Source organism: Marmota monax, unplaced genomic scaffold (assembly GCF_021218885.2).
Source record: "Marmota monax isolate L192 unplaced genomic scaffold, Marmota_monax_Labrador192_F-V1.1 WCK01_AAM20220418_F8-fsc00016, whole genome shotgun sequence".
NCBI classification, from domain to species: domain Eukaryota; kingdom Metazoa; phylum Chordata; class Mammalia; order Rodentia; family Sciuridae; genus Marmota; species Marmota monax.
The window spans coordinates 21,753,148-21,825,236 of NW_026695209.1; positions in this window are offsets into that span (position 1 = coordinate 21,753,148).

Sequence of the window (72,089 nt, forward strand, 5' to 3'; positions counted from 1 at the left end):
TAAAATTATTGTGGAAGCTTCCATGAGCCTTTAACTTTAACATCCTGTATTCCTGCAGAACCAGCACCACATGGATGATACCCAAGTCTGCCATCAATTTGCACAATACCTGGAATCCCTAGGACCAAAGCTGCAGTGGTGGCTGACTACAGTAAAACAGCTTCTTAGGATGACCCCACTTATATACCACTGGTTACCCTTGATGAGCCCTGCTTCCTCACATGTTGAAGTATACCATTAGAGAAGCACACCAAGGCAAGCATATAAACCAGGGTTAGTTAAAAAGGGGTAACATAGACTTCTTCCAGGAGGTAGAAAATGGTATCCTGGTATTTCAAAAAGTGAGAGTGTTCTGCCTCTTTTATACATCCTAACTATTCTTTGTTCTCCTGTTCTTTCCCTCTTATCTCTGTCATTTCTGCGTATGTGACTAGGCCAAGGAGATGTTCAGTGGATGGACAAATGGTGAGAAGCAGATGGGCTGGAGGGGCCAAGCAGGTAGGGGGCCCAGGGTGCATTAACAACTTTAATAACTCCCTATAGGGAGGAACAATTCCTAGGACAGATTACCTTCGCAACAGGTTGCAGCAGGGGCAGGTTTTCTTGATAAGGGTAGAGGAAGGACCCTGAAGACATTAACATTTTAGTCCCTCCATTCTATGGATTTGACTCTGGCTTATCTGTCTAATTCTGGCTTCATAAGCAGGCAGTCTGCAATGGTTGTGTTCTTGTTGCTTACTGAAAGGTCTCAAGCCCTCTTTTCTGTCTCTGTAAAAAGAACTTAGCATCTCTGTAGTGGTTGTAGTATCTTTAGTAACCACAATTTTCTTGAGCCCAATTTTACGTGAACTTTTTTGATCAAATTGTAAGGTTTCAAAATCTTTCAGCTTTGCTTTCCAATCCCAATTCTTAAAGTAAACATGGCTACAAGCTAACACCAAAACCCATGCCACAGTCTGAAATCTTTGCTGTCTTGAAAAGACAAGAAATTTTCTACTCATTTTCCAAATAAACAGATTAATAAGTCCATGACTTTTAAATTCATCCTCATGCAGTGTCTTGGGTCATTTGCAAAATGTGTACAACTTCTTTGTCAGAATCTAACATGAATAGCATCTAGTTTAATTTCTAAGACTCCTTGTTTCTCTCTGAATCCTCAAGAGTACAGTCTTTATAGTCCACATTCTGATAAGTTCCCACCAGAATCACACAGTTTTTCTTACAATATTCTAAGTCTTCTCCAGAATGTATCTCCTGACTTTTTCAAATTCTCCCAACAAACTAGCTCCTAATATTCTAAACCACATGATCAAGTTGGTCACAGCATTATCAACACTTATTTCTATACCTGTTTTTGCTATAATAAAGATGTTATGGAACATTATTTAGTAACCAGAATCCAAGTGAGTCAATATATTAGAATAGAAGTACTTTTAGTGTTAGTGAATCACCTTTTCCCCTAAATATGTACAAATATTTATGGGGCTAAAGAAAAATACCTCATTTTTAAAATTTTTCATCTTAATTTTGTGGTTACTGTGCTTGTATGAATTTACTAAATATAATCATATAAGATATTTTTAGTGATATATGTATTTGTTGTTAAATATACAACAGCACAAAAACATACAATTCTTAGGTGTTCTAGAGACTAATATTGCAGCAAATTTACATATAATCAAGTTATATAATTGCATTTTAGTTAGAAATGAAAATATAACATCCATGCCCCACATTCTCATAGTAGAGAATACAAAGATTTCAGTTACTAGTCAAGAGCAACAGAAATACTTCTATTGTATAAAATACATAAACTTAAAACTTTATAAAATAAATAAACTTAAAAATGTTTCTAAACTGGGTGGCCAACACTGATACTCGCAGGAACATGGACACTGAGGCAGGAGAATTTCAATTTCGAGGCCAGCCTTGAAAACTTAGAAAGATTTTGTCTCAAAATAAAATTTTAGAAAGGTGCTGGCAATATATTTCTGAAGCAGAGCACTGCTGGGTTTCAACCCCAGTACTGAGAAAAGAAATTTTATTTTTATTTTCCAAATAAACAACTTATATTTGCTTTCAATTTTTAAACATTACCAAGTCACATCAACTGAGAGAAGAATATGTAGATCCAAGCACGTTTATGTGATCTTTGCATAAATAATTAACAAAACAAAAGATAAGCTAATAAAACACAAAGGCTATATGTAGTGAAGCAACACTATGGGATAAACTGATATTTAAAAACAATACAGTTTGAAGGTATTCTAAAGTGTGTGCAAACACATTAAGCTAAGTAAACATAGAACATAATTAAAAATTTGTCTAAATCTACTTCCCCGGAGTGGACATTTTATAACAATTTCCTAATCATATGCATGTTTATAACTTATTCATATTTCTAAAATATAAAGGAACAATATACTGTTTTAACACATATTTTTAAAAATTCATAAAACCATGAGAAGAAATTTTTCTGAAAAATCAATATTTGACAGTTAAATAATAAATTTGTTAAAATAATTATTGTTAAAATACTTTGACATAATTTTAATGGTGCCCATTTATGAATGTAAACTAATATCAAATTTACTTTCCTGAATTTCCTCTCTGAGATTTTGGGGAAAAATAATTTTTGCTCACCCAATAAACCTGAATTGGGTAAACAGTATGGCTTTAGAACAACTTAAATGTTAGAAAAATAAAAAAGGGAGCTGGATGTATAGTTCAGTACTTAACTAGCATATGAAAGGTTCTATTTTTTATCCCAAGCATCAGAAATAAATAAATAGATATGATAGGATAAAATATGACATGATGATATGAAGGAAGAACATTTTAAAAGTTAACTTGCCATATGTAATTGAAGTGTAATCTGAAGTTATCCTCTTAAGATCTGTAAAATATTGTCTGAAATATCTATGCCACTATTTGTGGAAAGATTAATGTTTGCCTAATGATTTTATAAATTCATATATAATTTAGATCCCTATTGTCAACATTGTTTCAGAATTATTGCCTCTTCTAAATCCATTTACTTTTGGGTTAGCTCACCTGCATATGTATTCCCTTTTCCATACTCTGATGTGTCACACAATCCTTATTTGCATAAATCTATTTTTTTGTGTGCTGACAACTTGACTGAATTTTGGTAGAGACAATTTGGTTAATATCACACAAGTTTAAATGACAAGTTTGTCACAAAATACAGTCAGTCCTTCTCTTATTTTTCACCTTCTCACATTTTTTTTTTGCAATCTTTGCCATCTCCCAAACAGTGTAATTACACTAAAGAAAATTTTAGATATTTAATATTCTCCAATTCCTTCTAAAATACTTTTCTAACAGAACTGGTATCATTTCAGTTGATAAAAGACAAAATGTTAGGTTACATAAAGTGAAGGCATCAACTAGTAATTAAACCCTTTACGAGGGAGGATTTTATTTCTTTCAATATTTATTTTGAAGCCTAGAATAAAGCATCAGTTTGTAGTTATTCTTTGTCATTTTCTAATATTAACTAATAACAATTTTCTTAGCAAAAAAAAAGTAGCCTTAGATAAAGACTCCATAAAGCAAAAGTAGCTAATAAAATCTGACATTTTAAAATTGTTTTCTGTGTTTATTTACATTTGTGGTAATTAAAATTTTGCTTTCAAATAAAAAGTACTTTAATTAAAAATGAGTCAATTTACAAAATGTTAGGTAAATAACAATATAAGAGGTATTAGTCTATGGCAAAAATTGCAAAAGTTCATGAAATATTCACATTTGGGGAACACTTGCTTAGAACAAAGATATTTAGCTGTTTTTAGAGAAATTCTGCTGCCAACTGTTAAGTCTTTTTTTTTTTCTTTTCATTCAGCTACACTTATATGATGTGATATCAAATTAATGTTTACTTTGGGATTTTAAAAGCCAAGTGCCTCAGAAAATACAATGAAGTATGTGATGCACATACTTTGATAAATTGAAGAGTGCCGTTTCACTGGGAAATTGAGATTTCAATTTTCACTAATTCTGCAAACCAATCTTTGCATTATTCCATTTTAAAAGACATTATAGTATACGACACATGCTACATCCAATGATGGACTGACATAACCAAAAGTAATTTCATATGGGTTTTTAAATGTCAAGTCAATAAAAGTAGAAGGAATGTTAAAACAACTATTTTAAGCCAAAATGAGGAAGATAACCTGTTGAAGTTAAAAATGTAATGATTTCAGCATATACCTGTAATGCATAATTGTTAAGGTTTGGATCTGGAATGCCCTCCAAAGGCTCATGTGTTGAAGGCACATGGTCTCCAACTCAGCAGTGTTCAAAAGGTGGGGGGGGGGGAGGAAGGTCGGGGCAGGGGGGGTATTGAAAAGTAATTAGGTCATGAGGGCTCTGATGTCAGTAGTGGATTGATCCATTGAAGGATTCAAAATTGAATGGATTATTGAAATGTGGTAGACACTGTAGTGCAGGGAACCTAGTTGTAGGCAGTGAGAAATTGTATGGCATTTGGGACTGTACCTTTACCCCCAGAATCTTGATCTTTCTTCTTCCTGGCCAAAATGGGTTGAGTAGCTTTTTTCTGTAATGCCTTTTAGTATGATGTTCTGCCTAACTTCAGGCCCAATGTAATGGAGCCAGCTGCCCATAAACTGAAACTTCTGAAACAGCGAGCCAAAGTAAACCTATCTTCCTTTAAATTATATTTTTTCAATGTGATAAAAAGCTGATTAACATAATAATATGCAAGACATAAACAGGAATCATTAAGGAATAAATAAACTCAAGTATCAATTGTTTTACTAAAGATTTCTCCAGAAACTCAAATTAAAAATTAAGTTCTAGGGGTTCTACTGCAGATGAAGTGTTCACTAAAGAGTATATATAGATCCATAGTTAGTGAAAGTGAAATGGTTTTGAAGAAAAGGAGGTAGACATATTTTCTTGAACAAATGTGTATTGAGGCAGAATTATACAAAGTGAATTTCAGCATTCCATGAGAAGATAAAACATTTTACTTTCTTCTTTAGGATAAATTTTTATTCCCCCCACATGTTTTTTATTGCAGCATTATAGTTGAACATAATTGTGCATTTCATTGTTACATACACACAGTATGGACATATACATAATATGACAATATAATTTGGCCGGTATCATTCCCCAGTACTTCCCCTTTCCCTCCTCTTGTCCCTCCCGTGGGTCACTTTCCTCTATTCATCTGTTCTCCCCTCAATTTTTTAATGAGATTCTTCCCTCTTTCTTTAAGATAAAACATGTTAAGTAAGAAAATATCTATTCTAGATCTCTAATTACTGGGCCATAAATAGTGTGAGAGATAGTTGAGCATAGAAAATCATGATGGTTGCTAATATTATTAAACTTTTGACATAAAAGAAAATTAGAAAAAAAAATGCAGTGTATACTGGTTCTTTCAGATTATCAGATTTAATGAAGGATGATCATATGATGGGTCCACCAATGGGAGACAGATAGAAAATGACTTCAAGATTAAATCAATTTGCTAAATAGTACTATTTAAAACTGTGCATTTGGAGATTGGCAAGAGTGTTGACTTTTGATAGTTAACTTTTCAAGTTAAGTTTTCATAAAGATGCTAATTTGAAATCAAGAACATAAATATAGAACTATGCAATTAAACAATTTTATTTCTCAATGTTCAGAGTATTTCCAAAATAGCTAAATGTAGATATCTTCATAAACATTTTATTTATCAGATAATATATTTTAATAAATCCAAGAGTTGCAACACAGTTCCATTCTAGTCCATAAGCACCTTTAATGTTTTTCTGTTGAACTACTGCTTCATGCTCCCCCATATGTACAAATATTGAGTGTATGTAAGGATGGGGGAGGAGTTCATTTGCATGATTGGACCATGTTCAAGATGAAGAATCAGACCAGAGCTCTGTCTTTTGTCTATATTGACTTAAGCTGCTGATGTCTTATTGATCTGTACTCTGAACACAGGTCAGTAGTAGTTCTAATGGTGGTACATGTATTACTCAACTGTTTCATCATTGTGACTAAAAGGATCTTACAAGAACAATTTTAGAGGAGGAAAAGTTTACTTGATGGCTCACAGTTTCAGAGATCTCAGTCCATGAACAGCAGGCTCCATTCCTCTGGGCTCAAGGCAAGGCAGGATATCATGATAGAAGATTATGGTGGAAGGAAGCAGCTCAAATCATAATCAGAAAGCAGAAAGAGAGATCTTCACTTGCCAGATACAAATATTGACCCAAAGCCACGCCTCCAGTGTACTCCTCCTCCGGCCACACCTTACTCACCATCAGAGACCATTCAGTTAATCCCTAACAGGGGATTAATTCACTAATTGGATTAAGGCTCTCACAACCCTATTCTTTCTCCTCTGAACTTTCCTGTGTTGTCTCATATGTGAGCTTTTAAGGGACACCTCACATCCAAACCTTAACAATATATTTGCCTAATTTCTTATATAATGTTCAATGATAATGTGGAAATGCTGTCCTTCTCCTATGTTTCAACATTTTTACCCTTCCAATTGGATTTGTAACTTTTTCCTGACCTTTACTCTTCAAGTTAACCATGAATGTATTTCTTTGAATAGCAGAAACTTGTAGATAGTTTTCATTTTTCACTAAGCCATGAGATTCTTGGTGAGCTCAAGGGCTCCTCTTGTTTCTAAGTGCCTTGTGCCACCAGCAATCTTACTCTAATATTTGCACTCACAAGAGACCTGAAGTAGCAGTTAGAGCAAAGAAAGATTAGGCTGTGTTTGCAAATTGGACTAGAAATGATTTGTGAATGTTGAATTTAGCTAACATAAGCAATTAAAATGATAGGAATTGATATGAATTTACTTGAACAGATCTAGATTAAGCTATCTGTGCCAGGATTAGTTTAAAAACATAAAAGTTAGGTTCAGTTGCAAAAAAAATCTAAACTTTAAAATTATTCTTAATTTGTTTTAAGTAGTTATACATGGCAATAGAATGTATTTAAGTACTTTGATATATCATATATAGACTAGATATATATATTCTTATTTTTCCTAGTGTATATGTTGCAGAATCATATTAGTTATAGAGTCATATATATACATACAGTATATATGTAATAATGTCTGTTTCATTCTACTATTAATTATTGTTGTTGTTTTTTTTAATAGTGTCATCTATGTTAAACTCCTGACAGTTATTATGACATAGTTTGTGAGGCTACTGCACTCAAACTTTGGTCTATAGATTACACATTAGTATTCCCTTTTCTAGTCATCCTTAAACTTCACCAATTATGAGACAATTAAATTTCTTTCATTTTGTCTTTTTTCCCCCAACTGAGTTCTTATCAGTTACAGGAGGTTAATTTCTTGTCATATTTGCCATCCTATATCTTGTATTTCCTTTATCTCAAACTTTTGCTTCCTCATCTTCAGCTTTTCTCCTATTCATGGCCAATGAAAGCATCAATATTAATTAGAATGTATTAACATCTAAATTTTCTCTCATACATATCCAAATCCTTGGCTTCCCCCCTCACAAACCAAGACTTCAGCCTTCTTCTCTAGTCTCTGGAAAATAATGATGCTGGGTCTTCAGGTTGTAATGAATAGTGATGGAAGGAATAGCTTGAAACAGAATAGTGAAAACTGCACTTTTGTAAATTAATAACCTGTCTATCATCCTACCACAATTTGACACAATGATTATTTCCATGTTGAGTTAAGAAAATATTTGTGTTCAGCAAGCAAGGCTCAGATAGTTTCTTCATTATTTAAGATGAAACTCTTTCCAGTACTATCAAAGGCAAGAATATTATATAAAAGGGTCCACATAGCATATAACAGAGAAAGATGCAAACTTTAGTTGCCGACAGTACAAGTTTACATGCTGTCCCAAAGCATGCACTCCATAGGATTGTCAACACTATCCATGTGGTTTAACACAGATAAAAGTCGAACTCACCCAGAACCTTATTGATCAAACCATTATTCATTTATTCCTTTAAACACTAAAAGGATAGCATGGGTGAAGGTTTCTGGGCTGAGGGATACCTATGAATATAATTACATTCTTGCTGTTTCACATTCATGTACAAATAGCATTGTTATTTTTTTTATTGGTTGTTCAAACATTTCAAAGCCCTTGACATATCATCTTTCATACATTTGATTCAAGTGGGTTATGAACTCCCATTTTTACCCCAAATACAGATTGCAGAATCACATCGGTTACACATCCACATTTTTACATAATGCCATATTAGTGACTGTTGTATTCTGCTACCTTTCCTATCCCCTACTATCCCCCCTCCCCTCCCCTCCCATCTTCTCTCTCCACCCAATCTGCTGTAATTCAATTCTCTCCCTTGTTTTTCTTTTCCCCTTTCCCCTCACAACCTCTTATATGTAATTTTGTGTAACAATGAGGGTCTCCTTCCATTTCCATGCAATTTCCCTTCTCTCTCCCTTTCCCTCCCACCACTCTTCTCTGTTTAATGTTAAACTTTTCCTCATGCTCTTCCTCCCTGCTCTATTCTTAGTTGCTCTCCTTTTTTTTAAATTTTTTATTGTTGGTTGTTCAAAACATTACAAATTTCTTGACATATCATATTCCACACTTTGATTCAAGTGGGTTATGAACTCCCACCTTCATCCCATACACAGATTGCAGAATCACATCAGTTACACATCCATTGATTTACATATTGCCATACTAGTGTCTGTTGTGCTCCGCTGCCCTCCACCATCCCCCCCCCACCTCTCCCCTCCACTCCCCTCCTCTCTCTCTCTACCCCCTCCACTGTATAACCCTGAGGGTCTCCTTCCATTTCCATGCAATTTCCCTTCTCTCTCCCTTTCCCTCCCACCTCTCATCCCTGTTAAATGTTAATCTTCTTCTCCTGCTCTTCGTCCCTACTCTGATCTTAGTTACTCTCCTTATATCAAAGAAGACATTTGGCATTTGTGTTTTAGGGATTGGCTAGCTTCACTTAGCATAATCTGCTCTAATGCCATCCATTTCCCTGCAAATTCCATGATTTTGTCATTTTTAGTGCAGAGTAATACTCCATTGTGTATAAATGCCACATTTTTTATCGATTCATCTATTGAAGGGCATCTAGGTTGGTTCCACAGTCTAGCTGTTGTGAATTGTGCTGCTATGAACATTGATGTGGCAGTATCCCTATAGTATGATCTTTTAAGGTCTTCAGGGAATAGTCTGAGAAGGACAATAGCTGGGTCAAATGGTGGTACCATTCCCAGCTTTCCCAGGAATCTCCATACTGTTTTCCAAATTGGCTGCACCAATTTTCAGTCCCACCAGCAATGTACAAGTGAACCCTTTTCCCCACATCCTCGCCAGCACTTGTTGTTTGACTTCATAATGGCTGCCAATCTTACTGGAGTGAGATGGGTGGTTTTGATTTGCATTTCTCTGACTGCTAGAGATGGTGAGCATTTTTTCATGTACTTGTTGATTGATTGTATGTCCTCCTCTGAGAAGTGTCTGTTCAGGTCCTTGGCCCATTTGTTGATTGGGTTATTTGTTATCTTATTGTTTAATTTTTTGAGTTCTTTGTATACTCTGGATATTAGGGCTCTATCTGAAGTGTGAGGAGTAAAAATTTGTTCCCAGGATGTAGGCTCCCTATTTACCTCTCTTATTGTTTCTTTTGCTGAGAAAAAACTTTTTAGTTTAAGTCCCATTTCTTGATTCTTGTTATTAACTCTTGTGCTATGGGTGTCCTATTAAGGAATTTGGAGCCTGACCCCACAATATGTAGATCGGAGCCAACTTTTTCTTCTACCAGATGCACAGTCTCTGATTTGATATCAAGCTCTTTGATCCATTTTGAGTTAACTTTTGTGCATGGTGAGAGAAAGGGATTCAGTTTCATTTTGTTGCATATGGATTTCCAGTTTTCCCAGCACCATTTTTGAAGATGCTATCCTTCCTCCATTGCATGCTTTTAGCCCCTTTATCAAATATAAGAAAGTTGTAATTTTGTGGATTGGTCTCTGTCTCCTCTATTCTGTACCATTGGTCCACCCGCCTGTTTTGGTACCAGTACCATGCTGTTTTTGTTACTATTGCTCTGTAGTACAGTTTGAAATCTAGTATCGCTATACCGCCAGATCCACACTTCCTGCTTAGAATTGCTTTTGCTATTCTGGGTCTTTTTTTTTTCCATATGAATTTCATGATTGCTTTATCTATTTCTACAAGAAATGCCATTGGGATTTTGATTGGCATTGCATTAAACCTATAGAGAACTTTGGGTAATATCGCCATTTTGATGAAGTTAGTTCTGCCTATCCATGAACAGGGTACATTTTTCCATCTTCTAAGATCTTCTACTATTTCTCTCTTTAGGGTTCTGTAGTTTTCATTGTATAAATCTTTCACCTCTTTTGTTAGGTTGATTCCCAAGTATCTTATTTTTTTTTTGAGGATATTGTGAATGGAGTGGTTTTCCTCATTTCCATTTCAGAAGTTTTGTTGCTGATATACAGGAATGCCTTTGATTTATGCATGTTGATTTTATATCCTGCCACTTTGCTGAATTCATTTATTAGCTCTAGTAGTTTCTTTGTAGACCCTTTTGGGTCTGTTAGATATAGTACCATATCACCCGCAAATAGTGATAATTTAAGTTCTTCTTTTCCTATTTTTATGCCTTTAATTTCTTTCGTCCGTCTAAATGCTCTGGCTAGTATTTCAAGAACTAAATTGAATAGAAGTGGTGAGAGAGGGCATCCCTGTCTTGTTCCAGATTTTAGAGGAAATGCCTTCAGTTTTTCTCCATTTAGAATGATGCTAGCCTGAGGCTTAGCATATATAGCTTTTAAAATGTTGAGGTAAGTTCCTGTTATCCCTAGTTTTCCTAATGTTTTGAACATAAAGGGATGCTGTACTTTGTTGAATGCTTTTTCTGTATCTATTGAGATGATCATATGGTTCTTATCTTTAAGTCTATTGATGTGATGAATAACATTTATTGATTTCCGTATATTGAACCAGCCTTGCCTCCCAGGGATGAATCCTAATTGATCATGGTGTACAATTTTTTTGATATGTTTTTGTATTTGATTCGCCAGGATTTTATTGAGGATTTTTGCATCTATGTTCATTAGAGATATTGGTCTGTAGTTTTCTTTCTTTGAACTGTCTTTGTCTGGTTTCAGGATCAGGGTGATGTTGGCCTCATAGAATGAATTTGGAAGAGCTCCTTCTTTTTCTTTTTCTTGAAATAACTTGAAAAGTATTGGTATTAATTCTTCTTTGAAGGTTTTGTAAAACTCCACAGTATACATCCGGTCCAGGGCTTTTCTTGGTTGGTAGTCTTTTGATGGCTTCTTCTGTTTCCTCCTTTGTTATTGGTCTGTTTAAATTGTGTGTGTCTTCCTGAGTCAATCTGGGCAGATCATATGACTTAAGAAATTTATCGATTTCTTCACTGTCTTCTATTTTATTGGAATATAGGGTTTCAAAATAATTTCTAATTATCTTCTGTATTTCTGTAGTGTCGGTTGTGATATTGCCTTTTTCATCCCGTATGTTAGTAATTTGAGTTCTCTCCCTTCTTCTCTTCTTAGCATGGCTAAGGGTCTGTCAATCTTATTTATTTTTTCGAAGAACCAACTTTTAGTTTTATCAATTTTGTCAATGGTTTTTTTTTTGTTTCAATTTCGTTGATTTCTGCTCTAATTTTAATTATTTCTTGTCTTCTACTACATTTGCTGTTGTTTAGTTCTTCCTTTTCTAGGGTTTTGAGATGAAGTGTGAGCTCATTTATTTGTTGATTTTTTCTTTTTTTGAGGAATGAACTCCAGGAAATGAATTTCCTTCTTAAAACTGATTTCATTGTGTCACATAGATTCCAATATGTTGTGTCTGTATTGTCATTTATCTCTAAAAATTTTTTGATTTCCTCCTTTATGTCTTCTTTAACCCATTGATCATTCAGTAACATATTGTTCATTTTCCAGGTGATGCAGGATTTTTCCTTCCTTCTTTTATCCTTGATTTCCAGTTTCATTCCATTATGATCAGGTAAGATGCATGGTATTATCTCCACACCTTTATATTTACTAAGAGTTTCCCTATGGCATAATATATGGTCTATCTTTGAGAAGGATCCATGTGCTGCTGAGAAGAACGTGTATCCACTTGATGATGGTTGATATATTCTATATATGTCCGTTAAGACTAGGTTATTGATTGTGTTATTGAGTTCTATAGTTTCTTTATTCAGCTTTTATCTGGAGGATCTGTAACGATGGAGAGAGCGTGTGTTTAAGTCACCCATAATTATTGTGTTGTGGTCTATTTGACTCTTGAACTTGAGGAGAGTTTGTTTTATGAACTTTCATCACCATTGTTTGGTGCATACATATTGATAATTGTTATGTCTTGTTGGTGAATGGTTCCTTTTAACAGTATATAGTGTCATTCTTTATCCCTTTTGATTAAGTTAGGTTTGAAATTGATTTTATTCGATATGAGTATGGCCACTCCTGCTTGCTTCTGAGGACCATGTGAGTGGTATGATTTTTCCCAACCTTTCACCTTCAGCCTGTGTGTGTCTTTTCCTATCATATGAGTCTCCGGAAGGCAGCATATTGTTAGATCTGTTTTTTTAATCCAAGTTACTAGCCTATGTCTCTTGATTGGTGAATTTAAGCCATTAACATTTAGGGTTAATATTGATATATGGTTTGTACTTCCAGTCATGCTTATTTATTTATTTATTTATTTATTTTAATTTGGCTAGTTATTCCTCTTTGGTTATTTTTCTCCCCCTTTACTGAGATACATCTCACTGTTAGTTTTGGGTGCTGTTTTTCAATTCCTCTTCTTGTATTGTTTTGCTCAAAATGCCTTGCAGTGCTGGTTTTCTGGCTGCAAATTCTTCTAACTTTTGTTTATCATGAAATATTTTAATTTCATTGTCAAATCTGAAGCTTAATTTTGCTGGATACAGTATTCTTTGTTGGAATCCATTATTTGTCAGCGTTTGAAATACGTTGTTCCAGGATTTTCTCGCTTTCAACGTCTGTGATGAAAACTCAACCGTTAACCTAATTGGTTTACCCCTGAATGTAATCTGCCTCCTTTCTCTTGTAGCTTTTAATATTCTCTCCTTGTTATGTATGGTGAATATCTTCATAATTATGTGTCTTGGAGTTGGTCTATTACGGTTTTGTATGTTTGGGGTCCTGTATGCTTCCAGGATTTGGCAATCCATTCCATCTTTCATATCTGGGAAGTTTTCTAAGATTATTTCATTCAACAGATTGTTCATTCCTTTGGTTTGAACCTTTATACCTTATTCGATCCCAATGACTCCCATGTTTGGTTTTTTTTATGACATCCCATATCTCTTGGTTGCATTGCTCGTGATTTTTTAACATCCTTTCTGTGTTGACTATATTCTTTTCAAGTTGATAAACTTTGTCTTCATTATCTGATGTTCTGACTTCTATTTGATCTAGTCTATTTGTAATATTCTCGTTTGAGTTTTTAATTTGGTTTATGGTTTCCTGCATTTCTAGGATTACTGTTTGATTTTTTTTTTTAAATCTCTATCTCCTGGTAGAGTTCATTCTTAGCAATTTGAATTTGCTTATGCAATTCATTTTCGAAGTATTCTTTCATTGTTTCGACTTGCTGTCTAATGACTTCTCTAAGATTGCAATCCATCTGAGTCAGGTATGCCTTGAGTTCTTTCTCTGTCCATTTTTCTGATGCCTCTAGGTTCTCCTGTAGATATAAGTTGTCCTGCATTGTTTGTAATCCTTTTTTCCCTTGTTTTTTCATGTTGTTCACGTTACTTTCCAACTCTGTTTAACTGCTGTGTTTCTGTTTTCTCCTATAAATTTTTTTTTGGTTTTGTGTATCTCTGTGGTCTCTCATTTGTGGTGGGAGACTATGCCTAGAAATGTTGGGCTTTATTGTACTTTAAAGCTGATTCATTCAATTCATAAAAGGCTTCCGGATTCTGTATGCATATAGTGATTTGTTGTTTGGTCTTAGGACTTTATGTTTAGGTTAGGTGCTATGATTGTATGAGGGTTAGTATGTCTTGGCTACTTTGGAAGATTGCTCTACTGAAGGGGGATATTAACAGGCAATTGGATCAGGGTGTTTGGTAATAGCTAGGTATTTAGGAGCCCTATAGACAGCCTCAAAACATTCACTTATTTGCATTTAGACAATTAAATGTAATGGAAGACGTAATGGGAGAAAGTTGGGGGGATGGGGAAGGTGCTATTAAAAAGAAAGAGGGAGAGAGAGATAGATAGAATAGAGGAGAATGGAAAGAACAATAAAACTTCAAAAGGGAAAGAAAGAAAGAAGGAAAAGGGGAGAAAAAACCTAATAAAATAGATATTTTTTTGTGGTGAGCCGCTTCTGCCATTTCTGCAGATTATGGTCGCCATTACAAGATGACGCTGGCTCCGCTGTGGTCTGTGACAAACAACTCCTTATCTGGGAAAGTTGGCACATGATTTTTCACCACCTTGTGAGAAAGCTCCACGCGGCAGCTTTGCATTGGGGCTTGGGATGCTTTATTAAGGCTGGGAGGGGCATCAGAGAGGAAGAAGAAGAAATATCAAGGGCCTGAATAAACTGCTGAAAGAAGATTCCCGAGTTGCGTCTTCCTTGCGGGCAAGGGGTCGCGACAAGTGGTGCCGAGACCCGGGAACCAGAACTTTCAGCAGTCAGGGGTGGTGCACCGGTTAGTCCCAGGTAAGTGGGATCCGCGACCAAAGCGGGGTTAGTCCCTGGTAAGTGGGATCCGCGACCAAAGCGGGGCAGCTCCTCTGTAAACACAGAGAGAGCCTTACATTTTATTGCAGCTGCACTATGTACTTTCGCTTTTGTTTTCTGTGTTTCTTTTGTTGTGTCATTTCGTTTTTGTTTTTTGTGCTTCTTTTGTTGTTGTAACAACAGGGACGCTCCCCTGTAAAAGGAAGAGAGCGGGGACTTTTGTACTTTCACATTCTTTATAGCTCTAAAAACATTATGGGCGTTGCTTCTTCAAGCCCAATTTTGTTGGCCCTAGATGGGTTGTTACATTCAAAAGGACTTAAGATAAAGCAGAGTACTTTGCAGATGTTTTTAAGAGAAGCTGATATAGCGGCTCCTTGGTTTGCTTTTTCAGGGAGTCTTACGATTCCTAGCTGGGACAAATTAGGGAAAGATCTAGATTTCGCTCGTGAGCAAGGCACCTTAGAGGGTGGCGTTATACCACTTTGGAAGTTAGTTAGAGGATGTATAACAGATGGTACATGCCAGGAAGCTTTCCTTGGTATTCTCTTAGTGTTGGAAAGCCCTTGCACTCTGCCGGTCTTACTGCCATTGCACGCAGATGGGTTTCCACACTAGTGCTTTTCTATCGTCTTAAAGTCCGTGCCTTTCTTTCAGGGTGCTGTCAACTTGTTTGTCGTTATAAACAGCCACAGTTCAGCCTCATCTATCCCCCTTCGTCCACCATCATCACGATACAGGATGCGAGGCAAGGCACTACACTTGAGTGATCCTTGACGTGGACCTCAAGGAGAGCATGTCCTATTGCATGCGGGTTAGACGTGTTCACGCCCCGCCCCACGAAAAAAGGCGTCGGCTGATATGGCTTCAGATCTGGGGAAGGCGCCTCCTTAGGACTGAGTTATACTATGCAGCCACTTCTACACAGTGGGATAGGACCTCTACTCTCGCCTGTATTGTTTTAAGAAAACAGAAAAGGGGGAACTGTGGTGAGCCGCTTCTGCCATTTCTGCAGATTATGGTCGCCATTACAAGATGACGCTGGCTCCGCTGTGGTCTGTGACAAACAACTCCTTATCTGGGAAAGTTGGCACATGATTTTTCACCACCTTGTGAGAAAGCTCCACGCGGCAGCTTTGCATTGGGGCTTGGGATGCTTTATTAAGGCTGGGAGGGGCATCAGAGAGGAAGAAGAAGAAATATCAAGGGCCTGAATAAACTGTTGAAAGAAGATTCCCGAGTTGCGTCTTCCTTGCGGGCAAGGGGTCGCGACATTTTTTAAAAAAGTGAAGTCTTAGAGATCCATTTTCTTCTCTTCCAGTAGGCCGAGCTTCTGCCCTCTATGTGCCAACAGCAATCCCTGTAAGGCGGCTCCTGGAAGTCTCTCAATCCTGTTAGTCCAGCGCCATTTCATTTCTCCGGCCCCACCCCCCTTCCTCCTGCCAGGCAGCCAGGCCCCGCTCACCAGAGGCGTTCCCCAAGGATCTGGTTACACTTGCAGCCCCACTGTGTGCCCTATTTCCCGAACAACTGAGCACTCTCTCTGTCATTCATCTAAGCCCCAGTGCTGTGGAGCTGTGATCTGGGAACCGACAGTTTAATTTTTCCGGACCCCTTTGGTGGGCACACCCTCGGAAACTGGTGGCTAAGACCTTGGGTGTTGCCGCTGGCGGTAGGAGGAGTTGGGGGTTGGGAGTCCCCTCTGATTCCCTCCACCCCTACAGTCACGCCCATGGAGAGATTTTTGAGGTTTCCCGGCTGTATGTATCTGGTGGGGGTGGGAGTCACACACCTGCTAAAGCGGATTCCTCTGGGAAGGAAGCTAGCATTGTTATTTTGTGCATGTGTTTGTTTCAAGTTTGATTGAAATGTCATATTGGCAAAAATGCTATAAACTTCTTGGGCTTAATTCTTTAACCCAGAGTCTAAAAATAAGTCAATAGTAATGGGCTTCAGGGAAGACAATGTGAAAGAGACTTGCTCTCATTCAGAAGAAGACACCATAGCAAAACCTTGTGCACTGGGGCCACCAGTCTTTCTATCTATGATCCAAGCAACAACTCAAGGCAGGGCCTAACTTAAATAGTAAAAAAGCTAGTAAAACTTTACTTTCATTCCTAGTCAGGAACTTTGGCATATCTTTAGAAATCTAGTTCCATTTTTCCAGAACAAAAATATCATAGATTTCTTCTAAGAACCACATTTTATTATTTGTATTGAGAAATATTTTTTTCCTCAAGAAAAGATGTGAGAATACGAAATGAAGGTTGGTATATACCTCAGTAATAAAGCATTTGTGTAGTGTGTGTGAGGGTCTGGGCTCATCAATATATATATATATATATCTTAATCATATATTATATATATATAAAATATACGATTAAGTTAATATTTTTGCTATTAATTCAGTCAGAGAAAATATCTAGAAAATTGTGTAAATAATCTGTTACTCACAACATGTTTTGTTCTCTAATTTTTTAAAACTTTATATAAGTTTCAATAGTCTCTGAAATAGAAATAAACTTAATATTAGAAAAAAGTATAAGATATCATGTAGAATATAGTTCCATGTCTATTAAATAATATAATCTTGTAACTATGCTAAGCATTTTAAATAAACTCATTTAATCATCAAAGCAAACACCTGAAATATAATTACCATGTGATCTCCATTTTTGAGGTAGAGAAATTTACAGTAGCAATAAATTAATTGAAATGTCTGAAATCACAATGTTAATCTGTATCAAGGAAATTGTTTTATTGTGCTCTATAGCTTTAAAAGGATATTGAGTAAAAATGTTAAACAATAAATGAAAATATTTGCTCTAGATAGTACCTCCAGAAAAAAATTTAGTATCATTTTTTATATATGACATGGAATATTTATAGTAAAGTAACAGATGTGTTGTATTTTAGTGCATACATTTATGTAAGTGTGGTGGTGATGATGGGGTGTGTGTGTGTGTGTGTGTGTGTGTGTGTGTCTAGACATCTGACCCTGAAGGTTCACTTCTATAAATAAACCCAAATCAAAATATTGAGACATTGTGCTTTGTGCAGATATTAAAATACTAATCAAATCACAAATATAAAAGGACAAATTAGAAAACAACCAAATATGTCTCACCAAGTAAATATAAAGAAAACTACAATATGTTCATATGAAACCTTTAGGACAGAAACTTTGAAAGGATTTTTAATAAAATCTAGAAACTTTCCCAGACATATCTAATCAATATGTTTATTCATTTAGAGACTGTTTTAATAATCATTGTCAGGCACTATTCTATAAAAGAGGGAGATACACTGTGACTAAGACAATGAAATTTCTGTCCTTATGGATATCTGTTTATTTCTACCTATCCACCCACCTACCTATCCAACCACTTGTATCAGTCAGCTTTTACTGTGTAACAAATCAATCTGAAACTCATTATCCTAAAAGAACCACTTGCCATTGGACTTTTACTCTTATATGCATGAGTCATGTAGAGAAATATATAGTAGAATTAAATTTGTTAAAATGTACAATATCACAAAATTCATCTGTACCCAAGAAATTATTTTATAACGATGCACTGTAAGTTTAAAAGGACACAGACTAAGATGATCAATGATAAGTGAAAACATTAGCTGCTCTAGATACAACCTGTATGGATAAATTTTATGTCTTCTTCCATCTGCTGAGCAGCTACATATTCAGCTATAAAGGACACAAGAAATCTGAAGGAATTGGAAATTCTGAAAGAAGTAAAAAGTAACTGAAGTAAGAAGAGGTATGTCACTTCCTAAGGTGTATAACCTCAGCACTGCTTCAGCTCACTGGACAGTTGATTCCAGTTTGCCACTTTTCTGAAACTCTCAAATCCAGCCTCATAAAACCTACTCAGATGCTCTAGCTGGTCAAAGATAAACCCCATGTAATTCTGTTTTCCAGTTCTATCAAGGTCCCTGTTTTGGACCCCTGAGGCATCACTATCAAGTTCAGCTTATTTTTCCTCCAGGTTTCTATTCAATTCTACCTCAGAGTCCATCCTGAGAGTCCTTAAGACTTCAGAAGCAACCTTCTCAGAAACCTAGCCCTCTTATTTACAGGTTGTAACTCCAAGCTGCTACATTTAACAATTTCAACATCTTCCCTTTTTAATTCTCCTTGGGGTTAATGACTGCTATATATTTCCATGATAATTTAGTTTTTCTTTTAACCTTTAACTAGTTAATATACCTTCAGTATTTAATATATGTAGTTAATATACCTTCAGTAGTTAGTTATATGAATTAATTTATATGACATTATCTTTGATAAAAGAATTATTGTGGTTTACATTTTAAGACTAGATTCCTGTAATTCGTGTTATGTTGCTCAACGCAAGTTACATGACCAAGCCCAATCTATGTGGGATGAAAATAAACACTCTTCTTCAAACTATCACGTTGTCATGCATTTCCTACTCTATTTTCTTCTAGTATTAGTTTTTCATTTTTGTGAATCATGAGAAAAATAAATGTATAGTTCTCATAACAATTTCACGGAATGAGATCTTATGAGATATCTTATTACTCCTATTTTAAAAATAAGAAAACTGTATTTAGAGATATTAATTAATCCAAGGTCCCACATTTTTCATATGGTATATTCAGGATCCATAAACAATGGCTATGTGATTAACAATAGAAAAACATTTTTTCAAAATGGAATTACCAAAAGTAAGAGAATCTTGGTTTAAAATATCCATTTAAACTTTCAGGTAGTTAAATGTTTATGCATATTTAGAAATGTTAAATTTTTTTAGTAAAAATCACGTGTGTTGAAACCACTTGGCTTAATATAACAGAAAGTATAGTAAACAAATTATTACCTTACTGAATCCTCATAGTGACTTGTGGGGGGGGCAGCTAATTACCTTATAATGGATTCTTTTTTCTCTTTCTTTTCTGGTACTGGGGATTAAACCCAGGGCACTTAACCACTGAGCCACATCCCTAGCCCTTTTTTTAAATATTTTATTTAGAGACAGGGTATCACTGAGTTGCTAAGTGCCTCACTAATTTGCTGAGGCTGGCTTTGAACTCTTCATCCTCCTGCCTCAGCTTCCCGAATTGCTGGGATTGCAGGAATGTATCACTGCTCCCAGCTATAATGGATTTTTTAAGCCTCTATTATTAAAAAATCTTAGAAAGTCATAAAATATTTCTTTCATTATGATTTAAGACAAATTTTTGAAAGCCTCAACTTAGACAATACGTTCTAAATAAAAATATATTGCAGATTTCCATGTGCCTTGCATACATTTCAAGAGAATTATGGAGAAGAGGAATTAAGGAGTAAGAAGCCTTAGTAAACAAATTAGATCATTTGCTTTTTCATTATACTGCTCTAGGTTTTTATTTTTTTTTCTTATCAATATGTCCTGATCGTGTGTGTGTGTGTGTGTGTGTGTGAGATTACCAATGTGAGATTACCAATGTGAGATTACCAATGAGTTTTGTCACTTTGGAATGTCAGGAAAAAGGGGAAATGACAGTAGCCGACAAACTATTATATGTGTACCAGAGAGTACACAAGAACTGGCATTGACTTATTCACTGAATCCTTACAGTGAGCGACAGAAATCAAAACTCCCCATGACAGTAGAGAAAGACTGGTAAGTCTGGCAGAAAACATGACATAGGTATAGCTTTCAGGGAATAAGAAAAGTCTCTTTCCATGGTGACATCTACAGTAACTTCAAGGAGCTCTCAAGGAGGTCATTCCACAATGAGAGTACCTTGTAAGTTATAGGGACATTTACAAGGCTAATAGAGATGATAATAGAAACTGAATACTTAAGTTGGACTGATAGATTGGTTTACACATAACTTATGGATAGAAATATATAGGTTTGCCATAATTTTTATTATAATTAATGATTGCTATTATAAAAAATGTGTTTTTTCTTGTAAGAGAAAGATAATGAAGTCTGTCTCTTATCAAAAATGTAGTTTTCACATCAATTAATATAAATGGAGCAATCTTATGAACCTATTATATAAAAAGCATTGTATATAAAGTCTCATGGAAGATACAATTGTGAATAAGACTTAATATTCCCCTCAAGATGAAAATAAAGCTCAAAATTTTTATAAAACTATGAAGTATATCTAAGTTTTAAATAAGCATGGAATGCTATTAAGGTTCAAAACATTAGTATATCATGTTTATCTGGATTTAATTCCAGGTACAAAATATTCTGTCTCTTTGAGGTATTTAAAAAATTTGAAATATCATATTTGTGTTGGATGGGCATCAAAACATCACTGGTCTAAGTCAGTCTGGGGAACCTTGTACACAAGTCATTATAGTATTGTGGATCTCAGATTTCATTTCAGAAACATGTACTTAGAGTATATTATATTGGATAACCCACACTTGTTCTAGGTCAATCTTATTCAATCTGTAATAAAAATACTATTTAACGAATTTACAGAGCAATTAAATGGATGAATTAGTTCTAGGAATTCATGCTATTTTGTCTTATGTTGAGATTCCCATGAAGTCATTTAGAGATTTTAATCTCATAAGCCAATTTCAGCTGCATATTGAGCTAATGCTATAGTTTTGGGTGAGGCCATGTGCACAAAATCACATGACTGAACCAGTTTGGTTTACAATATTTTTCTACCACAGTAATCTATACTATAATTGGGCGTTTTATAGTTTTATTTATTTATATATTTTTGGCAAAACAATCCAGGTAATTCTAAGGAAACAATCTAATAATAGAAAAAACATTTAGTTTTACTGTTTTAGCCCACATCCATTATTCTGGATTTGAACTCTTTGCATGCCTGGTTCAAAGAGTGAGTCTGAGATCAATGTAATTCTTCCTGGTTCTCTTTTTCTACAATTGTAGCTTATTAATTTATATGTAACCATTTGGCTCAGGAAGAGCTACCTAGTTGCTGTTCAAAAGCAAATACAATTACTTCAATTGGGAAGTTGAAGTTAGTAATAATAAGATGCATAGTCCTGAAACTTCTAGCCCTAGGAATTAGACAAGAAAAAGCATTAATAGAGGAAAAACTGTGTCTGGGCTCTGGGCTAATGATGTGATATTATGTATAGAAAATCATAAGGAATCCAGGCCAAAAAAAAATTATGACTGAGATCTCATTAGAGCCAAAACACCACAACAAAGATCTAAGGATTTCTTTTCCTAAAGCTTTTACAGTTGCCCTAGATCACACTTTACCCAAGACTTGCTGGGTATTTTTCTTTACAGTAATTTTTTTTTCCCTTTTCTCACTTTTGGAGCTAGTTTAGCACCAATATTCTAAAAACAAATGCATTCTAATAAAAACAGTAAACTTATGACAAAGATACCTGTAGTTTAATGTTTTTATTATTCTTAGGAGATAAACATTAAATTTAATGGATTAGGATTATATTATCAAAAGAAGTTATGAGCAGTGTAGTTCCTCTAAATAAAGAATGAAAAACATAATTTTATATGTAAATTTATGTGTATATATATATGTTTTGTGTGCATTTTGACTATTAATGTAATAAGAATCTCTCATACCAAGTGGAATATGGTATACTGATAGTCCCTTGAATGCCAAAACAAATATTTCACCAACTGGCACTAGCCTCAATTTGTGTTCCTATGGAACACAATGTTTTAAACACAAAATAACTGTTGTCGAAGATTTTTTGGGTAGGGTGATTATAAGTACACTAAATCTTTTGGTTATCCTAAAAAAAATTAACAACAAAAAGAAAAGAATAAGTTCAAGCCTTTAAATTCTCAGTTCAAAAATATAGTCGAAGGATCATATTTGCTCCAAAAGAATATATTATCTCTTACAAAAAAAGAGCCAATATTTCTGAAACCATATTTAAAGTTTGATTTTGTGTGACAGAATTATAAACAAGTTGAAATCAGATCCTCTCCAGATCCTTTGCTGATTGGGAAATAGTAATAACCTGAAGATAGTTCTGGGGAGATTTAAAAGGATTTGAGTGAATCCAAGTACATTAAATGCCTAAATTTTACTGATCCTTACTTACTAGTTCTTCTCTTGTATCTGAGGAGACTCCACTCCTTTCATTTGAAGATCCTATACTTTCCTCACCTGAAGCAATCACTATTCTTTATGAAATCCATTTCATCCTTTCTTATTACTTCCAAAACTGTAGAGTCATATTTCAGCATTCCTGAAGGGAATGAGCCCAAAGCCTGAAATTGAAGAAGAAAAAAAAAATTTGCTCAAAAAAGAAAAAAAAGGAAGGTTTTGATACTTTATATCAGTCAGAATATAGAGAGAATTTAAATCAATTATTAAAGCAAAAAAAAAAACAGTGAAGAAATAAAATCAATTCAACATTGGCTGAATGTAACTTCATAGGAATACTCATAGATAAGAGGGATTAAATGTGTTAGTTGACTTATTGAGCATGCTTAGAAAACCAAAACTTAACCCCAAAAGTGTTCTAAATTAAACAAGTTTGAGGTGCTTTATTTTTCTTCATATAGTTTATCTTAATAAATGCCCAAACTAAAAGATATAAGGATTTTGGAGTGCATTTATCATTCATTTGTGTTATCACTTAGCAAGTCTTGAAAGAGTGCTCTTGTCACCAAAGCACTGAAAATTTATTTGTGAGGGAAATACCAGTGTGCTTGAAAAGTTCTGCATTGGGAACAGGAGATAACAAACAAAATGGGCTCCTGGATATCAATGGGCATTTCCATATTCCTGAGTAGAAGAATCCAAAACAAATTACAGCATTTAGTCAGTCATTTAACATCAATATTGATTATGGATGGGGTAGCAGTGCTGAGATACTAATAATAATTTTCTGTCTGGTATCGTGGTAGTAGCACATTGATTACTGAATTGACAGAATTGAAAAAGATGAGCATACACTGAAAGGTTACATCATATTTTGAAAAAAAGAAAAAGAAAAAGATTCTTCTTCATGGATGTGTTAAGTTGCTAAATTGGAAAGTAGGAACAAACAAAAAGTGACCTGACCTATTTCATAACTATTCTGCAAGGTTGCTAGTTTTGATTAGAGTCTAGAGAAAAATAAGATTGAAGTGCTAGCTTCTCATCCACTTGTCGTTATGATACAGTAAATCCAAGGGTACACATGGTATATGTACAAATAAAGATTTTGTATAATTCATACAAAGGGGGAAACAAACATACTTCTAGGATTTGGGAAAAAAACCATGCTTTTTTCTGCAAATAACTTTAGTTTTTTTTTTTTTTTTTTTTTTTTTTTTTTTTTTTTTTTTTTTTTAACAGGTCACAGTTTCACTAATGAACCCCCAAAATAAATGAATGAGATACTTTACTTAGCAACCATATGGCCTTAAAAATCCAAAATGAATATTACTATTATGTATCATCAAATTCATAAGTCTTAGGGGTGGGGATTTTATAGATTTGCTTATCACAAATAAATTACATAATCTAATAGCTCAGACTCTCTTGAGTCCTACTTCTAATTAATTTCCATCTTTTCTTCATTCCATATCTATGTTCTCATAGAGAATTTCATAAAAACAGTTTACAAGGGAAGAAAAGAAATCAAGTCTGTGAACCGAATATTTGCATCCCCACAAAAACTCATATATTGAAACTCTAAACCGAGCTGGAAAATATTTGAAGATTGGACCTTTGGGAGGTACATGAAGTATGAATAGGACATGAAAGTGGGGACTTCATGATGGGGTTAGTGTTCTTATAAAAAGAGGAAATGCAAGATCTCTTCTCTGTATGAGAAAAGATGTATCATGGTGTTACCTCAAAGAGGAGTATCACCCAGAACTCAACTATGTTAGAAATTGCATTCTAAAATTTCAGCTTCCAAAGCTGTGAGAAATTAGTGTTTGCTATTTAATCCACCTGATCTATATATTCTGTTAAACCAGCAAAATTGACTGAGACAAAGATTGTGAAGTCCCGAATATACAGTCAACAATTCGGAGAATTAAGAGAGCCATTGGTATAAGTTTCAAGTTCTTCTGTTTGAAAACAGGCAGGTTCAGGACACAAGAAGAGTTGAGTTTTCAATTTGAGTTTAAATCCTGGAAAAGATGGATGCCTCAGCATAGGCAGCTAGACAGGAAAGTTTCCTTTTTATCTTGGGAGGATCAGCCTTTACATCTCTATTCAGATTTTCATCTGATTAGATGAATGTCACCCATTTTAGAGAAAGTAATCTGCTCTCTCACTCTGTGGATTTAAGTATTAACATCAAACACCCTCACCAAAAACAAACAAACAAACAAACAAAAAACCTGAGTAATGTTTGATTGGATATCTTGGCAGCCCATAGCCAGTCTAGGTGACAACCTATATGCCCGAAAGATAAGTTAAGACAAATCCCATCAGGTAAAGAACTTTGAGCATGGTATCTTTTTGTTCATTTTGATTTCAAAAAGGATTGGCTAAAGGTTCACATATACATCAATTTATCCACATTAACAATCAGATGTATTGATTAATGATTTATCCAGATGGCAAAAACCTTAGATACAGTATAATTAAAATACTAAGATAAATTTTGGTGTAAAAGATTAAGGATGAGGGCTAGGGTTGTGGCTCAGAGGTGGAGTGCTTGCCTATCATGTGTGAAGCACTGGGTTCGATCTTCAGCACCACATAAAAATAAAATAAAATGAAGATATTGTGTCCACCTATAACTAAAAAAAATGTTTTAAAAAAATATTGAGGATGAACTTCTAAGAATTAGCAAAGAGTATAAAGATATTTATTACCTATTTAAATGCCCTCAAAAGCACTCTGCTATGGATATTTGCAATAATCAGATAAAATTTATCATTCTATGAATGTCAATCAACCTCTTTATCTATTATGCTGATGGGCTCATTAAAAAAAAAAAATGAATGAATGTTTTTATAGAAATGATGTAAACCTCAAACAGATAGACTTCTCACCAAGGTAAATCTACTGTTCAAAGACAGCAAGAATCAAAGTACTACATATGATACATATTCCTGAAGAGAAGTGTACCTGTAAATTCTGGAGGCAGTTTAATAAATATCTACCTTTTAATCATGGAGGAAACAGGAGCGAGTTCCCTCTAGTATCAATAGTTTATTCAGGATAAGCATTTCCCTTTTCTACCTCTAAATTTTGGCACTCATTATCTATGGATTTACAAAATCAATCCATAGATTTATTTATTGCTTTTTTGTTTGTTTGTTTCCTATCAAAGTATATATTGTATGACAAAAGAATTAAGCAAGAGAGCTGGGCACGGTGGCACATTCTTTTAATTGTAGGGGCTCAAGAGGCCGAGGCAGGAAGATTACAAGTTCAAGGCCAGCCTCAGCAATTTAGCAAGGTCCTATCTCTACATAAAATATAAAAAGGGCCAGTGATGTGTCTCTTCTATGCTCTGCCCTGAGCTTTAAAGCTGATGTCTGGGCAATAAATTTCTCAAAATGCTTTGTGGCAGGACTTTGCTTAAATTATAATTATGCAATTGGCTCTTCTTATGTCTGGAAGACAGAAATAAAGTACAGCTTATTTTCTCCTCTTGTAATAGCAGAGAGATGCATAAACCTGATGGGTATGAGATATTTTAGTGTTGTTTTGCTATTTATCTTATGAATTGCTCACTTTGGTGTTGTACCTGGGACTGCAATAACCATCACCAGTGATTTCCTATATTTTTTTGTGCTGTATTGTAAATAGCAACTTTTTAATTCCCTAAAAGTTAGCAACAAACCTGAAATCTATTTGTGCTTTCTCTCTGGCTTTTCCTCCTTGGTCTTTATTTTATTTTTCTATACCAGGGATTGAACCCAGGGCTCTAAACCTCTTAACCACTGAGCCATATCCCCAGCCTTTTTTTTTTTTTTAATTTAGAGACAGGGTCTTGATAAGTTGCTTAGGGTCTCACTAAATTGCTGAGGCTGGTTTTGAACTTGCAATCCTCCTGTTTCAGCTTCCTGAGCTGCTGGGATTACAGGCACGTGCCATCATGCCTAGCTTTTCCTCTTTAGTTCTTTAAAAAAAGATTGTATCATTTGATGTCTTGTGCTAAACTCCATAGTGTTTATAATGCTTAAAAAGATTTATGTTATTCTGAACTACTATAGACAAAAGATTGCAATTTCTGTAATCAAGGGTTTATAAAGATAAATTAATATTTCATGTAAAACAATAATACACTAATTAAAGTACTTCTGTATATACATATATGGGAGAAAAGAGAATTTTACAGTCAATAATACATAGCAATAACTAAAGACAAATATGTAGAAAGAAATTACACAAAAGATTTTTAAGAAGCAATGCTTACAAATTGCATATGGCTATGGTTATCTCCTGCTAATTTCTTTTCAGAAAATACAGTTCAAAAATCATGTCAGAGAGAGAGACAGAGACAAAGATATAAACACAGAGACAGAGGGAAAGATAAAACAACAAAAAAAAATACTTGTTATCTATATAGTATTGCTATAAGAAAATGTGTGAGGGCTGGGGATATGGCTCAAGCGGTAGCGCGCTCGCCTGGCATGCGTGCGGCCGGCCCAGGTTCAGTCCTCAGCACCACATACAAACAAAGATGTTGTGTCCGCCCAGAACTAAAAAATAAATATTAAAATTCTCTCTCCCTCTCTCTCTGTCTCTCTCTCATCTCTCTCTCTCTCTAAAAAAAAAAAGCATATGGTGAAGAAGTAGGGGGAGTGAGAAAGAAAAGGGATACAATTTTTTTGCTTCTAAGTTAAAAAAGAGACAAAAGGTTTTATTCATGTCTTACTTTACTCATAGCTACTAAAATGACCTTTCAAAATATCACAATATCCACATAAAAGAACAAGTACTACATAAATAAATGCATATATATACATATATATACCCTCAAATATATATATATATATATATATATATATATATATGCTGTAATTTATCACATTAGATTCAGAAAGGAAGAATATCAGAAGAAGGAGAGGAGATTAACTTCACAAATATAATTTATATTGTTATGGTTTAGATGTGAAATGTCCCCCAAAATCTCCTGTGTGAGACAATGCAAAAAGGTATAGAGGATAAATGATTGGATTGTGACATTATTAACTCAATCAATGAATTGATCCCCTGATGGGATTCGCTGGGTGGTAACTAAAGGTGGGTAGGGTATGGCTGGAGGAGGTGCATCATTGGGGATATGCCTTTTGGGTATATATTTTGTATCTGGCAAATGAAGTCCCTCTGTGCTTTCTGATCATGTAAGCCATTTCCCTCCGCCATATTCTTCTGCCCGGTTGTTCTGCCTCATCTCAAGGCCTGAGGAATGGACCCTATTGCCTATGGACTGAGATCTCTGAAACCATGAGCCTTCAAATAAACTTTTCCTCCTCTAATTTTTCTTGTCAGTTCTTTTAGTTACAGCACCAAAAAAAATGACAAAAATAATTATTGGGGTTTAATGAATAATTGTTGGAAAGAGTTCAGCATTATATCTGCTTTATAAGACGTGTACAGATGTTTTTTTCTGTATTGCAGGTTCAGTTAGATGCATCCCCAAGTAAGTGCAGTATTTGGTGCAAACGTGAGGGCTATATATCAAAGATGAGTTTAAGGAGTTGAAAACATTTAGCCTTAATATAGTCTCTCTAAAATTAATTATTTAATAAGTACTTAATCATTGTCATAAAGGAGAAAAGTTGGAACAAGATGAGGTAGCGTAGGACATTAGTTGTGTATAATTATTGAAACAGAACGAATGGAAGGAAAGTATAGAAGTACATTGTTATTTCAATTATTCAGTATACTTGATGACAGAGTCTATAGTCTTTTCAGTAGCTAAAAATAAAGAAGAATATTAGCAGCTCTATAAAGTCTGGATTTTTATTTATTTGTTTGTTTCATATTTTATTTAAGGTTCACTGTTTTATTCTTAGTGCCTAACACCATTACTGATATATAGTAGTTACTTAGTAATAGATGCTAAATGAAAACTTGGGTTGAAGAAGCACATAGACAGCCATTTTCTCATCTTATTCCCAAGAAAAAAGAAAAGAAAACATCAGGTTAAAAAAGTTCATTCTTAATAATCTTTTCATCAAGTAAAACAAAGCAATTGTGAAATCAATATGGACAAGCATTTCACAGAATAATAGCACATGCAGCCATAAACATATGAAAAAATATATTACTTTATAGACGTGTAACACTTAACATTAAAATAAAAATATATTTCACCTAAAAGATTGGAGAAAATAGTTTGATTGTGTAAAATAAATTTATTGCTCACAATAACCAAAATTGGAAATATCCTATTTTCTCATAATCTTGAGGCTTCTGATACATACTGCTAAGTCAGATATTTATCTACTTATATTTCTACAAGCAGTAAGTGGGAATGTCTGCATTATCTGGGCAACTGTAAATTGTACATTTTTAAAAGTCATTTTCTGCTAATGTAGTTAAGTAAATGAAACCTGATTACAAGCAAGTCATGGGCTTCCTGAACTCTGTCTCAGAATTCCCAAGCTCCTCACGCCTTTGGAGGGCCAGATGCAAAACTGAGGGAACAAGGCTATCTCTTCCTAGGTTTCAAAGGATGTCTTGAAGATCCACAGGGCCCCGGCACAGAATATGCTTATCTTTGTGCCCACAGTGGAGAGAAAGGAGGAGAGTGAATCTAGAATAAGCAAATTGAAAATATCCAGTACATCATAAAACCTCAGGATATGTCATGGGTTCTTCATTTGTCCAGAGACCTAGGAATTAAAATGATCATGTATTGGGCTTTCACCGATCCACAAATGAACACATAAAATGCCTAGTGGTAGGTCAGAGGCAGAATAGTGACATTCAGAAATAAAAAGAGAACGGAGGCATACATCAGGCACTGATCCACAGAAATTATAAAATTATGGCTGGAAAGACAGTGAAGTCACACTATCACTAGGGGACTTCTATCAGTTCCCTAGGAAAATTGAACAAAATAGTGTAAAACAAATAAATTTCAACAATTTAGACTGTTAAGGACATACGTCAAATGAAAAATATCTATCTGGTAACAAGAACAAGAGTCTGTGGCATGTGAACCAATGCAGCTATCAAGTTATCTGGGGTAATACATTACACCACAATGAAGCAACTATACCAGGTATGTCCCTGGATTATGTCCTGATTCTGCTTTCTAAGAGGCCGACTCTCAAATCTATTTTTATTGGTTCCTGGCTCCACCCTGTGGAAGGTTCTTTTATTCTATTACCCTTCCTGTCCATAGCTAACTAGCACATTGTATAATATGTCCTTGAGGGCTGAAGAGACTTGTCATCCTCTGAATGGCTTTTAAAATGTTAAAAATCAAATCTTGTTTAAATCTAAACCAGTCACACACTTTTTAGGATAGATTGGAGCTTTCATTGCCAATATAAATTTCTCAGAAACTTAGTAATCTCTTCTGTATTGGGTTTAGTTATTTTTGAATTTCCATTGTTATATCTTTATTTTTTATTGTGGTAAGAATGCTATATTAGTCAGCTTTCATTAATGCAATAAATAACTGAGATGAATCAGCTAATACAGAGAAAAGATTGTTTTGGCTCACAGGTTTGCAGATTTCAGTCCATGACTGATTGACCCTGTTGCTTTGGGCCTGTGGCAGCACATCCAGATGGGAACACAAGGCAGAGCTAAGCCATTCATCTCATGACTGGGACACAAAACAGGAGGATGAAGGGGCTAGAATCTTTTTTTAAGGGGATGCCTCCGATTAACAGAGTATCTACCAATAGGCCTCACATCTTAAAGTTTCAGCAACCTCCTAATTAATAATATTCTGGGGAACAAATACAAGCACTTTTGGAAGACATTCCAGATCCAAATTATAGCAGTCTTCCTCTGGCTCCCAAAGACTCATAACCATTACTCAATGAAAAAAATCTTGTAATCCACATAACAAGAGTCCTAAAGTCTTAAATGATCCAGCATTGCTCAAAAGTCCAACTCCAAAGTCCCCTCCAAGACTTGAAGCAAACTTATTTGTGAACCTCTTTAAAAGTCAGAGTAAATTATGTATTTACAAAACACAATAACAATGTAAACATTCCCATTTCAAAAGGGAGAAACAAAAAATATAGAAGAGGGGGGTTAGACCAAAGAAAGACCAAAACCCAACAGGACAAATATTAACTCCCCATTCTCCATGTACAACACCCATGATACAATGTGGTAGAATACAGGCTCCTAGCACTTAGGTAGACCCACATCTATGACCTATGCTGACTGAAATCTACATGGCCTCTCTCTTGGGCAAATTTTGCACACTGCCTACAGCTTCCCTTGGCAGTGATTCCATATTCCTGGTTTGTCTTCCTTTTGGGGATCTCTATTAAAGTTTGGATTTACTTTCAAAGCTCCACATATTGCTGTTCAGGGGCTGCTTGCAGAAACTAACCCTGCAACATACTGACTGGCCTCCTAGGCTTCCTTTGAAATTGCTGAGGAAGCCTCCATACCCCACAACTCTCCCATTTGGCGTGTCTACAAAACCATCTTCACATGGATGACACCAAGGTTAGCTGCTAGTACTAGCTGAACCTAAGCTTGCTTGAACTATAGCTGCAACAGCCTCTGAATGCCTTATCAAGTCCTGAGGAAATGATGCTTTAGGCAGTCTTGGGTTCCCTGGGGCTTGCTTCTCAAAAGTCTCTGCCCTGGAAATCTTTGAAACAAATCTTCATTTTTAAATCTTGGAGCCTGTGATGGCTTTAGGCTTGCTGCTGATTCTTGAGATTCTCTCCAGGCATCTTTCCTGTCATCCTGGTGCAAAGAACTTGGCTTATTAACTGTACCTTCCTTGCCCAACATCTTACACATACTCATTTTCTGGCCAAACTGCAAATTTTTCAAATCCTTCTGCTATGCTCCTCTTTGCTCCCTATTCTCACTTTAAATTTGGCTAAAATTAGGCAGCAATAGCATGCTGCTGCCTAAAAGCTGTGCTGCCTTGAAATTTGCTCCATCGGATGAACTGGTCCATCTCCTTTAATCTTGACCTCATACAAAGTCTCAGAGCCCAGATAAAAAGCAGGAGAATTCTTTGCATAGTATAACAAGATTGGGCTTCTAATTCAATTGTTAATAGAATAAGTTTTTCCATCTGAAATCTCATCGGCATAGCTATAACTGTCTACATTCCTACCAACATTGAGGTTTTCTGAGCTTTTACCATAATCACCCACTGAGCTCCACTTCCAGCATTTTATATTTTCTTTATTTCATTCCTCAAAACTTTCCCAAATTCCTTCTGCAAACCAATTCCAAAGGCTTTTCCATATCACCAGGCAAAGTCACAGTACTAGCTCCACTTCATAGTACACCTTTTCTGCTAGTCAGTCTTCCACCAATATGATTAATACCTGAGGTAAATAAACTTATAGAGAAAAAACTTTGTTATGGCTCAGTTTCAGAGGTTTCAATCCATTAGAAACTGGTTCCATTGCTTTGGCTTGTGGTAGCACATTATGGCAGGAACACATGGCAAAACAAAGTCATTCACCTCATGATTGAAGTGCAAAAGAGAAGATGGAAAGGACTGGGTTTCCAATATCCCATTCAAGGGCATGCCCTCAGTGACTGGAAGACTGCCTATGAACTCCCTCCCCCTAAAACGTTTCCAAGACCTACCAATAGTGGCACTCTAGGTTACAAGCCATTAACACATGGGCTTTTGGAGGACATTTCAGATCTGAACTATGGAAAGTTCTTAATGTGAAAGCTGCCGTCTTAAATTTTTATATGCACAAGGCACTCTTGTTAACTAAAGGCATAATGTTGTACAAAAATATCTCTGGGACTTAATCACCTTTTACAACTGAAATGTATTCCATTGAATGGCACTTTCCATTTTCTCCTATCCTCAGCTCATGGAAACTACCATTTCACTCTCTACTTCCATGAGCTTATCTATTTATATACTTCATATAAGTGGATCATGAAGTATTATCCTTCTTTGACTAGCTTATTTCACTGAGCACAATGTCCTCCATTCACCTATGTTGTCAGGTGACAGAACATCCTTTCCTTTTAACTTAACAAAATTCTACATTTACCGTATTTTCTTTATCTATCCACCAATTGGTACTTACGTTCATGTCGTGCCTATTATGACTAATGTGCAGAGAACATAGGAGTGAAGATATCTTTTCAAAATCCTGACTTTAATTCTTTTAAGTATTGCCAAGAAGTAGGACTGCTAGATCATATTGTAGCATTATTTTTAATTCAGGGGGTCTTGCATACTGTTTTTCAGAGCAGCTGCACTATTATACATTCCCACTTATAGCACACAAGTGTTCTAATTTCTTCAAATCCTGCCTACATTTGTCATCTTTTTTGCCCCATAGCCAATGCTAACAAGTATGAGTTTATTTGAGTTGCTATAACAAAATACTGTAATCTGAGTAACATGTAAAAAATAGAAAGCTACTTTTTGCAATGTATGAAGCTGTGAAGTCCAAGATCAAACCAGCAGCAGAATAAATTTCTTGTAAAGACTTACTTCTATCCAGACTTCACTCTTTTACCTTAGATGGTAGAAGGGGTAAGGGGTCTCTTGAGTACTTTTAGCAATAGCACTAATCCCACTCCTGAGTGTTCAACCCAATGACCTAATCAGCTCTCAAAGGCCATGTCTCCAAATACCAGCACAATTTTAGACATAAGGTTTCTACCTTTGAATTTTGAAGGGACATGACGGTATATTTCATTGTGATTTTTTATTTTCATTTCCTTAAAGATTAGTGATGTTAAGTATCTTTTCATATATTTCTAGCCATTAGTATGTCTTAGAAATGTCTATTGAAGTCCTTTGACCATTTTTTAATCAGGTTATTATTATTATGTCATTGAGATATAGGATTTCTTTACATATTTTGTATATTTACCTTTTATTAAATACTTGGTTTAAAATCTTTTTCATCATCGTATAGGTTGCCTTTCCACTCTCTTGGTTGTTTCTTTGCGTTGCAAAAGTTTTTTAGTTTGATACAGTTCAACATGACAATTTTTTTCTCTTGTGTATTGTGTTTCTAGTATTATGCCCAATAATTATTGCCACAAATCCTGAGTTACAAATATATCACAAAACTACAATGATTAAAAAAGTCTGACCTCCTGATGTAACAATAAATTACATAGATACAATAAAAATTGACACAAAAATAGACATTAAGACAAACAGAATAGAAAGTTCTGAAATAAACTCACACATATGTGGAGAATTGATCTTCTGCAGTGTTACCCATAATTAATAATGGAAAAAAAATAGTCTCTTCAGCAAATGGTGTTGGAAATTTTGAAATGCTCATGCAAAAAAATTAAACACCTATTTTACATCATTCACAGAAAACCAATGCAAAATGAATTAAAGACGTGAACATAAAACTCCTAAAGAAAATACAGAGGAGAGATTATAACAACTATTTTAACAATGATCCTTTGTTATATTTAGACTTTTCAAATAACCATAGTCACTATATTTTTCAGAACTTTTCTCAAATATTTATATTTATTTATGCTTATTTCTCTAAATGTAATTGAGGCTACTTTAAATCTATTAAGTCTAGAGCAAGTAAGTGACATATTTAATTTGATACTTATACTTGGGTGTTGTATTCATGTGAGGGGTTTTACTGGGAATAAAGCATTTAATTTTAGCTTTTCCTTAAGATAAATTAATTGACTTACATTTTTACTGTATGTCAAATAGCAAAGCAATGTGCAGTTCTCATTATTTGTGTACTAGAAGCAAATAACTTTTCTAACTTTGCAAGGTATTAATTTCTGCAATCTCTCTAATCTTTCTTGTTTCTGCCTGCAAACTAGTGAATTGTTTTTAATTCATATCTCTCTTGTAATAGCTTGGAAATTTAATCACTAAAACCAACACACAGTAAGGTTTTATTTTTTCAACATTTTTTACAGAAAGCCACAAGTTTATTAGGTATATGGCCTGTTGCTCAACTTATCTAAGGTAACAGTTTTAGCGAATATTTTAATACCATATGTTATGGTTTATATATGAGGCTTCTCCCAAAAATTCTGTGTTAATGCAGGGAAATTCAGAGGTAAAATTATTAGATTATGAGAGCTGTAATCTAATTATGTATTAACCCAATTGATGGATTAATAATTTGAAAGAACTACTCTACTGGGTAGTAACTATAGTCAGGTGACTTTAGTGATCTTGTTCCCTTGGCTTTCTTTCCCCACTTCCTGGCTACCTTGAGGCAAGCAGCTTTAGTCCACCATGCACTTCTGCTGTGACATTCTGCCTCACCTTGGACCCAGAGCAATGGAATCAACCAAATATGGACTGCATCGCTGAAACCATGAGACAAAAATAAACATTTTCTCCTTTAAGTTATTTGTATCAGGTATCTCAGTCACAGCAATGAAAAGCTGACAAACACATCACATAATATGGATCACAATATACATGACTTTGGTTAACACTTTTTGACTTCCACCCCACTATGAAAACAAAGTTATATATATTACTATATTTTTAAAGAGAAGTACCCTACTCCAACACCACTGTTCACATTAGACAGAATGGGATAATCTACATGACAATTACAAATGAATATCTAAATTTGTATAATTTGAACTAACATGGATTTCATAGTTATTTTTTTATATGACAGCAAAAGGAAATACATGAGTACTCACTATCCAAGAATACTGGTGAAAATTATTAAAAACCAACAAAACACTTAAGATTTTACACAAATGATCCAAAGGCATAGAGGAAATGCAGAAAAATCTGTTTAAATTGGAAAGAAGAGCAAGACTGTGCCATTTGAAGCAGTACGACTCCCTTCCTCGCACCTCTTAACTCAGTGAGAAGAAAACTTGACTCTAGATTGGTACAGACAAGGACACAGGGCTTCTTCTCCTCCCAGATTTTAGTTCAGGTGCTATCATCTCTAGGATCTTCTGTATCAAAATTTCTCACCCTATCCTGCTCCCTGTTGCTGAAGCCAAATTCTGGGCAAATACACTTGGGAGGTGGTGAATAATTTTATTATCAGCACCCACTGTTGGGATGGAGTGTTTAACTGAAAGGCAGCACTTATGAGAATATTAAAGCCCCAGTTGTACTTGGCTGAGTTCATAAGGTAATGTTCCACACATTAAGTGAAAACTTGAGAAGCAAAGACTCTTACAGTAGGAGAGTCATTTAGAAAGAATTATGCCATTCTCCATGTATTCAGCTTCAAAGCCAATGTTCAGAGACTTTTTGCTTCGGGTGAGGGGAGCAAGCCCTAAAACAGGTAGCTCCTAATCTCTTCAGAAAAACTATATTTGAAAGAGATCAAAGATAAGTTCAAACACTGAGTTACTTTCAAAACCAGTACAGGTTATAGTGAAAGAGAATTTGAATGAAGATAAGCAAATTCATTGAAGATATAAACTAAACAGTTGGCCAGCTTGTGTGCAAAAGAGACGAGAGTAAAAAAGACATCTAGAAGAATCCTCCTGGGGGTCATAAAAAAGTTGAAACACTGACATTGAGAACTGTGCATGCATAGGGGCTTACATTTGATTAGATTGACTTCTAAAGCACTTGATTCCCCCCAAAGAATTGTTGGAAAGAATTAGAAAAAGAAGATGGAAATTAGTGAAGTTTAGCAACTGGACATGACCAAGAAAAGATAAAGTCTAAAGGAGTCTTACCCAAAACTCTGTTATCCCAGGATAATTCTAGGCGTACCCAAGGATAGGCTATAATTCAGGTATTCACCCATCATTACATTTTAAATATTTTTTCAATACCTTTCTCATTCTCCTATCCTTCTGGTACTGATTATTTGCAATACAAGTTGTTTACTCATGTTCCAAATTTCTGTAATTTCTGATTGTTTTTATCTTTTTTACATTGAAAATCTTTATTGATCTAGCTTCAAATTTGGCAGTTCTATCATTTGCTAGTCCAAATACATATACCTTAGTGTGACTGTTATTTTAGTTATTGATTAAATTCATTAAAACATTAGCCCACACATACAGAAAGCTCAAAGGACTCCAGTAGGATAGATACAAAGAGATTCAAACCAAGCATATCACAACAAAAGTGTTAAAAGCCAGAAACAAAAATAAAATAATGAAAGGAGCGATTTACCTACAAAGGAACTCTAATGATATTAACAGCTGAATTCTAATCAGAGTCAATGTACACCAAAAGTACATATTCAAAATGTTCAAATATAATTTAAAAATCCCTCAAGTAAGAATTTTATACCCAGCAAACTCTTTTGCAAATGTGAAGGTTGAAATAAAGACAAAAACTGAAAAAAGTTTGTTGCTGGTTCACCAGGCTTCAAGGAATCCTAGAGGGAGTTCTTCAGGCTGAAAGCAAATTACCTTAGATGGTAATCCAAACCCACATCTAAAAGTAAAGAGCGCCTGCCTGTAAGGCAATTATGTAAAATATTGTAAAAGACACTATAATGGAATATTTCTTATATTTTTATGATGGTTAATTCTAGATGTCAACTTGTCTGAATAAAGAATTAACATAGAAATGTAGTTAAATAATTATTTTTTGAGTATGTCTGTGAATGTGTCTTCATAGAATAATGTCTTTTGAATCTATATGGACTAAGTTAAGAATGTCTGCCCTCAGTCCAGGTAGGCACCTATTGTCTAAAAGCCTGGGGAGAACAAAAACAGAGAAAAGGTTAATGTGTCTATATGTTGGAGGCAGGAAACATTTCTATTCTCCCCTTTGACATCAGAACTTTAGGTTCTTTGGATTTTGGACCTCTGGATTTATACCAGAAGCCCTTATTTATGGTGCAGGCCTTCAGTCTCAAACTGAGAATTATTCCATTGGCTTCCTTAGTTTCAAAGTCCTCAGATTTGGATTCAGCCATAATGCCAACACTTCACTAATAAGTTCCCCAAATAAATAAATGCCTCTTGTATCACTACATCTATATATTTTATCTGTCTCATATTAGATATAATTTAATAATATTACATCCACACCCAACTTTATTGAACTTCATTCTTTTTGTACTTTGCAGATATTGAATATTCTTTCTTTTTTTTTACAAAATAATGAAGGTGTGGCAAACCTGTATCAAGCAAATCTGTCTCCACATTTTCCAACAGTATCCACTTTCCTCATGTCTTTGTCACATTCTGATAATCTCACAATATTTCAAACTTTTTCACTACTGTTACATCTATTATAGCAATATGTGATATGAGGTCTTTGATGCTATTTTCATTTTTTTGAGGTACTGCAATGCCCATATAAGGCAAAAAACTTAATTGATAAATATTATATGTTTTGACTTCTTTGCTGATAAGTTTCCCCCTCAATCTCTCACTTTTTCCTCAAGCCTCCCTAGTCACAGAGACACAATAAATATTGAAATTACAACAATTCATTACCCTACAATGGCCTCTAAGTATTCAAGAGAAAGGACAAGTTACATATCTTTGACTTTCAATAAAAAAAAATATGAAAAGGTTTAAGCTTTATAGGGAAGCAATATCAAAACCAAGATAGGCTGAAATTTAGGCCTCTTTTGCCAAAGAGTTTAGCTGGGTTGTAAATGCGGAGGAAAAAGTTCTTGAAGGAAATTAAAAGTTCTACTTCAGTGAACACACAAATGATAAGAAAGTGAAACAGTCTCATTGCTAATATAGAGAAATGTTTAGTGGTCTGCATAGAAGATGAAATCAGCTACAACATTCTCTTAAGCCAAAGCCTAATCTACAGGATGGCCCTAAGTCTCTTCAATTCCATGAAGCTGAGAGAGGTGAATAAGCTAAAAAAGGCAAGTTTGAAGTTTGCACATTTCATTTTATGAGATTTAAGGAAAGAAGCCATCTCCATGACATTGAAGTGTAAAGTGAAGCAGCAAGTGCCAGTGTAGAAGCTTTAGCGATCTTGATTGAAGATGTATCTAGGATAATTGATGAAGATGGCTACACTGAATAGCAGATTTTCTTTTCTTTTTTCTTTCTTTTCTTTTTTTTTTTTTCTTTTTTTTTTTTTTTTGTGTGTGTGGTACTAGGATTGAACCCAGGGGTGCTTAACTACTGAGTCACATCTCTAGCCCTTTTTATTTATTTATTTATATTTTAAAACAAGGTCTCTCCCTAAATTGCTCAGGACCTTGGTAAATTGCTGAGGCTGGCTTTGAACTTGCAATCCTCCCGCCTCCACCTGGGATTCACAGGCATGTACCACTGTGCCCAGTTGAACAGCAACATCTTAATGTAGACAATATGGCCTTATACTGAAAGAAAAATGCCAGCTAATACTTTCATAGCTAAGTCAGGACCTGGCTTCAGAGAGTATCAAATGACAGGCTGACTCTTTTTCAGGGTGTTTTAGTTAGCTTTTTCACTGCTGTGACTAAAAGACCCAACTAGTACAACTGTAGAGGAGGAAAAGTTTATTTAAAGGCTCCCAATTTCAGAGGTCTCAGTCCATATACAGCCAGCTCTATTCCCCAGGAGCTTCAGGTGAAGCAGAACATCATGGCGGAAGAGTGTGGCAGAGGGAAATGGCTTACATGATTAGGAAGAGAGACTTCACTTTCCAGACACAAATATATATCCCAAAGTCATGCCCCCAAAACCAAATCTTCTCCAACCACACCCACCTGCCTTTATGTACCACTCAATTAATTCACTGACTCTGTTAAGACTCTTGTAGCCAAACCTTCTCCAACCACACCCACCTGCCTTTAAGTTCCACTCAGTTAATTCATTGACTTTGTTAAGACTCTTGTACCCCAATCACTTCTTCTCTGGATCTTCTTGTATTGTCTCACACCTGAGCTTTTGGGGTACGCCTCACATCCAAACCATAAAGAGGGACTAATGACACAGAGAACTTAAAGTTCAGACCATTGTACTTACATCATTCCAAAAATTTTAGTTCTTAAAATCTAAATCTACTCTGTGTTCTATAAATGGAACACCAAAGCTTTGAGGATACCTTTCTACAGTATAGTTTACTGAATAGTTTAATCCTATTGTTTAAACCTATTTGTCAGAAAATAAAATTTTCTTTCAAAATATTACTGCTCATTAACAATATTCTTGATTACCTAAGAGTTCTGACAGGTACAGTATTTGTGATGTGTTCATTCCTGTTAAACAATATCTATCCTGTGGTCTATGAATCAAAGAATAATTTCAATGTTTAAGTCTTATTATTTAATTAACATATTTCATAGATAATGATTGCTCTAATTGAGCTAGGCAAAGTAAATTGAAAACTTCTGGAAAAGATTTATCATTTTAGATGTTAATAAGAAAATTTTTGAATTATGGAAGGAGGTCAAAATACCAACATTAACGGGAATTTGGAAAAAGTTGGTTTTAACTCTCAAGGATAAAGTGGAATGATTCAAGACTGAAGTGGAGAAAATAACTACAGATGTGGTGAAAACATCAAAGAAACTAAAATTAGAGGTGGAGGCTGAAGATGTAACAGAATGATTGCACATCCATGATAAAACTTCAATAGCTGGGGAGTTGTTTCTTATAGGTGAGCAAAGAAAGTAGTTTTATTCCTGATGAACATTGCTGATATGACAACAAAGGACTTAGAATATTAAATAAACTTAGTGATAATTCAACAGTAGGATTTGAAAAGATGGACAACAATGAAGCTCTATTATGAATAAGTAAAATGCTACCCCAAAATGTTATAGGCTTCCGAGAAATTTATCAATGTGGTAAACTTCATTGTTGTTGTTTTAAGAAATTGTCACAGCTACCTCAGTCTTTAGCATGCCATCCTCACCAGTCAGCAGCCATCAACACTAAGGCAAGATCCTCCACAGATGAAAGATGACAATTCCTGAAGTCTCAGAGGATTGGTAGCATATTTTAGCAATAAATATTCTTAAATGAAATATGCACATGTTTAAACATAACATTCTTGCCTACTTAATAAACTATAACATAGTTCAAAAATGATTTTCATACACACTTAGAAACAAAAAAAAATGTGACTTGTTTTATTGTAATATTTATTGCTATGATCTGGAGTCAAACCCATAATTTCACTAAAGTATGCTTTATAATATATTGTTATGTTTACAACACTTATAGATAAAATGTGTGTAACAATAGTACCATAAAGTAACAGAAAGAGAATTGAGCTATACAGGAATAGCACTTGTATATTAGCCTACATGTGGACCTAATTCTAATGAGTGAATATTCATATGAAAAACCCAAGAGCAAGTGCTAAGAAAATAAATTTTAAAAAGTTAAAAACAGTAAAAAAAATCATTAAATATATTTAAATAGTACATTAAAATTCTTAGTCAAAAATAATAATAAATAATTGAAAAGATAACATAGAGAGAAAAAATTAAAAGATAGACATAAACTTAGTTATATCAAAAATACCATTAAATGCGACTGGATTAAACAACTCTTTTAAAAGGTGCAAATCATCAGACCAAACTTAAAAGCAAGATCCAATATATTCTGTCTACAAAAAACATACTTTGTATTCAAAGATACAAATAAGTTGGAAATAAATGGATCGGAAAAATATATTATGGAAATTGTAAGACACGTGAACTCAAATAGAAACATGAAAACTGGAATGGATATACTAATGTCAGGAAAAAAATAGACTACCAAATTAAAAAAAATAATATATATATATATATATATATATATATATATATATATATGCTACTAGAAATCAGGAAAGATTATTTTAAATTATAAAGGTGAATCCATCTGGAATAAATGTATATTTTTGAGTGTGTGGGTATGTATATTGTATATATATACACACACATATATGTATCTAACCATACATACATACACACACACACATGTGTGTGTGTGTGTGTATAAAACCAAATTCCAAAACACATGAAGTACCAGCTAACAGAAGAGAGGATACAATTCAATAATAATATTCAGAATTTTCAATAATTCAATTTAAAGAATTTATAGATACATCGAATAGAGAATAAACAGAAAATAAAACATTTGAACAACACACTAAAATAACTATCTGTAACAGACATCAGTACAGCATGGTAATCAAAGGAATGAAATATCCATTCTTCTCAAGCACACCAGGAAGATTCTCAAGGATAGAACACATGCTATAAAATGAAACAAACCTCAACACAATTGAATTATTGCAAACCACAATATTTGACAACAATGGAATAATAGAACAAATTTTGGAAACTTGTAAGTAAGTAGAAAAGAAACCACAAAGCCTTAAATAGTCAACAAGACAAAGCAATCCAAATGGAAATTAGCAAGTTATTTTGAAATAAATGAAAGTGAAGATACATCAAAATTTACAGCTTAAATACTACTTAGAAGGAAATTTAGAGCTACAAATACCTGAGTTTACAAAAGAAAAATTTTAAAAATCTCAAATATATAAACTCTTGTTTCTGACCCCAGAAAAGAACAGCAAACTCAACAATAAGCAAGAAAAGGAGGAAAATAATAATGATCAGAACAGAAATTAATCAAATAGAAAATAGAAAAATCAAAGACAAAATCAGTAAAACTAAAAGCTGGTACTTTGAAAAGACCACCAGTATTGACAAGCTTTTATGTAGGTTGACCAAGGGGAAAAAAAGAGAGAGGGGGAGAGAAAACTCAAATTTTAGAATCAGAAATGAAAGCATGTACATTTGTATTGGCTTTACTTATATAAAAAGTATAAAATAATTCTGTGAACAACTCAATGATAGTAAATTAGATAATATAGATAAAAAGGATAACTACAACTGAAACTAAAATATAATAAAAAGTCCAGTAGTCTATAGCAAGTAAAGAAATGAATTTGTAATAAAAATAATTGCGCATGGCACACACCTATAATCCCAGAGGCTCAGGAGGCTGAGACAGGATGATCAAAGCCAACCTCAACAATTTAGCAAGACAATAAACACTTAGCATGTCCCTGTCTCTAATAAAATATAAAAAAGGGGGGGGGGCTGGGAATGTGACTCAGTGGTTAAGTGCCTCTGGTTTCAGTCCTTGATACCAAAATAATAATAATAATAAAAATAACAACTACAACAACAATCCATAAAGAAAGCCCAGACCAGAGCCTTCACTGCTGAATTCTACCAGATTTTTAAAGAAGAAATAATCTTTAACCCAATCTTAACAACATGTCTCAAAATAAAGAACAGGAAGAATATTGATCACCCATAAAAAGAATTAGGTATTGGTACCTGCTATTAAAATGGATAAATCTTGGTATTAAGCTAAATAAAAGAAGTCAGTCATTAAAGACCACGTATCATATGATTCTATTATATGAAATGTCCAGAATATGCAAGTGTAGAGAAATAAATTAGTAGTCACTTAGAACTTGGTGGTGGTGGTTGTGTGAATGATAGCTAAAGGGTATAGATTTCTACGTTAAGTCATAAAAATGATTTAAAGTTGTAGTAAGATGTACATATATCAGTGAACAGGATAAAACTGATTTAATTGTGTACTTTAAGTGAATTATATGATATGCGAATTGCATCTCAATAGATCCATTTAAAAGAAAAAACCCATGGGTTCTAAATGATAAGGGTTTTTTATTTTCTATCTGTACCTGCAAAGTGTTCTATCACTTTGTCTAGAGAAAATGTACAAGCAGTGTGGTTTATAGTGAACAACCCCTTTTTTCTCTTGTCTGGAACTTCAGAAACAGGTCTGCAAGGCAGGCACCAAGTACCCACAGGATGGACTGGCAATGAAACAACTGGATCTTAGGCTCACATGAGTTTTCCTTGTAGATCATACTTTATGTGGCTTTCCATACATCTCTGCTGGACAATGTTGCTGCATGCTCCACTGCTCCACTGGGAGAGAAGTTTTGGATGCCCATGTATAGCCTCCTCCAGACTTTCACTCCATACACCTTTTTCCTTTGATGATTTTTCTTTTAATTCATTTGCTGGAATAAACCATAATTTGAGCACAATTACTTACAAGCCCTGTAAGTCTTTCAGAAAATCTCTTTACTTGGGAAGGGTCTTGACTCTTGACACAGCTGCTAAGGTAAACTCCTACGGAAAGCTCAAGAGCAGTATCTTGTATTATGTATTATGTATTATGCTACAAAATATAGAATATTTATGCCCTAGGTTGCAAAATTGTGGGAAAGGAGCATGTAGAGGACACTTATCTGTCTTTAACTCCTTAGTGAAAGTGTCATATAAGTTGAAAATATATTGTCCCAAACTGCTACACATCTTGGAAATGCAAAGCACTACATGGATTCTTTGGGGAGTGATTGTTTCTGTCAAAAAGAGTAAGTGCTTTGGAAATTAATAAAGATATTAAGATAGTTCTAAAAAATCTGAAATGTAAATCATAAATCATTTAAAAGAATCTTAGTGTATGAATTAAGTTGGTTGTAATTATCAGGAAGCTAGTAGAGAAGGAAAACAGCCTTTAACTAGGAAAAAAAAATTAAAAGGCCATTATCTGGCCTAGAACTTTTAATACAGTCTGATATCGGTGCAAAGGTTAATATATTTTTTGCATAAACTACCTAAGAAAGATAATAGCTGGATATGGTTAAAAGCTTAATTAGGAAAAGAGAATGAAAAACAAAAAAAGATGGAGAAACACATGAGTTTTCAGGATTCACTAGAAACAAGGAAAATATAAAAATAAATGTAGATTCATCAATAATTTCAATAAGTAGAGTTAAAATCATAATGTTTGAAACATGCAGAATATTATTTCTAGCATTCATTTGTGAGTAGGAATTTAAGAAGGTCTATAGTCCTCCAAAATCCACATGAGCTTTATCTCTAAAGAATAATTAGTACATGTTAAAGTTTTTGCTTTCTTTTCAGACAATGCATGTAAGATTCTGGACTATGAGGTATTTCAGTTTTCCAATTCTTATTCCTGTCTTAATCACAAATAACTTGTTAACCAAAATATAACATATTTCAGTAGCAGCTATTTTTTTACGTAGCCTTGTCTTTATTAACTCCAGAATTTTCTAAAAACGTACTGCTTCTGAAGAAACACCAATAAATAATATTTGCACTAAAATCTAATTGATTTATGAGATAGAAATTAAGATCCTCAGGAATCTTTCAGAAGACCTAATGAAAATAGGTATGTGATATTAACAAAAACACTTTCTCTTAGAAGTATAATAAAACGTAGCAACTGTGAGAAAGAAAACAACAATTAAAGAAAGAAATATTTTAGAAGCTAACGATAAAGCAAGAGAAAGATAAATTGCACAATGTCAAGAGGAGAGGGACAGAAAAAGCACTTGAAAGCTAAAAAATATTCACTTAATATTACCAATAAAGCTTACAAATAGACGATCAACAAGTCAGAAGTTAGTCTGCCAGCTACAAGTAATATAGCAATAACAACATATTAGAGTTACTATGTCTAACTCTAGAGCAAAAATAGAATGCGAGGAAAGAACACACATGAATTGTAAGAATCAGAGGTGGTTGTTAGCATACCTAAAGTAAGCAGGAAAAAAAAATAATCATTTAAGCTTAGGTAACTTTAATAAAATACTGAGTAGGAAACTTGAAAATTGTTACAAATGTGTTAAGTGCTGTTTTAAAGAAATGAAGATACAATTATATTGTTCTTTAATTTCAAAGAGAATAATTGAGAAAATAAAAGTTGAAGAAATTTCTGATAAAACAAATTGCAAAAGGCAAAGCTCTCTAAAAAGCTATTTGCTCTGAAATGTTACAACTTTGAAATGAGCATAATGATCATTAAAGATTAACAATTTTAAAAAAGCCATTTTTTCCTAATCCAGAGCTTATAACCAAATATAAAAGCTTAATGGAAGCTATATGGAAATAAATGTCAACACAAATTTAAGAACTTTAAGAAGAAAACAATGTAAAATAAACTCAAGATTCAGCAAAATAGCTCATATTCTTTTTAAAGAAATTATTATCATTAAATGAAGTGGTTTTTCCCACTCAGGTTATAATGTGTGTATAGGGCAGGGTAGGGAGAAGGTATTTGTATATGTGCATATAAGGATATGTGCGCAATTCTTTCAAGATGAGCATAATTATGATTAAGGTTAATTTTGTTTGCATATAAACAACATATATTTTAACTCACAAAATATGAGTGAGAGAATTTGTGTTCATTTCAAGTTAACACAAAATACAACAAGCCATTCTGTTATAATATCTAACAAATATGACATCTAATGATCTTTTATTTATCTATATTCACATGTAGTCATTTTTTTCTATGCCCTGTATTCAATGGAGAATATCAAGTGTGGCTGTGATGTCAAACTATATATATAAAACTCCAAAACGGAAAACAAAAAATAAAATACATATTTTTTTAGCCTTTGTTTAGTGTTTTGTAAATTTAAACTGTTACATGCCAATTGTACCCAATAAGTATCTCTGTAATATGGGATTGCAACTTTCCCTTTTTCTTTTCAGGAAGTTCTATATGACAGAATCATAAAAAACAGACTTGGACTTTTGTTCCGGGGAAGTGTTTGTAAGCAAAGATTCTTTTGTGAATGCATTAAAATGCATTTTAGTTGCAATATCCTATAATGTTATAGTTAAGTGAAAATTGAGAAAACTCAGTTTTTGAATGAGTGTTTGGTTTTCTGCTTTTATTTTCAAAAAATATATCAAGCATTAATCTTAAAAGCAAAATACCTGAAAATATCACACAAATTTTAAAAGCTGTGCAAGGTTGTCATTTGATATAATTGCTATAATGCTATAACATTCTCCTTTTGAAATGATTTGAAGTAGTATTATTTAGCTTTTATCTTATTAGATCTTCCAATACAAAAATCCAGTGCTATAAAGTGTAGTTTAATGGAAATAGCTTGGTAACCATAAGATCCCCGTTTCTGGCAAGTGAATGGACTGTCCAACAAAATAACCCTAATGACTTTTTGACTTTTCTGCCAGAAGTTTATCCACCTCAAATTCCCTCTAGATTGCATACATTGTTAACTATGCTTCCCCAGTGTGGTGATTAATTTAGGAGGCAGTGACAAGTGAAAATGATGGGGGAAATATTAGGAAAATGCAATACACTCGTGTTTTTTTCTTTCACTATCAGATATTCAATATTCTCATCAATTTTTTTTTAAACAAAAGGAAACATGGTGGGTGGAGTTCTTCTGTTACCATTAAGATTCTCCTCTCTCTTCTTCCACTTCTACCAGTCTTAGTGCATTTGTGCTGCTGTAGAAAATTGGCATAAATTGGGTGGCTTATCAACTACAGAAACTTCCCACAGTTCTGGAGGCTGGGAAATCCAAGATGGAGGCATGCACAGATTGGGTGTGTGGCTGTCAGTTTTTTGGTTCATAACAGTGCCATTTTATTGTATCCTCAACCTCACGTGGTAGAAAGTGAAAGATAAATGACCACAACACTTGGAGCGACCAAGAGATCTTTATTGCAGCAGTGCAACAGAGGAGAAAGAGAGAAAGAGAAGGGGGGGAGGTGCGGCAGGGGAAGGCTTTTATAACCCTTCTGCTGTGCTGCCTAAATCTAACAGGGTCTCTGGGTTTGCAAGCTGCCTTGTTGGCACAAGGGGGGTTGAGGGTTCAGCCTTGAGCAGAGGCTTGGGTGTTTGGGCTTAAAGCAAACAAGTGATAAAGAACCAGACAGAGGTTTGAGTGGCCAGGTCATCCTGCAGCTAACTTTGTTTGGCATGCCCTGCAGACAACTAATTCAGCCTATCCTGCACCTAACAGAAAGTATTAATTAGCTTTCTGGGATCACTTTTAGAAGAGACCATTCAAAAGGGATCCATCTTCATAACATAGTCACCTGTTAAATGCCTCGCCTCCTGGTACCATCACTTTGGGGGTTTGAATTTCAACCTATGGATTAAGAGGAAGTGGGGCACAAAAATTAAGTCCAAAGCAACCCTTACTCTAATGCTGTTAGGCAGAAGGTTTGAAAGAATCCCAGGAGAGGAAATGAAAGAGACTAGTATGGCAACAATTTACAAATAACCGCATCTATTTCTCCAACTGCTCAGTTTATTTCCTGTCCCAAATTACTCATCATTTCCCCTGAAGCTTCACATATGGCTCAACCATAGTGACTTCTATATTCTGTGCCACTGCCCCCTACACTCACCTCACCTCCATTTGTGAGACAACTACCTCTGAGGTATAAGTATCATGAATAGTTTCTATAAGCTTGGGGCATCCCATTCATGTGTTAGAGACATCGTAAGAAAAAGAAATGGTTTTATGGATCCAAAACTACTTTACAATACTTTACAAGATTGTTATACATAACAGTTGGTTTTTCTGGTTCTTTCAGTTGCAGTATGATGCTTTGGATACATTTTTACTTAAAATAACTAACATTAGCTAACCTAGGTGAATAATTACTGCATATGGCAGAGCACATTTCGTGGGGATGTCTGACTACATTTCAAAAATTTAAAAAAAAAATTCTTGCTTTTAGTTTAGTATGTATTCCAAAGTTTTCTGAGAAAATTCAATTATGCTAAGAGTCTTGGCATATTCCCATTTCTTTACTCCCTGTATCCTACTGGATTTTAGGAAGAACAATTTGGTCATGCTCAAAAGTTTCAAAATCTTTTTCTATTTTGGAAGGAGGATCCCTCAAGATTCTACCTTTGTGTGTGCTAAGTAGTTGCTAAACATATCTTGCTCTTCCTCAACTTCCATTGCTTATTAGTATTGATTTTTGCTTTCAAATGCATACCTTATTTCTAGATTTCTTTAGAATCCAAGCCAAGAACGAACAGTGATAAATATTGAGTTAGTCAAAAACCCACAAGATGGGTTAAGAATTAAAGAACTGTGATACCGCCCCCCCCCCAAAAAAAAGAAAGAAAGAATGAAAAGAAAAGAAAAAAGAGAGAAAGAGAGAGAGACAATTTGGGGGAAAATATAAAATATACTGGAGAGAGGATTTGTTGAGACCAGGATACATGGCTTTGAGTTTTGTGCTGTAGGGCATTTTGCCCTTGGTGTACACAGTGGCTTATATTGGGCTATCAGGTATTTACTGTGATGCTATTGACTTTTAACTCCTGTGCACTGGGCAAGGGGCTTTAGTATCTGTCCTGGCACATGACAGCTATGTAACATGATTAGCAAAACCAAAGGCACAGGTTGAACTTGCTTCTGCAAAAAGATTGGGTGACCCTGGAACTTTAGAATACAGTCTACTGCATCTTGATCTTGAACTACACTTAGAGTATAGATACTGGCAGCCACGGCTTTAGCAGATGCCCTGGCAGATGCTGGCAGATCACAGAGGCCTTAGTAAGCAGGCACAGCTGAAGCAAACATACAATTATTGAGAAAAGAGTGTCTTCACAGGCATTTAAGCACTGGTTGGCAGAACAATCTTTGCTACTTTAAAACTGCAGCTGTGTTCCACTTGTGCTAGCAGCATTAGGGAGGTTCTAGCTTTAAATTTTGAGTTCTAGATTTACAAAGGTAATGCTGAATAGGCTTCCCATTTCAATTGAGTCTCCCAGAATGAAAGAATAAAATGAGATAACAAAATTTAAGAAAAAAACAACACTAAAAACCTCCCATAAAATGCTAGACTTTTAGCCCATAGATGTAGAAAATGCAGTAACAATGTAACACTAAACACATTTTGTAATTTTTAAAACAAAGAAAATACTATGGCCTCCAATAGTTCAATAGGGGCCTGTCTTCATAAATACCAGTGGTACTTAAGCTGCACAGGACTTCTTTTTAGAAGGATCCAAAGTTGGAGTATAAACAATTTCTAGAAAAAGCGTTTTCTTAGGCCTAATGTAATACTTTTTTTAAAAAATAATAAAAATGATTCAGGAATAAAAATGCCTGTTTGTGTGAGACTATGAACTCTATTTCACCACATGTACTCTATACTATTGTCAAATGCTGTGCTTGAAAGGAAAATGGTAATCGACGTGGTTATCAGCATTCCTAAGTTAATCATTTATGAAAAGCTTTAGTTAACCAGACACAGTTGTGCCTACCTATAATCCCAGCAACTGAGGATGCTGAGGCAGGAGAATTGTGAGTTCAAAGCCAGCCTCAGCAACTTAGTGAGGCCCTAACTATCTTAGCGAGACTGTCTCAAAATAACGAAGAAAAAGGGCTAAAAATGTGGCTCAGTCAGTGGTTAAGCACCCCTGGGTTTGGTCTCTGATACCAGGGGTAAAATTAAAGTTTTAGTACAGAAGATTTTGGAGACAGGGCAGAAAATCAATGATCTCCTGGTCCAACAAGATGAAGCTCTAAGGTAGGCTTGGTCTTGTGTCATAAAATATTATAGGAACTATCAATTCTAGTACATCTAAAAAAGTGAAGCACAACATAAGTGGTGTTGAGCTAGCGAAACTCCAGAGGGATTAAATAGCAGTACCCATAGAGGTAATTCTGGTTGTAGCTATTGAAATTGAACAGAACATAAGAGTTGGGAGGTGAAATTTAATGTTAATTTTTTAGAAACAATATTTGAAAAGCAAAGATAATTTCATTTTGGACTTCAATATCTCTGGATTTTAAAGCATTTTAGAATTCTAATTTTGAAATGGTTTAATCTTTGTGACTAATTTTTCTTTTGAAATTCATAATTGGATAGAGATTATGTTCGAATTTGGGGCATGTCTTTGTGTGGAAATTTTATTGCAGTGTTTTTGTATATTTTGTTCTTGGACTGCACTGCCTTCAATTTCATGGTAGGCCTAAAATGGGCTATGTTGAACTAAGTGAACACACAATATTTGTACTGGGAAACAAAACAGAGAACACCTATTTAGACATTGTAGTGTACAAACTTGGAATTGATGAAATGAATGTTGTATTGCAAATGTTGATCTATTTGCATCCTTTGGTGCTCCCAGGAAATTTTTTAAAAAATTGTAATGGTTGATATTCAGAGTCCAGCATCATAAAGGTGGGAACAGAACTGCACAGAAAGACTGAAACTTCTCTACATAGGAATTAACCAGAACCCTGCTTGTCTATAGATTTAATGGTGAAACCACCGAGTTAAAGGAATAGCAAAAAGAAAGCCACACAGAAAACAAAACTGTGCATATTATTGTAATGATGTTAGTGAAAGAGCAATTTCATTTTCCTAAAGTTTCTTCCCTGATTACTATAGGAGGAAAGGTGCCTAATTAATACGCAACTCTTGGCCTCTCTTTAACACAAGGGGGAATGCCAGGACTATCAGATAATCTTTAGAATATTTTTGACATAATTTGATCCTCCCTTTTTTATCTCGGGAGTAAAATCCTCACAAGGAAAAGACATTTCCTTTTGTTGAGGGGTTTATTTTCAATGTTACAAGTCTTACGCAAGTTGACCATAACTTCTCTCAACTACCTCTTCATTTTCCTTGTTGGAAGGACAGACACCCAATGCAGAAGTGTGTTTAATAGAGTAGATAATTCTATGAAACACTGGGACCCAATTATTATGTTATTAAATAATAATTAATAACATAATAATATATATAATAATATATGATATATTTACTATATAATATACATAATAATGTTTAAAAATAATAATACATAATAACATAGTAATATTTTGAAATGTCATTTTCCATGTCAAAAGCTGATTTTTTTGGCCTGTCATATCTAATTTTTGTTTTCTAAAAACTTTCATAACACTGGTGATAATTAAGTGTACTACATATAAGACCCCTTTAAAGACACAAGGACAAATTAACTTCCACAGTGGAAACTATTAAGTTTAGTTGCTGAAAATCAGCAATAACTTTACAATTTCTTCTATATGTAAAACCAGCAGAAAAGTCAACTTTAGCTACGGGCTATTTCTTCTAAAACACATGGTAGCTGTAAGCAAAATTCACTCTCATTTAAATCAGTGTATCTCAGAATCTAGAGAACAATGTGATCAGTCTTGTGCAGAATTATGCCAACATGGGAAAGTAACAGCCCATTTTTAAATAGAAACTAATAAACATGATTTTACATACTAAGTTTCATTGAATGGTACTGTTTTATTCATATTGAAAAAGTGAAGGTGGCCATCTCCATAGAAATTTTTTTGGGTGCTCACTTTGGCAGCATATACACAAAAATTGTAAATTTTTTTTGGTTAAATATGTGCTCTGCTGATTATTTATGTAATTATTAACAATACAAGGACATTTAATTATCACTAAAGGATGCTTTTAAGAATAAGAGAAAATTTGTTTTATTTCATTCTTTAAGTCATGCAAAGTAGAGTATGTCATGGGGATAAAATCCCTGTAGGGTTTTTGGAATTCAGACCAATAATGAAAGCATGGAACCTGGTTTATGAGTTGGAAGGATAATATGTACTATAGAAATAATAGGAGGACAAGTGGGAAAATGAAAAATATAGAAGCCTTGTGTGCCTAAGGAAAGGCATTGACATTTTCAAATGATATTTGATAATGCCATTTCTGTAAATATGTTTTAAGTACAGAAACCTTTTGCATGAAAGACCTGCGGAAACTTTTTCTTAGGAAGTCTTAAGAGACATCTAAGAAATCTTTCAAAAATAGAGCTGATTTTCTCTATATGAAATGGATATCCAGACATTTTAATGTACATAAGGCAAAGTGTTACCCTAGTGTTCTAGCAACTTCTATTCTGACTTTCCTATTTATTTCTTCCACAAGGATTCAGGTATTATTATTATTATTATTATTATTATTATTACTATTACTACTACTACTACTACTACTATAACTACTACTACTATTGTTTTTTAGGGGAGTAGGGATCTGATCATGGTGCTGATTTTTTTCCCAGTAGAATTTCCACATCATGGTCTTGGCATAGGTGGAATAAAGCATATTCTGTAGTAACAAGACTCCTGCATCTCTCTTTTCTTGGGTTTCCTAAAGAAGAAAAACAAGAAGAGATACCCAACATTTAAAGTAAAATTATTCTGGTGTTAACTGCATTTGCATCTTCATCACATTATTTATATGTTTCTAGTTTAGATTCTTTGTTTATAAAATACTAGTGAAAATTATAAATAGGACTGAGAATTACATGTGGAGATAAAAAAGGCATCTTAAATTTAAAAAAATCACAAAATAAATATTAGAACTCTTCCACCTTCCCCATAGAGGACTTACTGAACTAGTGTCTAATTCAATACCAACTGTAGAGATCCCCATGACTTTATTCTTATGAGATAGTCAAATAAACTTGATTATAAATGAAACAATTTTAGACTGAACAATTTTATAAAGTCTAAATATATTGGTGTAACCTATATATCATGTTTCTATTTCCACATGGATTTCATATAATAGAGACATTCTTGGAGGAAGGTAATTTACCATTTTTGCCAAAACTATCCATTGAATCAACAATACCCAACAGGACTCCTACGACAATGCTGCTATGGAAACATGCCATCTTCAGCATTTGGCTATGCATCAAGAAACATCTTTTTCTATTATTCTCTTTCAATTTAAAATGCATTGTGACTCTAGACAAATCATTAACCTCTTTATGTATATCTTGTAATATACTGTATCATTTTATTCTGTGAAGGTGTTTGGTTAAAATAATCTATACACATTCATTCAGCTTAATCACAAAACAAAACAACTGCAATCAGAATTTAAGCATGGCTTTACAGTTTCTAGGATCCCAAACTCTATTTCTCACCCAAGAGACCAACATCACCAAAATTCTATTTTTTTTTCTGTTTCTCTGAGCAAGAAGCAGACTAGGAATCCATACACAAAATTTATTTGCTTCAATATCAAGTTCCTGTGCTTTTTCCCTGAACCTGGAATCTATTTGTAATTATTGTATTCCCCATATTTCTGTTTTCACATTGCTCAGAACCTGTTTTTGTCTCTTGAGGTCTGTATTTCCTTTTCTCTGATTGCAAGTTTCAGAATCCTGGGTACTCTACTTATACTCTGGTGTGTAAAACTCCATGGATATAGAATATATATCATCTTGCCTTCCTGAGCTTTGTATTTTCTCTATAAGCAATCTTGTATAGCATAGAAGCTCTGTTTCACCCAGCTTTAAATTAGTGTCTAAATTCCAAGAAATAATATATATATATATATATATATATATATATATATATATATATTATATATATAACACATAAATTCTGTAACTATTTATAGGAGGGAAAGTTTATTTTGGCTTATAGTATCAGAGGTTCAGTCCGTGGTGGTGGGCCAACATCACTCTGAGCCCAAAATCAGGCAGAACATCTTGGCAGAAAGGCAAGCAAAAGAGTTTATGGCATCTAGACAGCAGTGAGAGAGAGAAGGGAGAGCAGGGCATATACTCCCTTCTGGGTGAGCCTCCAGTGACCCACCTCCTCCAGCCATGCCTCGTCTGCCTACATCTACTACTCAGTCCATCCAAACAACTATGGACTGATTAGGTTACAGCTCTCACAATCTAATCTACTCAAATTCAAATATTCCTGCATTAACACAGAAGTTTTTGGGGGACACCTAATATCTAAACCATAGCACACTTAAATAAACAAATATGAGCTACCATAGAAAAGCAGATAAGTAATCTTTTGGTTCTATAAAAATGTGAGGATAATTCTTTCCTAAATTTTGTCAGTAGTGAGGAACTATATTGCTGCAGTTTGTTTATTTATTCTATAACTATTTATTGCAATCCTGTTGTGTTATATGAAGCACTAAAGTTTGTCATTTACCACTTTAATTCTAATTATCATGGGTAACAAAATAACAATTCTTGTCAATATAAATGTCCCTTGTATCACAATCTATTATTGTATTGTATTCTGTAGTAAACATCTGTTACATTTTGTCCATCATCTTTTCCTTTTAGAAATTGTCCCCTCCCCATCTGGTGGGATAAGGTAATTAAAAATCTGCACAGTTTCTATCACTAGCCAATCTTATCCAGTGAGCAATTGAAGGATGGGCATAGAATCAAAGATGAACTGTTTCTAAATTATTCCAGGATAGAATAGAAATATTCTAAACAAGAAAGAAATAGCTCACCTCTCTTCTTTGGAACACTTCAATATAAGTATGGAATAAACCAGAATTTCTTGACTCTCTTTGTTTCTTTGGGAGTTTGGATTTATGTCACTAGAAACCAAAGCATTTAGATTAATACATATTCATCCTTTGTTATATTAACGGACCATACTGCAAGATGATGATCAGGTAAGGCAGTTTTCTTCTTCAATCCCTCTGAAGAGAATGAATGGTTTTCCTATCAGTGTTGTGTGAGAAGGTAGAGCTATAGCAATACACACACAAAGAGACCACATGTGCGTGCGCGCGCGCGCACACACACACACACACACATACACACACTTATTAAATCTTATTTCTTCTGAATTTTAATGTCTGAATTTTGACCTAATATTGTGAAAATACCACAGCAGTGATGAATTCCTATCAGATGAAGCAAGTAATAATTTCTGTCAACTTGACTGGGCCACAGGGTACCCAGATATTTGGTTAGTTGTTGTTTCTGGGTGTCTCTGTGAAGGTGTTTCTGGAAGAGATTGGTATTGAAATCAATAGGCTGAGTAAAGCAGCTTGCTAGTGTGAGTGAGGCTAATCCAATCTATTAAAAACCTGAATAGAATAAAAGGCTAACTAAGAAAGTATTCTCTTTGCCTGACAATTTTTGAGCCAGGACATCAGTCTTTGTTCTGCCTTGGGACTTGGATGTGAACTATACATTAGGTTTCTCAAGAGAAATGGAATCAAGGGGAGATTTATTATGGGAACTGCCTCACGTGATTATGGAGGCTAAGAAGTCCTGCCTTCTGCCATCTGCAAGCTGACGCACCAATAAACAAGAATGCTGGTTTTTAATTCAGTGACTCTGGAGGTCTGAAAATCAACAAAGTGGCAAGGAGATGGAATCTCTAGTGTTAAGTCTCTGAACCCAAAGGCCAAGAACCAGGAGTAAATTCCAATATCTGAAAGCTAGGAATGGATGCCATAGCTCAGGAAGAGAGAGAGGGAATTTGCCTTCCTTCACCTTTTTATTCTACGTAAACCCTCATCAGATAGGAGGATACCCACCTACATTTGTGAGGATGGATCTTCTTCCTCTTTTTTTTTTTTTTTTTTTTTTAGAGAGAGACAGAGAGAGAGAATTTTTAATACTTATTTTTTAGTTTTCAGCAGACACAACATCTTTGTTTGTATGTAGTGCTGAGGATCGAACCCGGGCTGCACGCATGCCAGGCGAGTGTGCTACCACTTGAGCCACATCCCCAGCCCCAGGATGGATCTTCTTTACAAGGTCTATGGAATCAAATTCAAAACTCTTCCAGAAATACCTTCTCAGACACCCCAAAATAATGTGTTGCCAAATTACCTGGGCACCTGTTTATCAGTGAAATTGACACATAAAATAATCTATCAGAGAGGATCCTTAGCTTCCTGTCAGAAGATCTTGGGACTTCTTCCCCTCCATAATCATTCAAGTCAATTCCTTATAATAAATCTATTCATGAAATTACACATCATTGCCCCTTCTCCACAGAATATATGCTCTAAGACCCCAAACAGAAGCTAATAGTAATACTGAATTCTCTATATACTGATTTCTTTGTATATAGATGTGTATGATGAAGTTTCTTCTATAAATAAGACATAGTAAGATATTCAAAACAATAAAAAATAATAAAATAGAAAATATACTATATTAAAAGGTGTTTACAATGTATGGATTGTTTATTTCTTAAATTTCCCATTTTGTATTTTGGACTGTAGCTGATTGTGGGTAACCGATACTGTGGAAAGTGGAAATGTGGATAAGAAAGAAGCATATTTTTTTTTTCTGGAGAACCAGAATAATACAGACTGTTTCTGAGGATATAGCTGTCCAGTAGAACTTTCTGTGATTATGAAAATATTCTCTATTTGTACTGTTCAATATAATAGTCACTACTCACTTGTGGCTATTTAACACTTAAGATTATATTAATATGACCAAAGTTGAATAATTTAATGTAACTTAATTTTAATTAATTTAAATTTAAATTTAAACAGCCACTCATGTTTAGTGTTTACCTAGTGAGCAGCATAATAGCTCTAGAGCATTGTCATAAGTGAATGTGGGAGAGAGAGGCTTGGGGAAAGCCGGTGGTGGCAGTTGAGGCTCTGAGGGTTTTTCCTGAGAGACTATTTTGTTTGTCGTGTGTGGTTCTAAAAATAAAGTTAGTTTCTTTTGACAAGTGGCTCCTGATTGTGCCCAGCCAGACTGCGGCATTTGGTGGCTCGCACGGGGAGCGACTGAGGGTAAGTGAACTGCTCGCCCCTGAGGGCAGGGCGAGAGGATGGGTAGCCATTTTAAGATTCTTCTTTTGTTATTTTGTTTCACTTTTGTTTTAAGTTGCCTGTCCCTGGAGATGTGTAAGATGGAAGAAAAACCGCTCACATCTGAGGAACAGATAGGGAGAAAGGACGGATGGACATTTCAGGAGGCTATTATAATGATTTTGTGTTGTTCCAATTTTGTTTCACTCAGTTTCAGTTTTGTTAGGCGTTATCTTGTTGGGTTGTATTATAGTAGAAATACGGGATCAGAAATTAGTAAAAAACAAACTGAAAGAGTGTTAAGTAAATTGTTAGAGGAAGGAGGCATCTCAGTAAAATCAAGAACAATCAGGGCATACGTTGATACAATACAAAAATGTAGCCCATGGCTTTTTAAGGAGGAGTTGTTAAATATATCACAATGGAACCATCATGGTGAAGATTTAAAAAGAATAGAAAAGAAAAGCCCAGGGACTCTGCCAGTTGGCACATTGCCATTGTGGACATTCGTATCTTGTTTGCTTAGTCCAAAGCCTTCAGTTCAGACAATGGTAGAGGAAGGAGAAGACATAATGATTCAAGTAAAAGAGAAGGTCTCTCAAGTTAGTCAGACAGAGGAAAAGATTCAAGTAAAAGAGAAGGCCTCTCAAGCTAGTCAGACAGAGAAAGAAAGTGTAAAACAGAAAAAGCCATCAGGGGGAAAGTTACAACAGGAGACTGCTACTAACACCTTTCTATCACCAGAGGGTGTAAGTGTCCAACCAACAGCACCACCTCTACAGGAGACTGCTACTAACACCTTTCTATCACCAGAGGGCGTAAGTGTCCAACTAACAGCGCCACCTCCATATGCTAGGAGGCCCCCAACCCCCGCAGTTGATAGTTGGGATCCTGAGACAAGGTCTCAAATATTAACATGCCCTGTATTTGAGGCAGGAGGGCAGCGATTTTACCAAGTTTTAAATTTCAAAACAGTGAAGCAGCTAAAAGAGGCTGTAACAACCTATGGTCCTCAAGCACCCTTCACTGTAAGCTTGGTCGAATCCATTAACAACTTGAACATGATGCCAGCAGATTGGGCTAATATGTGTAAAGCTGTGCTAAATGGAGGACAATACCTGTTATGGAAGGTTGCCAATGAGGAATTTTGCAAGGAGACGGCTAGGCGAAATGCAGCAGCTGGTTATCCTCAGAGAAATCTAGATATGTTGTTAGGAAAGGGACCTTATGAGGATCAGCAGCAACAAATTGCATATGATCCTGGCGTATATGCACAAATTGCTGCAGATGCAATTAAGGCATGGAAGACTTTACAAGGACATGGAGGTTTACAAGGTCAATTATCTAAGGTAATACAAGGAGCTAATGAACCTTATGCTGAATTTGTAGATAGGCTTATTCAAACAGCTACCAGAGTTTTTGGGAATACAGAACAAGCAATGCCATTACTAAAACACCTGGCTTATGAGCAAGCGAATCGTTGGTGCAGAGATATCATTAGACCATGGAAACATGAAGATTTAAACACATATATTAAATTATGTAGAGACATTAATGAACAAGAGCAAGTCGTGGCAGCTGCAGTAAAACAGGCTTTAGATGCCAGAGACATTAATGAACAAGGGCAAATTGTGGCAGCTGCAGTAAAACAGGCTTTAGATGCCAGGCCAAGAACATGCTACAATTGTGAACAAACAGGACATTTTAAAAGGAATTGCCCCATTGGAGGAGGGTTTAACAAAACTAGGTATCAAAGGAGTAGAATACCAGGTATTTGCCCACGATGCCGTAGAGGGAGACATTGGGCTAATGAATGCCGTTCTCAAACCACCATAGAGGGTACTCCATTATCAAAAAACGAACAAGGACCAGGTGTTTATCCACGATATCGTGGAGAAAGGCATCGGGCTCCATTGCCAAAAAATGGACGGGGGGCCCAATGCTCCGGGGCCCCAAACCACAAATATACGGAGCACTGGAGGAACCCAGCAACCCCATCAGGGTAGTGCCCAGGACACATTGTCCATCAGATCCCTCATCAGACAAACCAGAGGGAGCGCAGGGTTGGACATCTGCGCCTCCGCCAGAGCAGTACTAACTCCAGAGATGGGAGTTCAAATCATTCCCACAGGGGTGAAAGGACCTCTTCCCAAAGGAACAGTAGGCTTATTATTGGGACGCAGCTCTTCTACTCTAAAAGGACTTATGATAAGTCCTGGGGTAATTGATCCCGATTATGAAGGTGAAATAAAAATTATAGCCAGTTCTCCAAAGGGTATATCAGTAATTTCACCAGGAGATAGAATAGCACAGTTACTAATAATACCCAGCCTACATGATAAATTTTCCAGTCGTACTGTAGAAAGAGGTTCCAAGGGATTAGGCTCCACAGGTGTAGATTGGGCTATGCTTTCTTTAAATTTAGATTCTCGCCCCATGCTAAAACTAAATATTCAAGGACATGAATTTAATGGGCTACTGGATACAGGTGCAGACCTTAGCATCATCTCTCGTCAAGAATGGCCAAAACATTGGCCATTACAACAAGCCACTCAAACGCTTCGAGGCCTAGGAGTGGCGACTAATCCCCATAGAAGTGCAATGGTATTAGATTGGAAGGATCCTGAAGGATGTGAAGGAACTATACAGCCATATGTATTGGATCATCTTCCCGTAAATTTATGGGGACGAGATGTCCTAGATCAATTAGGTTTGACATTAACAAATAACATCAACCAAAATGCACCCACTATTATGACTAGACAAGGTTTTAGGAAAGGAAAAAGATTAGAAAAACAAGAACAAGGTATAGCAGCACCAATACAAATAGATCAAGGAACAGACAGACATGGGTTGGATTTTCAGAAAGGGCCACTGAGACAATAAAAATTACTTGGAAATCAGAAAGACCAGTATGGGTTCCTCAGTGGCCCCTGACTAAAGAAAAGATACAAGCAGCCCATGACCTGGTCAAACAACAATTAGCAGAAGGACATATACGACCTTCTATATCTCCCCATAATACTCCCATTTTTGTCATCAAAAAGAAATCTGGTAAATGGAGATTATTGCAAGATTTAAGAGCCATTAATAATGAGATGGTTATTATGGGACCTGCTCAATCAGGGATTCCTCAGTTGTCTGCTTTGCCAAAAACCTGGTATGTTTTAGTTATAGATATTAAAGATTGTTTTTTTTCAATTCCAATTCATCCTGAGGATAGTCCACGTTTTGCATTTACTATCCCTGCACTGAATCATGAAGGTCCTGATCAGAGATATGAATGGAAAGTACTCCCTCAAGGGATGGCTAACAGCCCAACTATGTGTCAAATTTATGTTAACAAAGTAATCCAGCCACTTAGAAATCAAAATCCTGAACTACAAATATTTCACTATATGGATGATGTATTATTAGCACACAAAGATAAAAACACATTGCTAGAATGTTATGCCACACTTACAAACTTATTAAAAAATTATAATCTAGAGATAGCAATAGATAAAGTACAATTAAATTTTCCAATTAATTATTTAGGAGTTCTATTATCCTCAACCATGGTCCGTCCACCAAAAATTCAAATACGAGTAGATCAACTCAAATCACTTAATGACTTTCAAAAGTTATTAGGAGACATAAATTGGATAAGGCCTTATTTAGGTATACCAACAGGAGAGTTGGGACCTTTATTTGATATCCTAAAAGGTCCATCAGATCCAAATTCACCCCGAATGTTAATGCCTGAAGCAAGAAAGACATTAAAAATCATTGAAACATATATGGAAAATATGCATTTGGATAGAATTGATATAAGTTTGCCTTTATTATTTATTGTACTACCAACAAAAAATATTCCTACAGGAGTATTTTGGCAAGAAGGTCCATTATTATGGATACATTTATCTTATTCTCCTAACACTATTCTTACTAGGTATCCTGAGGCTGTAGGACAATTAATACTCAAAGGAATAAAAGCAGCAAAGGGAGTGTTTGGAATTTCTCCCAATAAAATTATTACTCCATATACTATGAATCAAATTGATGAGTTAGCTAATGAGTTAAATACTTGGGCAATAATCATGTGCAAATCTAATGTTTCATTTGATAACCACTTACCATCTAATCCTTTATTGTCTTTTTGGTCATTGCATCCTGTAATTTTTCCAAAAATGACAAGAAAAACACCTATCATGAATGCTCCAAATATATTCACTGATGGGTCAAATAATGGTACAGCAGCAGTAGTTACCCCTGATCAAACTTTTACATTTTTAGTACCCAAACAATCAGCTCAAAAGGTAGAGCTTAATGCAGTTTTACAAGCTTTTGTGATGTTTAAAGATTCTGTATTTAATTTATTTTCTGATAGTCAGTATGTAGTTAATGCTATAGTATCTCTTGAAGATGCTGGTAGGATTTCCCCTTCTTCTACTGTTTTCTCTTTGCTTTCCACTATACAAAGTCTAATCTGGGACAGAAAAGATCCATTCTTTATAGGACATATCAGGGCACATACAGGATTGCCTGGAGCCCTTAGTTTGGGCAATGATTTAGCAGATAAAACTACACATGACATACATATTTTCTCTACACTAGAAGAAGCTATAAATTTTCATAAAAAGTTCCATGTCAATGCTAATACTTTACAAAAGCGTTTTAAAATAACTAAGGAACAAGCTAGACAAATAATAAAACAATGTCAAAATTGTGTGACCTTTTTACCACAAGTTAATCTTGGAGTCAATCCTAGAGGATTGATACCTAACCATATTTGGCAGATGGACGTCACACACTTGCCAGAATTTGGAAAATTAAAATATTTGCATGTTACAGCTGATACTTCTTCTGGATTTTTGATGGGCTCCCTTCATGCCGGAGAAAAAACTAAAGATGTTATAGCTCATTGCTTACAAAATTTTGCCACTGTGGGTGTTCCAAAACAGTTAAAAACAGATAATGCCCCTGGTTATACTTCTACCTCTTTTAAACAATTTTGCTCAACATTTGGCATTACTCATATAACAGGAATCCCATACAATCCACAGGGACAAGGCATAGTTGAAAGAGCTCATCAAACTATTAAAATGTACTTATTAAAGCAAAAAAGAAGGAATTGGGAAGGGGTATATATTCCCCAAAGATAAACTTAAAATAACCCTTTTTACTCTAAACTTTTTAAATTTGGATTCATCAGGACTTAGTGCTGCGGAAAGGCATATGTGTCCAAAAAATGTACATAAGCCCAAGGTACTTTGGAAGGATATTCTAACAGGACAATGGAAAGGTCCTGACCCAGTAATTTTCTGGAGTCGGGGGTCTGTTTGTGTGTTTCCACAGGGAGAACAGCAGCCGATTTGGATTCCAGAGAGATTAACCAAGGTCCTGACCCAGTGATTGTCTGGAGTCGGGGGTCTGTTTATGTGTTTCCACAGGGAGAACAGCAGCCGATTTGGATTCCAGAAAGATTAACTAAAGCGATTTCTACAGACCAAAAAGAAGATGATTTGGCTCAAATCCATAACAACTGATATCCAAAACTCCAGTTTGGCTATTCTTACATCTGCAACAGAACCAGGATGCTTTTTTCAATATCTATTTTATTATTGCCCTTTGCCATATCATGAAGTTCTATTTTGTTTTTTGAGCTCATACAGACCTAGGTTAATGTTTTGCTGATCAGTTCTATTTTTTGACTATAGAGTTTTTAAACATTGCAATGGAGATTTCACCTGTAAAAAGTTATAAGGCCTTTACTATAATGTTATGTGTTGTATGTATTATATTATGTGTGCACACTTGTGTTTTGTGTTATATGTTTGAATGTACGTATGTCCATATATCATATATGATGAGCGCTCATGATAAAATGGATCCAAATATATTTTTTTTCACGTGATTTATATGGTTTAATTTAAATTGGGTAAACAACTGTTGAGGATTGTTTTAATATGTAAACAAAAAAGAAGGTTAACAGATCTGTTTGTTTACTTCCACCTTTCCTTTTCATTATATTTAATAATTCTCTTAAAGACAATGTAAATTGTTAAGAAAATTGTTTTCTTTTAGTGCCTTCTGTAATGTTACATAATTTTTTCTTTAGCCATTATTGCCAGAATTCCTATCTTCATCCCAGTGCCGGTGAAGACAATGTAAATTGTTAAGAAAATTGTTTTTTTTAGTGCCTTCTGTAATGTTACATAATTTTTTCTTTAGCCATTATTGCCAGAATTCCTATCTTCATCCCAGTGCTGGTGAAGTCAAAGATAAAACCAATCTACAGCTTCTACAATAGCCATCACTGAACTGCTTGCAGAACTTGCCTGGACACATTGTGAGCTCACCTGTATGCATTGTGAACTATCTGTTGGTGCAGTGACTTGTGGTAGTGTTGGGGTATTTTTGCTGATGATGTCACCGGTAGTACAATTTTTCAAAGGAGCCCTCAATTGGCTTAATGTCATGGCATTTTGCATCCTCCTCTACTAGTGATGGTCTAAAATTTGGGGGCCAACAGAGGTGAGGCAAAGAACCTCACCCCCCCACAGGTGCAAAGGCCTATCCACAAGTATGGCTGTATGCTGGACCGGTAGTCAGTGACGGGTATGATCCAATTGCAGTGGTACCAACCTAAGACAGGAGGCTGACGCCTAGAGGTCAGTTCATCCGATGACGGGTAAGGACCATATGTTGAATTGGACTGCCTAACAGGCACGGTCCCTAAGCCACATGCTTGTTGTTTAAACAGAGAGGGGGAGAGAAGCTTGTGTGGGAGAGAGAGGCTTGGGGAAAGCCGGTGGTGGCAGTTGAGGTTCTGAGGGTTTTTCCTGAGAGACTATTTTGTTTGTCGTGTGTGGTTCTAAAAATAAAGTTAGTTTCTTTTGACAAGTGGCTCCTGATTGTGCCCAGCCAGACTGCGGCAAGTGAAACTATATAAATGTCTACTTAAATATTTAGCCATATTTTTAAGCTTCACTATACAACTCATGTATTATTTTCCAGATTCATTTCCTCTTATTCCCTGCAGTCCTTTTAGTAATTATTGATTTGGTAATGAAGGGTGCTTTATTATTTTTATTGTTTTCTTTTTATTTTATTAAGGAATATATTGGATGTCCCTTAGAGATGTAGATCAAATTGGCTGGTATAATAATGGCATTTTAAGGTAACTTAATTTACCATAGATTCATCAAGAATCAAGTAAAATCATGATTTGTTTATAACTCCTCTATCTCAGCTATGTTAATTACCAATGCAGTTCTTTTTATTTAGTAAATATAGGTCAAAATGGGGCCCTAAGTTGAATTCATTATTACTATTCTGGCCTTCCTTATCTCTTAGAAGTATTCTGTAATATTTCTAATAAAAATTTTGTTAACTAGTAATGAAAACATACAAATTCTTCTAAAACAAGGGAATAAATGTATTTACACTAAAAACACTCACTAGCACACTAAAATATGCACATTAAAAAACCCTGAAGTTATTTTTATCTTGTTACTACAAATTACTTTTGCTTAAAAAATCAAGAACAGTAAAAATATGGTCAGGGGTGATTGTATATGAGGGAAGGAGTCACTAAAATATTTTTATTGAATGTCTATTTTATTTATTCTTATGTAGTCTGTATTTTTATTAAACCATATGGATTTCTCTTATAAATAGAACATATAAGTGGAATTTGTTAGTTTGAGTAGATTCACTTTATAATGTTTAGAATTATTTAAGGAAATGATGTCTTAGAAGACACAAGAGAAAAGACAAAGGAATCTCAATTTGTACAAGTTAAACCAGATTTGCATGGATACACTCATTTCTTCTTCACACACATATTGAGTGATTACTATGTTTCAGTTATTTTTTAGTTGCTTAAATGCCACTCAACAAGCCAAACTCCCGGCATTCTTACAACTTGTATTGCCACTTGTGAGAAGAAAAAAACCCAATACACATGCCAACACATGATTTAAATAAGTTCAGGTTTATACAGTGCATGACAAAAAACGAAACTGGACTCATAAAGATAGTCTAGATAAGGGAGGGAATGGAGAGGAAAAGTGTCATTAGTAAATGTCTCACTGATAATGTCAACACTGAGAAGATTCTTTGATAGTCAGAGTGCAAAGATGATGATCTCAAATGAGAGTGTTCCAGGTAAAGAAAGTTACATGCAGAAAATCATGTGTCAGTCATGAGGTTGACTTAAATGGATATAGAGACATTGTCTTTGCTTATTCATTGGTTTCATTTTGTTTTTATCCCATTTTTAATATAATTATGCCCAAGGGTTAAGAATGATCTTCAAGATATAACAGGTCATTTGCAAAAATGTCTGTTTTACAAATTGTATGGTAAAATTCAGGATCATTTTGTCTTCTATAAAGTAGGGTGAATATTTGCTTGTTTGGTGTGTGTTCGGGGTTGGGGGCTGGAGAAAGCTATTTTCCATGTCAATGAGTTTAAGAAGTTATGTGAAGGCCACATATCTTAGATCATTCAGATTCAATTATTGTAGAGATAGAAGTTATTCTGCATAAGATCACTAGATCATCTTTACTATGCATATTGTGATGAAAAATTTTAAAATGAGAGAATAGAGAGATGTCAGTTGTATTGCTACTTGATGTGTTTATATGAAAATGTAGAAACAGCCCATATTGAGGTTGCAAATTTCTTAATATTTATAAACTTCTTTTCATCAATTTTAAATACTGTCATCAACATAAGTTGAAACTTTGGCAATACGACATTTGGGGTGATATGGTTTAAAATAATAGGTCATAATTCTGAAGGAGGACACTTTCTTGTAAACAGTACCACAATTCTAAGTTAAAGGGCATTTAAAGGAAACTAAAATTGTTTTAATCTATCATACCTATCACATATATACCCTATATATTAATAATAGTATATGCCATACATTATTCTATATAAAATATATACTGTACCTATGAAGTCTTAACTTCTCTGCAACACAAGCAGCTGACATCACATGTAAAATGCTGGAGAGAAAGAGAATGACAATCAATGTTTCCACTATTCAATAAGTTAATTTTCTTCCACAATGGTCTACATTTTCACCAGGCCATGAAATTTCTTTTTCTAGGTCAATTTACTATGAGTCAATTTGCTATGAGAGTCAATTTGGCATTGATTTTTTAGATTTTTAGTCCTGGGGATATATAATGACTTTATATTTAAATATATAAGCACTTCACCTAAATTTAGTATTTAAAAGAAAAATAAAAATGTTCTAACCATGTCAAATCTCAGGAAATTTAGCCATCAAAAAAAGTGACACCTAATATTTTCCATTATCATCTTAATAACTTTTACTATAAATAAATTTATAAATAATTTGCTTTGTTTCCAGTAAGACACATAAGTATTTCAGTCATGATAAATCCCAGTCCCTTCAAATTGTTGTACAAATATTCATAAAGTACAAGCTAAGTGTGCCCTCATCTATGATAACTATCTTAAAAGAATTATAATACCCATGGTACCACTAAGAGACAAGGGAGTTGCCATATAATTCTGTGACAGTATAAACAAAGAGGATCATCATATTCAACCTGGGAAAAAGTTAAAGAATTATCATTATATAACAATAAGGGTACTAAATGAATAACTGGTATTTAAAATTTTGGTTTCTCTCTCTTTTTTTAAAATTTATCTTAAAACACAAAATTAAATATTTAAATTTATTTTTTTCCATGAAGAAAATACTATGCTTAATTATAAAGAAAGTAAAGAAAATTTTCCAAACGGTTTAATATTTAAGACTACTGCATATAGGGAAAGATGGATAGATGCCATCTTTTGGCAATTTATAAAATTATTTCACTGTCTGATGATTCATAAGAGATCAGTTAATTTGTACATTAACTGTCACAATGATGATATATGTTGACAATAATGACCTAAATCTATGAAAAGAATACATTTAAAGATGTTTAATTGTATTCTAGGAATTGTTATATCCTTTAGAAATAAATTTATTTATATAATTCTATAACATTTTGGCAAACCATATTTTTTACAAATGTTGAAAGATCTTGGATCCATTGAGAACTTAATTTTTAATTAAGAAAGATATACTACTTAAAAAATGGATATCCATTCTTTGTACAACTAGAAACAGAATGTGCACTAGAACCCAGGAACCCTAACTTCCATTTCAATTTAAAAAAAAAACAATATTTTTTGGCATTTCCATTTATTAAATTCTTTATAACACAAAGATGATATTATTTTTCAAAATAGTAGAACCTATATTTTGATTATTTTTCTCCTGGGACTGGAATAAATGAAAACTCTTCCAGTTCCTTAGTCTATGGGTTAAAGTGCTTTAATCAGATGAAAGTCTATGACAATATCAAACTTTCAACCTTTAAAAAATTATCTATTAAAATAATCAATGTGAGCTATTATTTACAAAAAGAGTTACTTTTGTGTTTTGATGAGAAGTGGTCCATGGGGTTCCTGCAAACAGTAATTTACTAAAAAAAAAAAAAAAAAAAAAAAAAAAAAAAAAATTCTTTGGGCCTTTAGCTTTCTTTGTTTCATAGAACACTCATTAAAATTCTCCCTGGAAATGGGCATGTGGCAAAACAGTGTTAAACACCAATGCTTCACAAACTTTGGAGGAGATCTTATTACAATGAAGGTTCTGTTTTAGTAGGTATTGTGTAGCAGCTGGGAGTCTGTAGTTCCAGTGAATTCCCAGGTTGGACTAGAGCTGTTATCCTGAGGCTCACATACCAAGCAGCAAGGCTAGAACCTATTTCAGTCAGGGTAGAAATCTTCACTACTCTCAACAAAACATAAAACATGGTCAGTTTCAGAGTATTGATCACAAGGAATGAAATATTCATGTTTGGAATGGTACATTTTCTTAAATATAACAGTTTTTGAACAATCAAGTTTTTAAAACTCAGTGTGACTTTAAGAATGATGAAATTATCTATTTCATATACTTGAGGACACTGAAGGTCAGGGAAGTTGAATGTATACCCCAAATTACACAACTAGTAACAGAATGTACACTAGAACCCAGGAATCGTAACTTCCATTTCAATTTTAAAAAACAATAATTTTTTAAGCATTTCCCTTTATTATATTCTTCCTAACACAAAACCCAAGCAAGAGTCAATATTATTAGAATTTCATCTTTGACGCTCACAATAGTTTAAATGATAGGAGTATACTTGGACTTACTGACTTTCCTAACAGGTGAAACTCACAGTAGGCAACTACCTCCCACAATAACAAGGTTATTCACACATCCTCTTTCTTTTAGAGCCTGTTTGCAGTTTTATTATGGACATTCTGCTCCTTAATTTTGAGAACCTGGGGAGAAAGGTGGGCAGAAAAATGAATGGGTCATTAGTTAAAAGTCAAGGGTTGAATCTGTAAAAGGTTGTGGCAAAGTAAGCAACAAATGGGAAAGAATGAAGGGCATCAATATTGATCCTGCCTCTCATCTTTCCCTCTGTCTTTTTGCTTGCAGGTTTCCATTGTGTAGTCTCTCAAACAAAGCGGACTTTAGTTATGGTGTGACTGATTTAACACTACTGAAACAGTCCATCATCTGCTAATTTGGTTCAATTAAAAACTGGTCATAGGGAAAAACCTGGGAATTAATCTCATTTACAAACACAACTTCTGATTAATTTATGTGTTACTCATTTATAAATATCTCCTCTTCTTAATGGGCACATTTCAGGGTGCTGATTTATAGTAGTGGTTCTTTCCAGCTTCACTAGTCTCTTTCTATGACCACTCTTGGTTGCATCCATGAAAAAAGTATACAGTCCTACTTCTCCTACTTCCTAAGGCTATGGTTACAACTTTAAAGAGGCTTGCTAAAATGTTATTCTATCCAGGATTAGAAAAATCCAACTTCACAGCTAGCACTACCATTTATAAAGCACTTACACGTCGTGCAGCCCTGTACCAACATGTTTGCCTTCTCACTTACTCCTTACAACTTTTAAGAGTTAAGCACTATTATTATCCCCATTTTACAGTTGAGGAGGCTTCTGATTTAAACATTGAAGTATATCACAAACGTAAAACAAGAAGTGATGACTATGGGATTTCAACCTGGGTGTGCCTGATCCCAGTGACTATAATACTGTCACCCACCAGACTCAGCTGAGATTTACTCCTAGATTAAGTTAAAAATTTGAAGAGCAACAACAACAGAAAATTAATTTCCTTCATTTCTAATTCCTCTCTGCCACACAAGTTTTTGTAGGCAGGTAGGTGTTTCGTCCCTATACTTAGCCTCTCCCACGCCCTCTGCAATCTTTCCCTTTTGCTGTTTGGAGCGTCAAAGATTGCTACTGCAGCTGGTGAGTGGGCAGGTGCAGCCACCATCTGCTTTAGGAGTCCAAATTGCGCAGAAGAACTTCGCACCCAGGACCTAGAGACCAGGCACCTCGGATTCCAGACCTGCGGGGACACGGCTAACCCCGCCCTCTCGCGGTGGCGATTGGCTGAACCCTTTCCGAGTGCACAGAACTGTTTGATAAAGGCGGTTGTTTCCCTGCAAGTTACGGTTAAGCAGCTCCAAGGAGGTGAGACTAGACCTGAGTACGTGAAAGGGGGCTTCACTTCTTCCTGCCCGAAGGGTCCTTGAGAAGCCTGTTTGTTTTTCCCGGCGCTTGTCTCCACCCATCTTTTTCTCTCATTGGCCAAGTCTGGTGGGCGGATGTGTTCCGATTGGTCGGGGGGCGGTGTCTAATCCTGGCCAGGGTGGGGGCGGGGCCTCTGCCGCGCTGAGCTTGCCCTTGTGTCTGGTGCTTGGTAGAGCTGCCGCCGCCGCTGCTGCCGCCGCCGCCGCCGCCGCCAGTGCTGCTGCTGCTGCAGCCTGAGCATCCGGGAGCCGCCGCCGCCGCCGCCGCTACCGCCACTAGAGCTGCTTTCACAGCTGCCACCTCTTCTCCCCAGGACCCTGAGACATCCTAAGCGCGAGCGGCGGTGCTGCTTGCTTGCTCCCCCTTTTCCCCACCCCTCCCCTCTGTGACCTACCCACTCCTTGCAGCCCTCGCCCGCACCTTCTCCTACACCCCGGCATCCTTGCACCACCTGCTTGGGCAGCCCCGGCGAGCTCTGGGACTTGCTGAGCGCTCTGAGAGGAAGGCAAGCTCCAAACCCGTGCCCGGCTGAACGGTTGTCGCGTCTGCACCACTAGCAGGAGAAGGAAGAGAAGGAGAAGAAACTATTTCGCCCACCAAAATCCTATTTGCGGGTGCTTTGCCGCTACCGCTTCTGCTGCCGCCGATCCGCGTCCGCGGGTTCGAACACCGCAGCGGCAGGGACCGTGGGTCCGGCGGGCGACGGGAGGAGGACCTAAGAGGAGCCCTGCACTTGTGTGCCCTGCTCACCAGCATCTCCTTGCCCCCTCGTTCCTTCCCCAGACCCTTAGTGAAGGGACCATGATTTGGAAACGCAGCGCCGTTCTCCGCTTCTACAGTGTCTGCGGGCTCCTGTTACAAGGTAATCCCCGCCCCGCCGCGGGGAGCATCAACTATACGCCCATTCCCCATTATCCCCATTCCACCCCATATTTCCACTCTTCCCTTCCAGTCGCCCAGTCCCCGGCGATTTCCACCCCCTCCCCCTACTCCCTGGTGCGGCAGGGGGCAGTGGCAGTTCGCACCAGCCCCTAGAATTTCAAGCGCTGGCTCAGCCCTGCTCTCCCAGCAGTCAGCCCCTTTCGCGGCACCTTTCGCCTTTTCATTCACCTGAGCTGCCTTCATCTCACTCCATCCCCGCCGGTATCCTCCCTCCCACGCCTTTTGGCTGGCAACTTGTGCCTCTCTCAACATTCCATCCTCCCACCAACCCCCACCAGCCACCTCCCACATCACGCTCTTGACCGACCCTCTCCATCTCTTGTCATCTCTTTAACCTCCCCCTTTTCGGGTCGCCTTTCCCTTTCCTCTTCATCCCACCAGCATCATATCGGTGTGTCTTTAAAAAGTGTGAGAGAGCCTGGGAGCGAGATACCGAGACTGCGAGAACAGCAGCAGCGGCGGCACCGTGTGCATTGCAATAACATCCCCGGGGGGAAAATGTGTTGTGAGACGTGTCATTCACCTAGGAAGAGAGGGGAGACTGTCTGAGGTTTAAGCACAGAGAATAAGAAAAGAAAGAAAGAAAAGAAGGAAAGAAAGAAAGAAAAGGAAGCAAAAATTTTAAAAGAGGAAGAGAAGGGAAAAATTTCAAGACCCCAAGCCCACTTTATCAACCCATCGACTTTTTATTATTCAGTCTGTGCCGTTTAAAAAAATTTTTAAGCACAAAAATATGTGCTCCCTAGCAGTTACTTTACTGCTAAGGGATTTTTGCTTAGATTTTTTTTTAACCTCTCCATCCTCTCTCTGCCCCTTCTTTCCGTAATTAATATTATCCTTTCACGTGAAATGTAAGAGCCCCTGTGACCGCAGTGGAGGGAAACTGCACAAAACAGTGTTATTATGCAAATCAATGGGTTTAGATGCAGAGTGGCTAGGGAATCGGGGTTCACTTTTCACCAGACCCTCTCTTTTGGAAGAGGGAGGGAGGGGTGGTACAGAATGGGAAGATGATGCTGATTATGAAATAAATGGCAATGCATGGAGTAGGAGTGCTTGGGGAAGGGCAGTTTTGGGTGGTGGAGGAGGCAGAGGCGGCGTGCTAGGGCTGGGTGGGCAAGGGCTGTAAGGCGGAAGATTGTTGCTTTGAAGAGAGTAGTATGGGGATGTGGCTTGAGTGTGAGATATAGGGTAGATGTGAAATAATTGTCGATAGAATTTTTTTAAGCCAGGTGATTCTTGATTTATTGATCAATATTTGCCCAACTCTAACCCTCTGTCATCATTTAGGTATTTGTGGAAAAAAGATAAGTTGGTCAAATTTATTTGTCCCCGGGTAAAGGGATATGAAAGTAAGACATACATAGACCTACAGGCTTGCAAAACCC